At 44.9% G+C, this 69,800-nt stretch overlaps 1 protein-coding gene across 1 annotated transcript; it reads left to right on the top strand.

Moving 5' to 3' along the window:
• The first annotated feature begins 22,619 nt into the window (after positions 1–22,619).
• On the top strand, positions 22,620–32,434 carry LOC132818110 (coiled-coil domain-containing protein 177-like). The gene has a single exon (XM_060828807.1). The coding sequence runs from the start codon at positions 23,450–23,452 to the stop codon at positions 25,352–25,354; it is 1,905 nt and encodes a 634-aa protein (XP_060684790.1). The 5' UTR covers positions 22,620–23,449; the 3' UTR covers positions 25,355–32,434.
• The last annotated feature ends 37,366 nt before the right edge of the window (positions 32,435–69,800 follow it).

Raw genomic sequence — 69,800 nt, 5'->3', positions numbered from 1 at the left:
GAAGTAAGAGAGGAAATTATTCAGGTGCTGGCCACAATATTTCTATCCTCTTTAGATGTGGTAGTGGTTTCAGGGACTGGAGAATTGTAAATATTATACCCTTGCTCAAAAGAAGGTGCAAGGATAAACCCAGCAACCACAGCTTAACCTTGCTGGTCGGAAAAGGTTTAGAATCAATTATGTGTGACAAAATTGGTCATTGTTTGAACAATAGCACATTAATTAAGGAAAGGAAGCAAGTATTTCCTAAAGGCAAATCGAATAGATCTTTCTGATGATATATCAGAGAGGGTTGGTGAAGTTAATATGACTGACATAGTATAAATGGATTCTCAAAAGTTGTTTGATAAAGTGTCAGAGAATAAGATTGTCAGCAAGGCCATGCAATAAATGAAAGTGGGCTAAGTGACAGGAAACAGAGTGTAGTGATGAGCAGTTTATTTCAGATCAGGTAGAGGGGAACAGTGGCTCAGTGGTTAGCACTGCTGCCTCTCAGCAACAGGGTTTGATCCCAGCCTCAGGTGACTGTGGGAAGTTTGCACTTTCTCTCTGTGTGTCTGCAATGGTTTTCTCCTGCAGTCCAACAATGTGCAGGCTGGATGGATACAGGGTTACAGGAATGGAGGTTGGTGGGTCTGGGTGGGATGCTCCTCGGAGGGTCAATGTGGATTCGATGGGCCGAATGGGATTCTGCATATACAGTGGATTTTCTGGGCTGATTAGTATGAGGACTACTGCTTTTCTTGAACTTACTAGATTTGTGTGTGCAGAACATCTAATAGGTCCCTCAGCCAAGTCCAATCTGGGAATAAAAGAGACTGTGGTAGGAGGGATACAAATTTGACTGGATGGCAAGATGTAGAAAGAAAATGTTTTTTTTCTGGATTGGAGGTACCGTGTACAGTTGGATTAACTAGGGATAAGTGTTAGAATGACTGAAGGTGTTCAAGGTGTGGATGTGGAACTAGCTACATTCTTCTTGTAGGGAGCTGGTATGGACTTAACGGGCTGAATGGTCTAAGTTTTTGATGTAACTAATCTAAAATTCTATGATTTTAACCACAAAGTCAGAGTGCATAGACTAGGCTTGTACTCTCTGAAATAAAGATGATTAATGTATAATGGATTTCAGGTATTCAAAGTACTTGATGAAATTGATAAGGTAGGTTGAAATAAACTATTTTGTCTACAATGTAGAACAAGGGGCTTATCCTGAAAATTAGAGACCAGCCACTCAGAGACAATCTAGGAGAAAATTTCTTCCAAAAAATGGGTCATGGAAATCCGAAACTCTCTCTGCCAGAAAAAGGAATTGAGGTTGGAGGAAGAGGGAATCGATTTAACATTTCACAACAAAGATGTTTTGTTAGGCAAAGATATTAAAAATGTTGAAACCAAGGCGACTAATTGGAGTAAGATACAGATCAGTCATGAACCAACTCAATGTCGCAACAGGCTGCACCTCATCCTATATTTAGACATGTCCCGCCTTTCACAATTGTGTACTGACTCTCTCAAGCTCCATCTTGATAATTGCTCAGTCACTCTGTCCTTGGCAACAGATTCTGATAACTTCTACCACAACTGATAGCTCTGTCTCTACTCGATTTTTTTCCATCTTTTGTTCCATCTTACACAAGAGTGACATTTGCAAATTTCTACTGCAAAGGCACAATTCTGTATCTGAAGAAGAATAGGGAAAGGAATGGTAACGTTGAAAAACAAGGTGATCTATAGTGAGTAGACCTGAGTGCTGCGTTGTGATAAGAGGCTGTTCAGCATAAACATTAGCATTGTCTCTCTCACTGCAGCTGCTTCCTGATCTGTTGAGTTTTTCCAGATTTGTTCTTATTTCATACATTCAGTATTTTGCTCTTGTCAGATATATACTCTTAATCAGATATATCCCAAAACCGTTCAGGTTCAGTGTCTCACCATAATGCAGAATGCCAGTCTATACATCATTGGTTGTAAAACATATTCTTTGGTGTTTCTCCTGATGTGCCTATTTGGAGTGTATCCCTAATTGAATAGCAAAGGCATGCAGTCTCTTACCAGCCTGTCCTGTTCTCTTTATTTAGGTCATCCATAGCCTTTCTGTAATCTCCTCAGACTTGTTTTGTTACCACTGCATCATGGCCCATCCCAAAAATAATTACTTCCTGTTCTAATCGAGTAACAAACAGGACGATGACTGTGACTGTCAGGATTTGGTGTGGACTCCCATGGCTTGTAAGCAGACTACTAGCTGTGGAAACAGAGGTGGGGGAGGGGGGAAAGGAATATTTCTGTAAATGTGATTGGAAGTGGGAACCAAGTGGGGAAGTGGTGGAGCAGGAATGGCAGGAATTTTGGGGTTAATTCTTGAGGCACTGTAGACACTCATCGCAAAGATGAAGCAATATACTAAAAGGAAAATGAGGGCTTATGCCCGAAACATTGATTCTCCTGCTCTTAGGATGCTGCCTGACCTGCTACACTTTTCCAGCAACACGTTTTTCAGCTCTAAAAGGAAAATGAGGCAATCATGGCTGACAAGGGAAGTCAGGGCAGCATGAAAGGAAAATAATAAAAACGTACAATTTGGTAAATATTAATGGGAAGCCAGAGAATTGGGAAACCTTTAAATATCAGCAGAGGATAACAACAAAAGCAATAACGGAGAAGGTGAAATATGAGGGTAGACCAGCTAGAATTATGAAAGAAGATTGCATGAGATTATTTTTAGACATTTAAAAAGAAAGAGTGGACATTGGAACACTGGAAAATGAGGCTCAGCCTCTGAGTGAAGGAACCGAGATGAGGAGGGATTTCCTCAGCCACAGGATGGTGACTCTGTGGAACTCATTGCTACAGAATGTTGTGGAGGCCAAGATTGATTTTTGGTTAGTAAGGGTATCACTGGGTACAGGGAGAAGACAGGAGACTGGGGTTAAGAAACTTATTAGCTGTGATTGAATGGCAAAGCAGACTCAAAAGACCAAATTGTTTAATTCTGCTCCTGCATCTTATGGTCTAATGACAAACATGTTGACCATTTATATTCCATTCAGCGACCCCAATTTCAAACAAATATATTCTTCATGATTCATTTTTCAGAGAAATTGCATCTATCATTTTGGTGCCTTAATGTGTGCATGTATGGAGGAATTGTGAAGGGTTGGGGAATGTAAGGTGATGGGGAACAAAAGTGCTTGGTTAAGATATAATTTTATCCAAAACCTTGCTTTGTGCAAATGCTACTTCAATAGAACTTTGCACATCAATAACTTAATGGGGCAGTAGATGTCAGCATGTCCCAGTTCATAACTCTCTGACTTACAAGTCCCAGTGCACTGGTATTAACCCTAAATATAGGTTCAAATATCACACTACAGTACTGAGGTGTGCTGCAATGTTGGAGGGGTCATTTTTTCAGGTAAGGTATTAAAAGTATATTAACATATATCAAGAACTGCAGCATCTGTGAAGAGAAATCAAAGTTAACATTTCTGGTCTGGTGATCCCTCCTCAGGACTGATGGCAGCTAGGAAAATGTCAGTTTATATGCAGAGGATATGGTGTGGGTAGAGGGTAAAGAGTAAACAATAGGTGGCGATAGAGCCCAAAGAGAGAGAAGAACAGTTGGACAGACAAAGGAGTGAATAACAATCTGATGAGGTGAGTGAATAACTGTTAATGGAGACTGTTAGTGGCTAACAATGGGTATATAAAGGCAGACTATGTGACAACAAGGCCTGGCGTGTGAAGGTGGTGTCTAGGACATTGGAAAGTCCATGCCCTAACGTTATTGCATTCAATATTGAGTCCAGAAGGCTGCTAGTTCTCCAGGTGGAAAATGAGATGCTGTTCTTCCAGCTTGCACTGACCTTCGCTGGAACACTGCAGGAAGCCTGAGACAGGGATGCTGGCCAAGGAACAGGGTGGTATGTTGAAGTGGCAGGCAACTGGAAGCTTGGGAATATTTTTGCAAGCAGAACATGTGTGTCCTGTGAATCGGTCACCCAATCTATGCTTCATTTCCCCAATGTAGAGCAGCAAATGCCATAGACTAGATCCATCAGATCTTGTTATCACATAGTCTGCCATTACACACCCAGTGTTAGCCACTCACAGTCTCCATTAACAGCTATTCACCCTCCTAGCTAGATCATTATCCACTGCTTTGTAGGTCCAACTGTTCTTCTCTCTCTCTGGTCTCTAACCCCAGCTATTGTTTACACCTTACACCTCCCCCCACTCTATCCTCTGCATATAAATTGACATTTTCCTCATTACCATCAGTTCTGAGGAAGGATCACTGGATCCGAAATGTTAACTCTGATTTCTGTTCACAGAGGCCGCCAGACTTACTGAGCTTTTCCAGCAATTTCTGTTTTTGTTGTTGTTAAAAATATATTGAATGGACAAAAGGTGTCCCATGTCATTATTATGGCGAACAGGACAGTTCATGGTGACCTGACCAATGTTTATCTCTTAACTTTCAACAGACTAACTTCATCTTATTATTCAACAAAACAAAAGGACGCTGAAAATCTGAAACAAAAAGAGAAACTGCTGGAAAAACTCAGCTGATCTGACAGCACCTGTAGAGAGAATCAGAATTAACATTTCAGGTCTAAAGAACCTGAAGAATTGTCTATGACAACTCACAGTATAGTTACATTTCTGTCATTAGAGTAGCTTTTTATTCCAGATTTTTATTGATTTCAAACGCCACTATCTGTCAAGATGGGATCTGAACCCACTTCCCCAGAAATAGGGTTCTGGATGACTAGCCCAGTGAAATTATTTCAAAAATATACTTTATTCAAAGAAATACCTTCATATACATACATAGTTGAAAATGTGTTGCTGGTCAAAGCACAGCAGGCCAGGCAGCATCTCAGGAATAGAGAATTCGATGTTTCGAGCATAAGCCCTTCATCAGGAATGAGAGAGAGTAGCCAAGCAGGCTAAGATAAAAGGTAGGGAGGAGGGACTTGGGGGAGGGGCGATGGAAGTGGGATAGGTGGAAGGAGGTCAAGGTGAGGGTGATAGGCCGGAGTGGGGTGGGGGCGGAGAGATCAGGAAGAAGATTGCAGGTTAGGAGGGCGGTGCTGAGTTGAGGGAACCGACTGAGACAAGGTGGGGGGAGGGGAAATGAGGAAACTGGAGAAATCTGAATTCATACCTTGTGGTCGGAGGGTTCCCAGGCGGAAGATGAGGCGCTCCTCCTCCAGCCGTCGTGTTGTTATGTTCTGCCAGTGGAGGAGTCCAAGGACCTGCATGTCCTCGGTGGAGTGGGAGGGAGAGTTAAAGTGTTGAGCCACGGGGTGGTTGGGTTGGTTGGTCCGGGCGGCCCAGAGGTGTTCTCTGAAGCGTTCCGCAAGTAAGCGGCCGCTTACTTGCGGAACGCTTCAGAGAACACCTCTGGGCCGCCCGGACCAACCAACCCAACCACCCCGTGGCTCAACACTTTAACTCTCCCTCCCACTCCACCGAGGACATGCAGGTCCTTGGACTCCTCCACTGGCAGAACTTAACAACACGACGGCTGGAGGAGGAGCGCCTCATCTTCCGCCTGGGAACCCTCCGACCACAAGGTATGAATTCAGATTTCTCCAGTTTCCTCATTTCCCCTCCCCCCACCTTGTCTCAGTCGGTTCCCTCAACTCAGCACCGCCCTCCTAACCTGCAATCTTCTTCCTGATCTCTCCGCCCCCACCCCACTCCGGCCTATCACCCTCACCTTGACCTCCTTCCACCTATCCCACCTCCATCGCCCCTCCCCCAAGTCCCTCCTCCCTACCTTTTATCTTAGCCTGCTTGGCTACTCTCTCTCATTCCTGATGAAGGGCTTATGCTCCAAACGTCGAATTCTCTATTCCTGAGATGCTGCCTGGCCTGCTGTGCTTTGACCAGCAACACATTTTCAGCTGTGATCTCCAGCATCTGCAGACCTCATTTTTTATACATACATAGTCACAATCGCAGTTTGGTTCTGTACAGTAACATATGAACAAATAAACATTGGAGTGTGACTCTATCCTGCAAACAAACCCAAGGCATTTCTTACTTGTACAAGGCTATATTTACATATATTTGAGGAACTGGGAGGATCTGATAACTGAATGGACCCCCACTTAACTTTGGCAGAAAGACTTCAAATGGTGGTCTTGCCCCACTGCGCCTTGGTAGCATTTACCTCAGAGCATAGTCTTGAACCTTGGAATGTGCCAGTCTGCAGCACACAGTTGAGATCAACTCCTTGCTCTGGAAGACAGTCTCAGTGTGTGTCCCGGGGAACAAACCGTAGATATTACCACCACTGCTACTCCTTGCAAATAGGCAGCCATGGTTCCTATACAGTAGAAAACTTCAATTTACTGGTTGTAAAGGACTTGTGAGGTTGCGATAGCAGCGATATTTGTTTGAGGTTGGCACCGTGGGTTACATTTGTTGCTCGTCCATGATAGATAAATGAATTTAATTTCCACCTTTTGTACAAGGTGTGTGGAGATTGAGTCAAGAGTGAAGTATTTAGACACCACAATTTGCCTATCACAAGCACATTCAAGTGTAGCAAAAAAAAAACTGGAGTTGTCTCTGTACGTTAAGAGCAAGGCACACTAAAACACAACGGCTTTAACTGTTACTCCGAATCAACAGGCCAGTTGCTGCTGTTTAACCTGTACTATTCCTGCTGTTTGGTCATTCAGTAATGGCCTTCTATCTACATGGATTCGATTCCACCTCAAAGGGTTTGAGCAGATCATCCAGACTGACACACCCAGTGCAGTGCTGAGGAACTGCTGGAGATGTCCAGCACTTGAATCGACAAACCTGCCCTTTCAGGTGGCCTTCAAAGATCCTGCTGTCTACTCAAAAGATTTTCCATAGGTAATTATCCTTCATGCCCATTCACTTAAAGACCGATGACCTGGCCATAATCTCATGTGTTTTGCACACGTGCCCTCATTGCTCAAACCATTTAGTATTGGAGTTGGAACGTCACATTGTGGTTGTACAGAATATTGGCGAGGCTACTTTTAGAGTACTGTGTACAATTCTGGTTGCCCTGTTATGGGAAGGATATTACTAAATTGGAGAGGCTTCAGAAAAGATTTACTAGGATGTTGCCAGGACAGGAGGGTTGGAGTCATTAGCATACGAAACTGAGGATTGACTTTATAGGGGCTTATAAATTTGTGAGGGGTGAAATCATGATAAGGTGAAGATCTTTTCCCTAAGGCGGGGACAGATGAAGGTACAGTTACAACATTTAAAAGACATTTGTACAGATACACGAATAGGAAAGGTTTAGAGGGATATGGGCTAAGTGCAGAGTCAAAAAGTGTGGCACTGGAAAAGTACAGCAGGTCAGACAACATCCGAGGAGCAGGAGAGTCAACATTTTGGACATAATCCCTTCATTAGGGCTAAATGCAGCCCAAGTGGGACTCAAAGCTTGACACAGCCTGGGCAAAGCAGCCCGCTTGAATTAGAATTAGAATCCCTACAGTGTGGAAACAGGCCCTTCAGCCCAACAAGTCCACCCAGACCCATTCCCCAACTCAATATTTACCCCTGATTAATAGCCTACACTATGGGCAATTTAGCATAGCCAATTCACCTAACCTGCACATCTTTGGATTGTGGGAGGAAACCCACGCAGACGCAGGGAGAATGCGCAAGCTCCACACAGTCACCCGAAGCTGGAATTGAACCTGGGTCCCTGGCATTTCTATATCCACAAACATCCACTCCCTCCACCACCGACGGTCAGTGGCAGCACCGTGAAGTATCTATGAAATACACGGCAGAAATTCACCAAAGATCCTCAGACCACACGTTCCAAGTACTTCCATCCAGAAGGACGAGGGCAACAGATACATGGGAACACCACCCCCTGCAAGTTCCCCTCCAAGCCATTCACCATCCTGATTTGGAAATATGTCATTGTTCCTTTACTTTTGCTAGGTGAAAATTCTAGAATTCCCTCCATAATGGCATTTTGGGCCTACCCACAGTAGATGGACTGCAGCGGTTCAAGAAGGCAGCTCACCACCACCGTCTTAAGGGCAACTAGGGATGGGCAATAAATACTGGTCAGCCAGCAATGCCTACATCCCAAAAATGAATAAAAGAAGTTAAGTTTGGGAAATTTGGTCAGCATGGATGAGTTTGACCGAAGGGTCTGTTTCCATGTTGTATGAATCTATGACTCTAATCCCTCATTAATACAATGCAAAATTCTATAATCGCTTTCATCCTGAGGTCTCCATATCTTTTGGTAATATAACACTCAGTTCTTCTGTTTACTGTGTGAGAACAGGCTCCACCCATGCTTTTCCTGTTTCTACAACCCAAAATATACTCAGTGCATTGGTAGAGACATCCTATCCACAAGGGGGCAACTTCACCCTACACTCTAAACGTCTCTACCAGCAGGTGGAACCTCATACATGTGAAAATGTTACTACAATGTCAACAATTAAAATCCATTGAAGAGTTTCTTTCCTCTCTTATACAGATTTCAAAATATCACCTTCACTCTTTCAAACTGAAAGTAAATCTCTCTCTACTATTTTAAACGGAAACTAAAGCTCCTTTGAAACTGTATCCATTAAATACTCCCAGGATAGGGTCAGCATGGAGTCATGTACTGAGATACCTCTACTCTTTTTTTCAGAAAGTCATAAAATAGGGGGCACTGTATCAAAAAACACACAAATTAACACGAACGGAATTTTACATAATGGAACAGAAATTTACTGAATTAAAATAACATTGTCCTGGCTGATGATTCAGCCCAGCCCCTGCAGTATCAGCAATCCCTACAGATGAGTACTGAATGCTCCCTGTCTTGGGACACCGAGTGCAAATGTAACTGTGAAAGAGGAGAAGGTAGTCAGGAACAATGGGCCCTTGCACAGCCCTCTGTCTGGACCTGTCAATACCACCTTGGCCAGGTTTAGGAGCAGACCTGCGAGAAGGCCATCTGACTTGCCCACTCTTCCCCACCCCTCACTGATCAGGAGCAACGTTATTCCTGAATTAGGTTTCACCAAGCATGAACATTTACCTTGCTGAATGAAGGGCATATTGAATCCAAAGTCTGTCCTGTCAAACACTCAGGACATGCCATAGGTGAGATATCGAGACACTGTATTCACACTGTCTTGTCAAATAGTTCCAGTACAGGTGGAGTTAAGTAAAGCCCACTCCGTACCGCCATGTTCCAGTAAAGTTCATAGCCAATTGGAGGTTGAAGACCAGAATTCCCTCGCTTTCAAGTTGCTGAGCATTCCGGCTGGTGATTTCACAGCTCTTTCATCATCACTGAGGGGGCAATGGGCCAGCATTATGAGTGTATCTGCAGCACGTGGACTGCATCATATAAGAATGGTGACAGAAGGGCAGCTAGGTTCACTAACACCTCGGAAGTAATCAATGTTTCTCTTGACATTCCGGGAAAATAGAAAATTGAAGCATAACAGTTTCTTGAAAATTCCAAAGTGGCAAATATTCAAGGAGCATCCTGGTCGTCACATGACACAATAATTGAGTTGGTGAGACGAACAAAAATAGAGATGAGTGGCCCATCCCACTGCTGATTGTAGACAATAAAATTATGTCTACGGTCAATACCAACTGGATCAGACCAACTCTGGAGTTGGTAAATCACATAGAAGATGGAACATTACAGCACAGTACATGACCTTCGGCCCTCGATGTTGCGCCGACCTGTGAAACCAATCTGAAGCCCATCTAACCTACACATTCCATTTTCAACCATATGCCTATCCAATGACCATTTAATGTCCTTAAAGTTGGCAGGTCCAGGCTGTTTCATGCCCCTACTACTCTCTGAGTAAAGAAACTACCTCTTACATCTGTCCTATATCAATCACCCCTCAATTTAAAGCTATATTCTCTCATGCTCTCACTGTATACCCTACCTTACCCACTGATTATCTTACATGTCTCAATTGAGTCACGTCTCAACCTTCTTCTCTCTAACGAAAACAGCCTCAAGTCCCTCAGCCTTTCCTTGTAAGACCTTCCCTCCATATCAGGCAACATCCTAGTAAATCTCCTGTGAACCCTATCCAAAACTTCCATATCCTTCCTATAATACGGTCACCAGAACTGTACACAATACTCCAAGTGCAGTTGCACTAGAGTTTTGTACAGCTGCAGCATGACCTCATGGCTCTGAAACTCAATCCTTCTACTAATAACACCTAACCACCATATGTCTTCTTAACAACCCTATCAATCTGGTTGGCAACTTTCAAGGATCTATGTACCTGGACACCGAGATCTCTCTGCTCATCTACACTATCAAGAATCTTATCATTAGCCCAGTATTCTTCATTTCTGTTGCTCCTTCCAAAGTGATTCACCTTGCACTTTTCTGCATTAAACTCCATTTGCCATCTCTCATCCCAGCTCTGCTATGTCCCTTTGTAAGCTACAACATTCTTCGGCACTATCCACAACTCTACTAACCTTAGTGTCATCTGCAAATTTACTAACCCATCCTTCTACGTCCTCATCCAGGTCATTTATAAAAATGACAAACAGCAGTGGCCCCAAAACAGATCCTTGCAGTACACCACTAGTAACTGAACTCCAGGATGAACACTTCCCATCAACCACAATCCTATATCTTCTTTCAGCTAGCCAATTTCTGATCCAAACTGCTATATCACCCTCAATCCCATGCCTCTGTATTTTGTGCAATAGCCTATTGTGGGGAACCTTATCAAACGCCTTACTGAAATCCATATAAAGCACATCACCACTTTACCCTCATCCACCTGTTTGTTCACCTTCTCAAAGAACTCAATAAGGTTTGTGAGGCATGACCTACCCTTCACAAAACCATGCTGACTATCCCTAATAAACTTATTCCTTTCTAGATAATTATAAATCCTATCTCTTATAACCTTTTCCAACACTACCCACAACTAACGTAAGACTCATTGGTCTATAATTACCAGGATTATCCCTACTCCCCTTCTTGAACAAGGGAACAACATTTGCTATCTTCCAGTCCTCTGGAACTATTCTTGTAGACAATGATCACATAAAAATCAAAGCCACAGGCTCAGCAATCTCCTTCCTGGCTCCCCGGAGAATTCTTGGATAAATCCCATCTGGCCCAGGGGATTTATCTTTTTTCACACTTTCCAGAATTGCTAACACCTCCTTCCTTGTGAACCTCAATTCCATCTATTCCAGTAGCTTGTATCTCAGTATTCTCCTCAACAACATTGTCTTTTTCCAGTGTGAATACTGATGAAAAGTATTATTTAGTGCTTCCCCTATCTCCTCTGACTCTACACATAATTTCCCACAACTATCCTTGATTGGGCCGAATCTTACACTTGTCATTCTTTTATTCCTGATATACCTTTGATCACCCTGACCAAATGGTTGCTGTACCAGACAGGCAGATCTCTGAGAGCCTTGTGCTGCCCAGGGATATGATTGGCTACGTGCAGAGTGGTGGGAAGGGGTGAAGGTCTTTGGCAGGACAGCACCACCTACATGATGGATGCTTCCTCTAAAATGGACTGTGGGGAGGGCGACAACATTTGGACACAACTGCTTTCCACAAACGTCAGCAGTGAAGTCTCAATCATTGGGTGGGAATCAGAAAGCTTTCTGATCAAATCTAGAGTCAGGCACCACTGCTCTCTCTCCCCTATCCTGTTCATGCGTTGTATAGAACCTTTCATTGAGTCTAATGGGAAGGAAATGAGCAGATAATAGATGGTGCTCCCAGGTGCAGCCTCCCTATGGTGGCACCGTCTTCTACTCGGGATTTGACATTGGCGAGCAAACTCATGAGCATCTGCGACCAGCTCAAAAGAGTGTCAAGAGCCATAATCAATCAAGGGAAAAGTGAGGCCAGTAACTTTGGGAATTCTTTGTCTCCTTCACTGTCAGATCAGATTATCTGAAAGTGCTGGGGATTTGGTTTAGAGGGACCAGGGCATGAGTAAAAAAAAATGGAAGGAGCAAGTAGCTTTGTAACACAAAAGAAAAACTGGAAATGTGAGAGTGACACTCTGTCTCCATTCCGCGTAAGAAAACTGGTCATCAGTTGTGAGGCATTCTCAGTGTTCCTGCACTTCACAAAGGTCTGGCCCATTTCTCTGTGCTTTACAGACATTGTGGAACAGAAGGAGTGTTGAAATAATAGAGAAAACCTCAAAGTGGAAAACTTCTTTTGCACTTCCTGTATTTTCAATTTGAAATGTTTTGTTCTTGGTATGCATGCCTCATAGACAATGTATATTGAAAATATTGAGTCAATTTAATTGAGGCACTTAAAGAGTGGAACATGTTCTTGTTGAAGTTGATTGCAAATTTTGTAACATTCAATTTAAAATATTTTGGAAACAAATTTTATGAATAAAGTATTTTTTTTAAACAATCATGGTATGAGGATACACCACCACAGATTACCTACAGAAAACACACTGTTCTTAGATAACAAAAGGATCTACATAATGATAACACTAAGCACAGCTATGCTTGGACAGGCATAGTCACTAGGAATTTAGAGAGTTGGTGCAGACACAACTGTTCTCTCTGCAAACTGGATAGAACTCCTTGTCTTCATCCACACACTGTGTAAATCAGTAGAATGGGTCAAGACAATGTATCAAACATTAACCTCATTATCTTTCAGAAACATTTGCCTTTGAATTAATCAATATGAACAGTTACCATCATCACTCCAGGGTGTCTATTCCACTCACTTTGAAATAATTCGAATGGTAGGCAAGAAGGGATATGAAGTGAGAGGCATCCTGGAGCAGTGTGCAGAACTTCCAGTTGATTATAATATTTGCCAAATCCCCAACCAAAATGGCTACAGAGGTGGTTAACAAAAATGGTTAACTAGCATTACAAGGAACCAAAGGAAATGCTTCCTGGCATAATTAGGTGTTCTGGAAGTGGGGGGTGGGGGGGGGGGGGGGGGGGGTGTAACTTGATCAGTGAGATCAGAGGAGAAAGTGAGGACAGCAGATGCTGGAGATCAGAGCTGAAAATGTGTTGCTGGAAAAGCGGAGCAGGTTTCGGGCATAAGCCCTTCTTCAGGAAAGCCCTTTCCTGAAGAAGGGCTTATGCCCGAAACGTTGAATCTCCTCTTCCTTGGATGCTGCCTGACCTGCTGCGCTTTTCCAGCAACACATTTTCAGCAGTGAGGTCAGAGGCTTGGAGTGGGGTTGGGGGGGGGGGGCGGGGAAGTGTCTGGGGCAGAAGATAACCGAAATTCAAATAACACAACCTGATTGTGCAGTCCTGTTCTTCATCATTGGCCTCAGACAGTTAAAAAAAATACATATTAAGTAATGACGTCTTCTAGTTCCAGCCCATTTTCCTGCAGGTTTAACCACCAAACCTCAAGTTAAAATAACAAATCTGGCCCCAGTGTCAGATTGGGTAGGAGACCTGTCAATGGGATTCAAACAAAGGCAAAAGTCAGCTGTGTCTCTTTTTTGCGGAAACAAAATTGCCGAAATCAACGTTTCCCATGAGGAATCCTTGCTAGCTGTGAAAATCCAGGCTGTAACCACTGTTTAAAAGACTTTAAAGAGAATGTCACAAAATCACAGAGTTGTTCCTGTGCCTAAGGAGGCCATTCAGCCTATCATCTCTGCATTGTTTTTCCAAACGAGCAATTCACTTTGTGTCATTCAACTGCCTTCTCTCCATTACTCTGCACATTGTTCCTTTTAAATAACCATAACCACTTCCTCAGTAAAACAAAGAAGGGTAGGAATTATACAATTCAAGGTAGGGCCTTGGACAGTGTTGTAGAACAGAGACATAAGGGTTCAAGGACATAATTCTTCAAAATTTGCATCACATGAGGACAAGGTAGCTAAGAAGGTGTTTATCACACTTGCCTTCACTGCTCAACCTTTGAGTATAGGAGTTGGGATGTCATGTTGAGGTTGTATGGGACATGGTGAGGCCTCTCCTGGAGTACTGTGTCCAGTTCTAGTTTCTCTGTTATAGAAAATACATCATTAAACTAGAGTAGGTTCAGAAGAGATTTACCTGGATGTTGCCAGGAATGGAGGGTTTGAGTTATAGGTTCCTGACTGGAACTTTTTACACTCAAGTGTAGGAGGCTGACAGGTGACTTTATAGGGGTTTATAAAATCATGAGAGGTATCGATAGGTGAATGGCAGGTGTCTTTTCGCTATGGTCGGGGATTTCAAGGCTAGGAGGCATATTTATAAGGCAAGAAGCGATGACATGGAGGTAATTCTTTTACACAAAGATTGGTTCATTTGTGGAATGAATTTCCAGAGGAAGTGATCGATGCTGGTGCAGTCACAATATTTAAAAGACATTGAGATAAGTACATGAATAAGAAATGTTTGGAGGATTATGGGCCAAGTTCAGGCAGGTGGGATAAATTTAGTTTGGGATTATGGTCGGTATGGACTGGTTGGATTGAACGGTCTGTTTCCCTGCTATATTACTCTAGTACAGCACTGAAGAGACAGCCCTGATTTAGTTCTGAAGGCCTGGAGTATAATTGAACTCAGATATCAGTGACTCAGCAGCGAACATGCTACCAAATGAGCCATAGCTGATACTTTATCACAAGAGTGAAAAAGAGAAAGGGACAGTATGAAGTGCTGATCAGTACGAAAAAGATTTAAGATATTCAATAAGGACTAGCATTTGTTGTTAATAAGCAATACGATTTTGCCAAGATTGTTGTGAAACAGGAGATATTTAAGGTGTTGAGTGGGCTTAGAATTAACAAAGAGGTGGTGTTAGAAATGACAAGCTGTAGTTAAAGTTGATATGTCACCAGATTGGGTATATTTACGAATACCAAGGGAAAGAATGGTGTAAATACTGGAACTTTAATTTTCCAATTCAACCACAAGGGTGGTTGTAGAGGGTTCTAGAATTGGAAACTCTGCAAATCCAATTATGAGAAAAGGGTTAGCCCAGCAACAAATAAACCGCAGTAGTGTGAAAACTTTTAGAAATGATAATTCAGGACAATTCTGACAGTATCTGCAAGTAGGGATTCGTCAAGGATTCCATGAATGGTAGAGCAGATTTGTTGAGGCAAATCATACTTGATGAATTCAAATGAAACATTTAAAGAGGTATCAGAAACATTTGAAGAGAACAAGGTTGATGTGTCGGTGCACATTGACTTCCAAAAGGCATTTGATAAGAAGCCACATAACTGGCTTGTCAGCTCAGCAAAAACTGAAGCTTGTAGAATAAAAAGGACAATAGTGAACAGATGTAAAGTTGACAGTACAACAGGAAACAGATGGTAATAGTGAATAAAACAAAGAGCCATTGGAGACCGAAATAAACAAAAACAAAGATTGCTGGAGAAACTCAGCAGATCTGGCAGCATTTGTTTCCCTCTCTGTGGGTAATGGTGAATTGACTGGAGTGAGGGCTAGCGTTAGATTGTTCATGGGGTCTGTTTTTGGACCATCGCTTTTCTTAATTTATATTAATGACGAAAACCTGACTTATAGGGCAGATTTTCAAAATTTGTGGAAGACCCAAAACTCAGAATTGTGAGGAGCACAGTGGTAGACTTCAAATGAGCATAGTCAGGCTGGTGGAACGTGTTGGCATGTGGCAGATGGAATTTAATGCAGAAATATATGAAGTGATGCATTTTGGAGAACAAATGGTAAGCTACATAAATGAAAGGTATACTTTTAAAGGAAACAAAGAGGCCTGAGGGTTATGTGCTGTTTGAGATTGGCTGAGGTGTCTGTAATAGTTAGGGTAGGTTGAGAAAGTGGTTAAAAATGTAACTGGGGTCCTGGGCTTTATAACTAGAGGCACATAGTGCAAAAACTAGGAAGTTATGATGGACATTTAAAAAAAGAACTTAGGTCAAACCATAAATGGTGTATTGCCTCAAATTCTGGGCACCACATTTTAGGAATGACATGAAGTTGTAAATTGTGCACAAGAAAATGTACAAGAATGGTTCCATTGAAGAGGGATATTAGTTACGTGGATAGATTAAGACCGTAAGAAATTGGAAGAGGAGTAGGCCATTTGGCTCAGACAGCCTGTTCCATCATTCAATAGGATCATGGCTATCCACTATTCCTCAAGTCCACTTCCATTTTCCCCATAATATTCAATTCCCCTTGATCAAGAATCTATCTCAGCCTTAAATGTACATAAGGACTCTGTCTCACAGCTCTCTCTGGCAAGGAGTTCCAGAGACTCTCAACCTTCTCAGAGAAGAAATTCCTCATCTCAGTCTTAAATTGGCACCTCTTCATTCTGAGACTATGCCCTCTTGTCCTAGACTCTACCATGAGAGGAAACATCCTCTCAGCATTTATCCTTAAGAACCCTATTTGTTCCAATGAGATCCCCGCTCATTCTTTTAAATACCATTCAGTACAGTCCCAACGTGTTTAGCCTTTACTCATAGGACAATCTCCCCATCATCCTAGTGAACATTCTCTGAACTGCCTTCAAATAAATAATGCCTTTCCTTAAATAAAGGGATCAAAATTGCTCACTGTACTCCTGATGTGGTCTCACTAGCACCTTGTACAGTTGTAGTAAGACTTCCTTACTCCTATACTCTAAACCCATTGAAATAAGGGTTAAAAAATGTGGTGTTGGAAAAGCACAGCCGGTCAGGCAGCATCCATTGGAGCAGGGGAGTTGACATTTCAAGCATGAACTCTTTATCAGGAATGTGGGGGGTGGAAGGGGAGGAGACATGGGGGCTGAGATAAATGGGAGGGGGGTAGGGCTGGGGGCAAGATAGTTGAGAATGCGACATGTAGATGAAGGTGGGGGGGGGGTGATGGTGATAGAGGAGGGTGGAGCGGATAGGTGGGAAGGAAGGTGGACAGGTATAAGGACCAACATTCCACTGGTCTTCCCGATTACCTGCTCTACCTGTTTGCAATTGTAAGAACTGGGATTGTTCACCTTCAAGATGGTTGAGGTGTGAAGAGAATGGACAGGAGCTGTTGCCATTGGAGCAATGGTCAAGAATCAAAGGACACAGAGTTAAGGCGAATGGCAGAAATAAAAGCAACATAAAGAATAGTGTATTATTTACACAGTGTGCTATGATGATTTAGAATGTGTTGCTTGAGACTGTGGTGGAGGCAGATTCAGTGATGGTTTTCAAAAGAGGATTGGATAAACAGCTGAAGATTCCCAGGCAACAGGGAAAAAGTTTGGGCTGTGGGACAAACTGAACTGTTCACGCAGAGAACCGGCACATGGCCAGTGAGCTGAATGGCATCCTTCAGAGTTGCAAGCCTTTTATGATTCTATAATTGTGCTTTTTTTGTTCCATTTCAGGACTTATACATTTAATGGCAAGGTGCTGGATAGTGTTGCCAAACAAAGAGACCTTGGGGTACAGGTTCATAGTTCCTTGAAAGTGGAGTCCCAGTTAGACAGGAAGGCGGCATTCGGTATGCTTGCCTTTTATTGGTCAGTGTGTTGAGTACAAGAGTTGGGAGGTCATGTTGTGGCGGTACAGGACATTGGTCAGGCCACTTTTGGAATATTTTGTTCAATTCTGGTATCCCTGATATTGGAAGGATGTTGTTAAACTAGAAAGGGTCCAGAAAAGATTTACAAGGAAGTTGCCGGGGTTGGAGGGTTTCGGAATGCTTTAGGTCAACCTGACATTGAGGAAGATGATATACAAATCCAAATGCTTTGTTTCTTAACCTTGTGCTTATTTGCTGTGTCTGATTCTGAAGGACATTACTGCTATAGAAAAGATGTTGCAGAACTTGAAAGAGTTCAGAAAAGATTTACAAGGATGTTGCCAGGGCTGGAGAGTTTGAGCTACAGGAAGAGGCTGGTATAGACTGGGGCTGTTTTCTCTGGAGCGTCAGATGCTGAGGGGGTGACCTTATAGAGGTTTATAAAATTATGAGGGGGGTGGATAGGGTGAATAAACAAGGTCTTTTCCCCAAGGTAGGGGAGTCCAGGACTAGAGGGCATAGGCTTATGGTGAGAGGGGAAAGATTTATAAGGAACCTAAGGGGCAACTTGTTCATTTAGAGAATGGTGCGTGTGTGGAATGAGCTGCCAGAGAAAGTGGTGGAGGTGAGTACAATTATAACATTTAAAAGGCAATTGGATGAGTACATGAACAGTAAAGGTTTAGAGCAATATGGGCCAAATGCTGGCAAATCAGACTAGAGTAATGTAGGACATTAATGAGTTGGCATGGACAAGTTGGACCAAAGGGTCTATTTTCATGCTGTATATCTCTATAGGATCTATAGTGTATTGACTTGCCTTGATTTGTATCAGGCCGGCTAACTTACCCATTCTCACAATAAGGTTGACGTTGTACTAAAGGGTGGTTTTAGTAGTCTAGATTAGATTCCCTGCAGTATGGAAATAGGCAGTTTGGCCCAACAAGTCCATACTGATCCGGACCCATTCCCCTACCGTATACTTACCCCTGACTAATGCACCGAACACTACGGGCAATTTAGCATGACCAATTCACCTGGCTTGCACATCTTTGGATTGTGGGAGGAGACCCACACAGACTCAGGGAGAATGTGCAAACTACATACAGACAGTCACCCAAGGCAGGAATCAAACCTAGGTCACTGGTGCTGTGAGGCAGCAGTGCTAACCACTGAGCCACCGTGCCACCTCAGGTTGGAAGAAGTCAAGAATAAGATTGCCATGGTTGCTCACTCCTGATTTTGTCCTATGGTGCGAGGTGAGGATAGGGTCAGACCTGCTGGCTTTGACAACTATAATGATGATAATACAACTGTTGACATTTCCTGGAGAATCTTTAAACATACTGAAAGTGACTGGAACTTATTACCAGGATTTTGGCCTGAGAGAGAGAGGAGAAAAAGAGAGAAACAAAGAAAGAAATGGAAAGTGTAACATTGCATCTGTCCCCTCTGTTAAGCACTCTGGAAATAATAAAGTTTAACGGTGCTACTAATTATGGCAAGTCTAGTCCAAAGTGGAAATGTCTTACTATCTTGCACAGCTACAGACTTCTGCTGCCTCGGAATCCACTTCCAAAACATAAGCAAAGTGATCTAGTGGCCAGGGCTCCTGGGAGGCAGGATGCTAATCCTTAGTTTTAGTCTGGTGTTGGGATTCAGATCAGTAAGAACCAGGATGGTACCCAACTACATCAGCTAATTTTCCATGGGGCATTAGCAGGGTACAACATAGAGCCTCAAAGCACCTTGGCTAGTTAGTCAGCAATGCTGACTGGTCACATTTTTACCCCTGAGTGAAAACAGTCCTAGTTAGAGTTTGATTCCAAATACTTGAGTGCAGACATCTAAGCTGCGACGCCTGTGCAGTGCTGAGAGTGTGTGCACTGTCAGAGCTACTGTTTCAGTTGTGTCCTCTCACAGCACATTTGCTGTCTTGATGCCTCAACCGACATCGCAAATGATCTGGTCATTTTCACGTTGCTGTTTGTGAGTTCTTACTATACACCAACTGACTGCTACACCTTCACAGGGTGGTAGCATTTCAAAGGACTTTCATTCAGTAAAGCACATTGGTACATATTGACAGTCATGAAAGCTGCTGTAAAGGTGCAAGTCTTTCTTGTTCCAACACTAGGAACTTGAGGCAATATAAGTGTAGATACTACAAGGTCATTTGTAAAGATCATATTTTCAGTAGGATAAAGAATCTAAGATCATGAATTGGCACAAAAACAAGAAAATACCTACAGGCTGTAATGACCCTGACCAAAAATAGATCAATGTCAAATCAAGGAGAGCACAGTGTAGAATTTATTGGTGGATTTTTTTCTATTCTGATACTCTGCTGACATTATTCATATTGATTTGGATGACGCTGACCCATCTCTCACCCTGTTTAGGAGTATTTTATAATGATTAACAATTCTGAGCTTTAAGGCAGATAAATCTCATTGGTAGAGAGCAACAAGGTTACATACAATCTATGCAATACCGAGAGTTGCTGCACTGTCGGAGGTGCCATCTCTCGGTCAAAATATTAAAGTGAGTCTGCCCTGGACATGAATTATCACAATTTCCAAGCTAACACTTGCCTTCAGTTTTGATGAAATGTCTTCAGCCTAGAGTGACATTCAGCTAGAGATCGATCTGCAGTTGCCTGGGGACAGCTCATTCAGCTACCAGCAGACTGCTGGGCGTCTTTATCTCAGTTTCAGTAAACACAGTTATGGCATTGGGAGTTGGGAGGAGGGGAGAGGAAAAGCAACAACTGTCATTGTGTATTATGACCTGATAATTGAGGTAGGGAACAATTCAGATTGGCATGTCATTCGCTTTCTACAATGTCTGTAGAAAGGTGATTACAAATGTTTATCTCCCATCTCTATACCACTCGCCAATCTACATTGTCTCGCAGACAAGCAACTTTCCCATTTAAAATTACCATTGTTCAATTCCCTCCATAATCTCATCTGTCACCCTCTCCTCTCCTATGTACCTCCAATAACACTTAAATTCTAGCAAGAGTGCTCTCTTGTGAACCTCCCCATCCTTTTCCTTGCCATTGTCAGATGCCTGATCAGGAAACTGTGGAATTCCACTCCATACCTCTCTGTTTACTTTGTGCTCCCTTAGTGTGCTCTTTAACACAGTGTTTAGACACCTATCCTCTTTGCTCCTGAAGTAACTATCAAGTTCAGCCTGAGAATTTTGCTATGAAGTGCCTTGGGGAGTTACAACAGCAGAGGCAGTGGGGGAGTCAAGATCATGGTGGAGAAGACTGTGGAGCAGAGGGATGGAATGAAACAAAGAACTACGGATGCCAAAAATCTGGAACAAAACAGAAAGTGCTGGAGAAACTCAGCAGGTCTGGCAGTATCTGTGGAGAGAGAGAAAATAGAGTTAACATTTTGAGTCCATTTTAAAAAATTCATTCTCAGGATGTGGACATCACTGGCTAGGTCAGCATTTATTGTTCATCCCTAATTGCCCCGAGGGCAGTTAAGAGTCAACCACATTGCTGTGGGTCTGGAGTCACTTGTAGGCCAGACCAGTTCAGGCTGGCAGTTTCCTTCCCTAAAGGACATTAGAGATCCAGATGGGTTTTTCTGACAATCGACAATGGATTCATGGCCACCATTAGATTCTTAATTCAAGATATTTGTTGAATTCAAATTCCACTATCTGCCGTGGCAGGATTCAAACCCATGTTCCCAGAAGGTTACCTGGATCTATAGATTAACTGTCCAATGATATGTCCACCGGGCCATTGCCTCCCCTATTGTAGGACTCTTCTTCACATGGAGGTGGCAGCTGGAGGAGGGGAAGGTGGGAGGAAGGAAGGTGAGGAAGGGTTAAGAAAGAAATACTGGAGGAGAGTGAGAGCTCAGGGAAGAGGAGAAAAATAAAAGGTGGAGAGTGCAGTGATGAGAACAAGGAGGAAGATGGGAGTGAGGAGCAAGATAAAAGGAAAAGGGGAATAATGAGATTTGAAGGAGGAGTGAGGTGATTTGGAAGATGTGGAGGAGTAAGGGTGAGATAGAGTGAGGAGGGTGAGGAATAGGGATATGAGGACATTTGTAGAAGTGAGGAGGAAGGGGAGTCATAAGGGGGAGAGAGTGAGGAGATCTGGAGGGGGAGTGACGGGGAGGGAAGTGATGGAAGGGAAGGGATGTGGGGAGATTAGTAGGAGTGAGAAGGAGGGAGATGAGGAAATTTTGATAAAGTGGTAAAGCGATTTGGAGGAGGGGAAGGGGAGTGAGGAGATTTGGAGGAGGGAAGAGGAGTGAGGAGATTTGGAGGAGGGGAAGGGGAGTGAGGAGATTTGGAGGAGGGGAAAAGGAGTGAGGAGATTTGGAAGAGGGGGAAGGGGAGTGAGAAGATTTGAAGGAGGGGAAGAGGAGTGAGGAGATTTGGAGGAGGGGGAAGGGGAGTGAGGAGATTTGGAGGAGGGGAAGAGGAGTGAGGAGATTTGGAGGAGGGGAAGGGGAGTGAGGAGATTTGGAGGGAGAAGGGAGTGAGGAGATTTGGAGGAGGGGGAATGGGAGTGAGGAGATTTGGAGGAGGGGAAGGGGAGTGAGGAGATTTGGAGGAGGGGGAAGGGGAGTGAGGAGATTTGGAGGAGGGGAAGGGGAGTGAGGAGATTTGGAGGAGGAGGAAGGGGAGTGAGGAGATTTGGAGGGAGAAGGGGAGTGAGGAGATTTGGAGGAGGGTGAATGGGAGTGAGGAGATTTGGAGGGAGAAGGGGAGTGAGGAGATTTGGAGGAGGGTGAATGGGAGTGAGGAGATTTGGAGGAGGGGAAGGGGAGTGAGGAGATTTGGAGGAGGAGGAAGGGGAGGGAGGAGATTTGGAGGAGGAGGGAGAAAGGGAGTGAGGAGATTTGATGGAGGGTGAGTGGAGCTGAGAAATGCAGTCGGGACAGTCTAACCCTGGCGCTGAAGGGTTAACAGCGCGGGGTTGGGAGCTGATAGAGCCAGGCCTGGGCAGAGAGAGAGAGAGAGAGAGGGAGGGCGGGAAAGCGAGGACAGACACATCGAGCATCGCATTGGCGCGGGCCCTGGGATGCTGCGGCAATGATTCCGGAGCGCGGCTGTGACCCACATCGCTCCTCCCAGTCACAGAGACACAGACAGAGGCAGAGTAAAACCTTCAGCCGCCTGCTGCCATTCGGCCCGGGGGCTGGGGACTGTCTCCTGGAGGAGGCGGAGATACATTCTGCAGCGTCTGGAGGGGCGAGGAGGAGAAGTGTCTGATCCTTTGACACGGAGAGAAAGAAGAGGAATACAGAGGAAAAGGAGGAATACAGAGAGGGAGAGAAGGAATTTGGAGAAAAAAAGAGGAATACAGAGAGAACGAAGAATCCAGCGAGACAGGAGAAGAAAACGGAGAGAGGAGAAATACAGATAACAAGGGAATACAGAGAGAGAGAGGAGGAATACGACGAGAAGAGGAATACAGAGAGAGAGAGAAAGAGAAACACAGAGGGAAAAAAAGAAAGAGGACGACAGAGAGGAGCACCGAGAGTGAGAGAGAGAGGGAAGGAATACGGCGAGAAAGAGAAATGGAGAAAAAGAGGAATACATAGAGAGGAGGAATACAGCGAGAAGAGGAATACAGAGAGAAAAAAAGGAAATCGGAGTAAAAGAGGAGGAATAAAGCTCGAGAGAAAAAGAGGAATACAGCAAGAAGGAAGGAGAGAGAAAAAAAAGAGGAGGAATACAGAGGAATTGAGAGAGAATGAACTGAATTAAGCTGAGAACATGGAGCCTGTGTGAGGAGAGGAGTGAATGTGGAGGGAGCTGTCCAGGGGCTGATGATGGTCAATGCTGCTGCCTCCTCGCTGCCTGGGTTTATATAATACCCGCTGTGTCAATGAGCGCCCCCGGGGGCAGCGAGCCAGGAGCCCCCGGTGTCCCCGCCCCGGCCCCCGCCGCCGCCGCCGCCCCCGCCTGAGGAATGGGCTCCCTCCCCGAAGCCTCCGCCTCCGCCACCGCCTCGGCCGGGACGGTGCGGGCGGCCGGCGCCGAGCCCCCGCCGGGCGGCGTGCCCCGGCGCCAGGAGTCGCCGATGTTCCGCCTGGACCTGGACAACTTCGACAGCTCGGAGGCGGAGGGCAGCCGCTACGTGCTGACCAGCCCGCGCTCGCTGGAGGCCTGCGCCCGCCGCGGGGTCCGGCCGGTCGAGCTGCTGCACCGCGGCGTCAACGAGTTCGCCCGCGGGGCGCCCGGCCGCTCCATGCGGGTGGCCAGCGGCCTCTACGAGGTCTACGAGCGGGAGCGCCGCCGCAAGCTGGGGGACTGCAGGCAGGAGAGGGAGAAGATCATCCGGGAGGAGGAGGAGGGCAGGCGGAGGAGGAGGAGGAGGAGAGCGGGCGGCGGCGGCGGGTTGCTCAGGAACAGCCTGCCCCCTTCCCCCAGCCCCGGCCGGGCCCTCAGCCTGGGCCCGGGCCCGGGCCGCTCCAGGAGCCAGTCGGTGGACCAGCTGCAGCGGAAGCCGCCGGCGGGCGGCGAGGTGGCCTCCTCGGACTCGGGCGCCTCCTCCTGCTCCTCGGCGGCCGCCCGGGAGGCGGGCGCGTGGAGCGGCAGCGGCGGCGGCGGCACCACCGCCCGGGGCCGCCCGGCGCCGGCCTGGGGCCTGGGCAAGAGCCTGAGCCTGGGCGACCTGTGCCAGTCGCCGGAGACCGCGCAGAAGGTGGCGCGGATGGCGCGCGAGGTGCGGCGGAGCGCGCGCGCCGAGGTGCCCGCGCGCGACCGCAAGATCGCCGCGCTGATGCTCGCCCGGCACCAGGAGGAGGAGCTGCTGAGCAGCCGCAGCCACCGCACGCACGTGGAGTGGGAGGCGCGGCGCCGGCGCGAGGCGGCGAGGCGCGAGGCCGAGGAGCGCGAGCGGCAGAGCGCGCTGCGGCACGGCCAGCGGGCGTGGGAGAGCCGGCGCGAGGCGCGACGCTCGCAGCTGAGCCGCGAGCAGGGCGAGGCGGCCAGCGTGCGGCAGCAGCGCTCCGCCCTGCACGAGGAGAAGTGGAGGCTGCTGGCGGGCAGCCAGGAGCGCCAGAGGCGGGGCCGGCGGGAGCACGCGAGGCTCGAGGCGCGGGAGAGGAAGGCGCAGCAGGAGCAGCAGCTGAGGGCCCAGGAGCTCGAGGACGAGGCGGGCGTGCAGCTGCGCGACCGGCTGCTGCACCAGAAGCTGGCGGTGGCCGGGCACAAGAAGGCGGAGAAGGAGCAGCGGCAGGCCGAGCAGAGGAAGCTGGCCAACGCGGTGGAGCGGCTGAAGCACGAGGCCGCCCTGAAGGAGATCTCCAGGGAGGTGGAGATGGAGAGGAAGGTGCTCAGGCGCTCCCTGGAGCAGAAGCTGGCCCACTCGCAGGAGAAGTACGAGCAGCTGGTGGAGCAGCGCAACAGGGAGCTGCGGGAGCGGGCCAGCCGCGAGCAGCTGCAGAGCCGGCGCGCGAGGGTGGCCGCCGAGCAGCACGAGCGGCAGCACCAGGAGCACCGGGAGGCGCTGGCGCGAGCCGCCGACAGGAGGCTGCAGCACGCGACCCAGGCGGCCCAGGAGAAGATCCACGAGGTGTCCCGCCGGGCGGTGGAGAGCCGGGCGGAGAGGGAGAGGGTGCACCGGCTCAACAGGATGAAGCTGCAGGAGGACGAGGAGTGCAAGCGCAGGGAGATCCAGGACTCCATCACCCGGAAGCTGGAGAAGAGCGAGCGCATCTTCCGAGAGAGGCAGATCGCCCTGGAGAACTCGCGGTCCCTGGCCAGGGCCTCCTTCCAAATCCGGGACAAGGTGCGCCTGGAAATAAACACCAGGACTTTCGACAAGATGGCCCTCGAGGCAGAACTGCATGCCCACCTGGACAAAAAGTAGGCCGGGCAGAGTTCCCCCCCTCTCAACCTCTGTGCTAACCCAGGGAACCAACCCAAAGCCTGCCCCCCTTTTTTATACATATATATATATATATATATAAAACTGTTTATATTGCAGGAGATTCAGTGTGTCGTGCAGCATACCATGTGCGTAATGCTTTGATGTTGACAAGGGTACAGAGCACAATTGAGCAACTGGGTAAAGGGTGTCTTTGATTTAAAGTTGCCTTTTAACACTTATTCAGCTGAATGTTTGTACGGCCCTGTGCCCCTTTTAATGGGTACGAAATGTTGGCAGCTACTAAACTTCGGCTATGGAAGGGATATCTGTTGTTCCATACGATATGGCCAAGATCCTTTCTCGCAGGACCAATCTATACAGTACACAGTCGCTGTAGATTCTTTTTTAGTTTTAAAGTTACTGTTTAAACACTGGAATGTCTTAACTCTGGTCTAACCTCGTTCGCCCAAGCTGCTGGGATCTTCGTAGTAAAAATCCTTTATCTGGTCCACTTACATCAGTTTTGATTAAGCAAAGTCAGTGCAATAAGTTTGAACTTTTAGGTTTACAGTGAATGGATGTACCGAGTGAGTGTAGATTGTTGAAAAGTGTGGTTGGTACGGCAGCGAATTTGGATTGCGAGTGAACAGAGAAGTGAACTCAGGTACTGGAAAGGCTGGAAACGAGTGGGAAATGAGGTGGAGTGGTGAATGGGAATGGTATCGTCCGAACTCAGGAATATGTAATCAGTAATCGGACCCGAAAGATGGGAAATTGCTGTTCCTCAGGTTAAGGTTCCATTTTGAAATCCAACGTGGTGGCCTTATCTGGTTAGCATTGCGGCTGTGACCACAGAAGTGTCCCATATCCTGTGTGTTTGGGGAAAGAGTCTCTCCGATTGATTTCCCCACCCAACTACCATTTTCTCACATCCCAGTCCTTCCCTTTGGTATTTATTTGCGTTATGGGAATATTGATCCATTCAGGGATTGAATTTCATTTGAAGCATCTGCTGTCTGGTCTGTTAAGTGGATTGATGCCTTGTGGACCAGGGATAATGGGAGGGATGGTGAAAGGGATGACGAGAGAGAGCACATATATACTTTTGTATATACTACACTATTGGAGTGCTTCATCTCTTTACCTCCACCCCATCCCCAGAATGTTATTTAATTTAAATGTAAGTTTCCTTTGAAAGTGGTTATTTGTTAGTGATTCTGTGAGATTCTACAATTCGATTCTATGATTCTACAGTGCCACATTAGGGGTTCCTCGGTTCATTAACAAATTTTATTTAATAATTTTTAAGAGTGGACATGTACAGTAAACATACCTTCACCACAAATATATTGACGTGGTGTTGGAAGTTTGTCAATAACATTGGAGAGATCGTTGTTGAATTAACCAAAGTTGTCATAGTTAATCACACGCATCCTTGTATTGTTGCTATTGCTAGTGGACTAGTAATGCACAGGAGGTGAGTTTCAGGAGCACTGTGATAATTGGAGAACTTTTAAAAGTCTGGAAGTAAACTGGTACAGTGAGAAAGAAAAGAGTCCAGGAGGTTGTCGGACAGTTGCTCGAAACTTAATGAGAAACCAGCCTATGTATGTGACTCCAGTGTCACACTGAACCCTTAACTGCCCTTGGAAGCGGCCTAACAGGCAAGGCATAGTCCCACCATCTTCTCAGGGTGGCTACGGTTGAGTGTGTACATCAGCCTTATCAGTGTGATCTCATATCCTGAGACTGACCTTTAAAACATTGAAGCGTTCACAAAGCCAACGTCAACTGGGACTTGCTCCTCTCCCTCTCCCAGTTAAAACATCTGAATCTGGTTTTTACACAGGAGAATAGATCAAAGACAAGACAGGAATTCTGAATTTTTGTCACCTGACTTACACTCTGTCCACAGTGCCATCTGTTCAGTGTGAGAAGAAAGCAGACTATCGAAGTGGCATTCCCAACATTGTGCCCATCAGGCAAGATTGTAGGCACACACGTAGAAATAACAGCAATTACATGAGTCACATCTTCACAAATCCTGCTGCTTGCACATTCCTGCCCTCCCAAAGAATCCTTTTTTTGCCAAAATGTTCAACATATTCACTTTGCTTTTTAATTAATTCATCCACAGAAGCTATTGTGACAGCAAAAGCTGCAAAATCCTTATTGAGTTACAGTTCTTAAGTGGGGCTTGCCTTCATCCTGTTCACAAGCTTCCGTGGCCTTGCCCCTCCCTATCACTCCACTGCCTTAACCTTTCATATTCTTGTTTTTAATTGCTCCTTTCTTTCTGCATTCTTGCATATCCATTCCTTGTCAAAGCATTGTGTCCCATGTAGTGCGGTTGAGCATTAGGAGCAGCTAGTCCATTGTTGATTGGTGGCTGAGATTTATATCCCTCTGGTACCCTTGATGCTAGGGATGACCTGCCGCTGTCTCAGTTAAATGCCTGATTAATTGATATTTAATACAGGTTGGCCTTCCTGAAGAGAGATGGCATGGAGTTGCTACCAGGTCGAAGGCAAGATCTCCACCACCTGTAATAAATTATGTTCAAATTATCCACTAAGTTGAAGCACTTCTTCAAAATTGTTGAACCTTGTTTTTAACTTTTCTGTTCATAGGGAGTATCTTTTCATAACAGTCAGATATTAGTTGCTATGACTCCTGTTGTGGACTAGAATAAACCCCCTCAAACAATGCAGAAGATAGTCTACATCTTAATTTTTTTTAACTTTAAAGGTAAACATAAGGTGTTGCATTCCAGATGCAATTTGCTTGGCCAAACTACTGAGTTTAAAGCAAAATGCACTCTATTCATCCAATACAGTTAAAATACAACAAAAGAAGGAATTGTGAATAAGTTAGCTTTATTGGAAAACCAAACAGTAACTACTATTAATTAACTGTGTCAGCATATTCAAAACACAGATTGTCTCATATACAGCTCCTGTAGCAGCACAGAATACCAACTTAACCCAGAGAGGGAAAGAATGGCTTTCACTTCTTCAAGACCCTATCAGCAACTGCTGAAAGCTAAAGATTTTGGTTCTCTGGGAGCTTGGCCACACCCACTCAGGCTGCTTCTATTGTTCCAACTCTAAAAAGAAACCCTAAGGTCTCTCCAGCTGTTTACTCCCTTACAGACCACTTGGCGCTCTCATGCAATCTCACTTTTTAAAAAAAGACAAAGTAATCTTTTAAAGCCACAACATTGTCACACCCTTTAATCTCACAACCACAATCTGACCTCTTTCCCACCCTTTTCTAACACGACAGTTCTCCAATCCTCATCCGTTCACATGCAATCTAAACAAAATATCATTTGGGTTAATCCAGTCTACGCCCATCTAAATATGAAACCCCAAAGAACCATCAATCTTTTTAAACCCCAATGCATTTTGCACCCTAGCTCCCCACCTCATCATTTCCACGCGCTAGCTTACAAAATTGTTTTTACTAATGACTCGTATATTCCTGATGAAGGGCTTATGCCTGAACCGTCGATTCTCCTGAGCCACGGATGCTGCCTGACCTGCTGTGCTTTTCCACATTTTTAACTCTGATTCTCCAGCATCTGCAGTCCTTATTTTCTCCTAAAATCTTCTTTTTGCCATATATCAACCTTAAACCTGTGATAAAACTTCTTATCTAAATATAAACCCAATCACTCCAGTCCCTAATTAATGTGCTGTACAAAAACAGTAATTAGCTTTTAGTGGTTAATTGGTTCAGAGATTATATTTGCAAGGAAAACTCCCCTGGTCTTTTCAAATCAGTGGCATGGGATCTTTTACAGTTGCCTGAAAGAACAGGCAGGGATTGAATTCAGGGTCTCACGTGAAAGTTGGCACTATCATCCTTCCTCAGGACTGCAACGGGGTGTCAGCCCGGATCTGGGCTTAAGGCTGTGATGTCATATTTGTACCTGTAATATTCTGACTCAGAAGACGGTATAGTGTAATTCAGTATGCAAAGGAAACTGGAGGTTTATTTGCAGTTCAAGTCCAGTGACAGGTCAAAAACCCCTCAGCTAGACATTCTGAATACAGTGAAAAAATCAAATTCTGGAGATCACAGCGGGTCAACAAAATGTTAGCTTGCGCTTTCTCTCTGTCTCTCCATGGATGCCGTCTGACCCGCTGTAATCTCCAGCATTTGTTGTTTTCAGCACAGATTCCGGGATCTGCAGTAATTTGCTCCCAGCTCCTGAATATAGGATGCTTCCTGAATTGCCTAAACTACTCTGACTAGCTATTGATCATCTCCATTGCTCTGGGCTTTTCCACTTGACAATCAAGGTTTAATAAGTCAGTCACGAATACAAGCACACCACTGGTGTACATTCTCAACTATAACTATAAAGCAAGCAGAGATAACAGTGGCACAGTGAAATTGTCATTTGTACAGTAATCTAGATGCTTAGGGTAAAGCTCTGAAAGCAGGGATTTTGCTCTGCAGTCGTAGTGTCCCTACGTCTGGTCCAGTGAGTTGTACTAACAATTGTGAACACTGAAAGTATCCATGCAAAGCAGAGAGGTTACATTAAATCTGTAGAGATTTTTGGTTTGATCGCATTCAGTACTACATAGAGGTCTGTCTCTGTAAGAAAAATATAAAGGTACTGGTGAAGATGTACAATCCTGAAAACAGGCTGAGAGGTTATGATTATTCTTGAAAACAGAAGAATGAGAAGATAATCTGATGGACGTCTTTTTACGTACGAAGGGACCTAAATATTCAGGGGCATGTGACTTCTGAGAAGGACAGGCAGGTAAGAAAGATGGTGGGGTCGCTTTGTAAATATAGGATAGAACTAAAATGATAGCAAGGAATGATCTTGAATTGAAAGATGTAGATTCCATATGATTGACGTAAGAAATAATTGGAAGAAGTCACTCATGGGAGTAGTTGTTTGGTAGGATAGAGAATAAATCAGGTTATAATGAATATGTGTTTTTAAAAAAATGTAGTACATTAATCATGGATGACTTTAATTATCACATAGATTGGGAAAATCAAATTGGTAGACTTAGCCATGAGGAAAAGTGTATTTGGGAAGACTTCCTCGAGCAATATGTTGTGGATCCGGCCAGGGATTAAGCTGTTTTGGATCTGATAATGTGGTAATCAGGCGTGTTTAAAAAATGACCTCCAGAGTAACAAATGATCTCCCTGTTTCCTTGGGAACAGAGACCATAACATGGTAGAAATTAGCATGCGGTTTGAGAGGGAGAAACTCAGGTCAGAGACAGTTGCGATAAACTCAAATAAGAGCAATTGGAATAGAATGAGAAGTGAGCTTGCTGGAGTGGACCGTGTAAGGAATTTAGCAGCAGAGACAGTGTAAGCACAACGGCAGAAGATAGTTTAAGAAGATAGTTGATGTCTCATAGCAAAGAGATATTTCAGCAAGAAAGAAAAATTTCAGGAAGGGGTAGTTATCCAGTGAAGGTAAGGACAGCATCAGATTGAAAGAAAAAAATAGTGTAGCAAAGATTGGTGGTAAGCTAAAGGATTAGAGAAGTTTTAAAAACCACCAAAAAAGAAGAAAATAATGTTGATTGTAAACTTGCTAATAATATCAAGTCAGACAGCAAAAGCTTCTTTAAGTGTATAAAATAGCCTACTTCTAATTCTACATCTTATCCCTCTTATGGACTTGATACATCAGATTTAGAGAGAGAAAGTTTGTATTTCAGGGAAATTCCTGGGCTCAAAAATCTGAGATAGTCATTAATAAATCCAATAAGGAATTGAAGTCTTCATCCAAGAATGGGGAGAGGTGGGTGACATGGAACATGGTGTGATGTGAAATGGTTTTGGCAAATAGCATAGGTGTGTTGAAGTGAAACATAGATAAGTACAGAGAGCAGAAAGGAATGTAAGGGTACACTTAGAGAATTAGGTTGGCAGTTCTAGTTTCACCCACTGCATGTTTGGGCAATTATCCAGCAGGCATCAGTGGAGAGGGCAAGGAGCACGGAATGCCCTCTCACCACCTCATTAAATGGTCCTTCTCCCACCCCACCTCACCCCAGCACACAACTATGGCACTCAGCTGCTGAACTCTCTGATCGATCCTTCACCTCCTGGCTCTCCCCAAGACTGAAGAGCAGCTTTAAAGCAGACCGCGGGGAGTTGCATAATGTCCAGGGTTGACCTGCAATCTACATCCATTGAAGATGAATTATCCAGACATTCCTGTGAGCAACTCGGTGGAGGGGGGTGAGGGGGGAATCATCATTAAGGCATTAAAGAGGAGGGTGTGTTTGATTTGATTTTCTTTACACACAGTTTCCTTTGTTCGTCATCAGGACTTATACACTAAATGGTAAGGTCCTCGGGAGTGTTGCTGAACAAAGAGACCTTGGAGTGCAGGTTCATAGCTCCTTGAAAGTGGAGTTGCAGGGAAATAGGATAGTGAAGAAGGTATGCTTTCCTTTATTGGTCAGAGCATTAGGTGTGGAAGTGGGGAAATCATGTTGCAGCTATACAGGACATTGGTTGGAATGCTGCGTTCAATTCTGGTCTCCGTGTCTTAGGAAAGAATTTGTTAAACTTGAAAGGATTCAGAAAAGATTTACACGATGTTGCCGGGGTTGGAGAGTTTGAGCTACAGGGAGACCTTCAGTCCAACACGTCCATGGCAACGAGATATTCTAAATTAATCTAGTCCCCTTTGCCCATATCCCTTTAAACCCTCCCTATTCGTATATCCATCCAGATACCTTTCAAATGTTGTAACTGTACCAGCCTCCACCCCTTTCTCTGGCAGCTCATTCTATACACGTAGCACATCTGTGTAAAAAAAGTTGCCCCTTAGGTACCTTTTACGTCTTCCCCTCTCACCTTAAACTTATGGCCTCTAGCTTTGGACTCCCTTAACCCACATGAAAAATCTTGTCCATTTACCCTATCCATAACCCTCATCATTTTATAAACCTCTACATGGTCACCACTCAGCTTCCGACGCTCCAGGGAATTAAGGTGAGGGGAAAGATTTAAAAGGGGATCTAACGGGCAACTTTTTCACTCAGAGGGTGGTGTGTGCATGGAATGAGCTGCTAGAAGAAGTGGTGGAGGCTGGTACAATAACAACATTTAAAAGGCATCTGGATGGATACATGAATAAGGAGGGTTTAGAGGGATATGGGCCAAGTACTGGCAAAGGGATCAAGATTAATTTAGGATACCTTATTGGCATAGACGTGTTGGATTGCTTCTGTGCTGTGTATCTCTATGTCTGTATGAGAAGTGCTGGAGAGAGCAAGAAAGTGCTGTTTACCATGGCAGTGTGGGAGGCTGACATTTCCAGGAATACATCCAACCTATGTAGGCAGTTACCCGGCAATGTGACTGTAACCAGGGAATAGCAGCCTGGAGTGAGACCAAAAACTTGCTAGAAATGTTTGGCGGATCAAACAATATCCAAGGGCTTCAGTCGTGAGGAAAAGGTTAAAGAGGTTGGATCTGTCCTCCTTGGAAAGAAGAAGGCCGAAGGGGGATTTGAGAGAGATTTTCAGAGTCATGTTGGGTTGGATAGATCTGGAGAAACTGCCCCTGCATGTGAAAGAAACGAATGAAAGGGCACCGTTTTAAAATGATGTGTCAATGAAGCAAGGGTAATGGGAGAAAAATCTTTCTATAACAGTCTACAGCTGTACGGTGCTTTACCTATACTTCTTCCGTTTAGTGCGCTGTATTCACAGTTCACAGCATGCCCCTCTGCACAATGGGAAGAACAGATGCAGACTGGGTGACGGCTGGCTGGGACAGCCTCACTCAATTTGCGAGTGTGACCCTCTGGATTTTCTGTCACTTCAATTCTCCGTCCCACTCTGACCTCTCAACCCTTGCCCTCCTGTATGATACAAGTGGAGCTGAGCCAAAGCTTCAGGAATGACTGCGTTTTCTGGGCTTTTACTTGGAGTTTAACAGCTTCGGACCTTAATCTCTCCTCATTTCCTCCACACCCCACTGCAGCTGTTGGTATCTTTGCCATCCCCACTTAGCCTCCCCCTCGAGACATCTTATTTTTCATCGATCTGAAACAATCACTCTGTTCCTCCCTCAGTGGAACCTGCTGCGTACTCTCTCAGCATTTTCCGGTTTCGTTTTGCATTTCTAGCATCCGCAGGACCTCGTTTTTGTAAATATCGCCTGGCATGGATCAGAAATGGAAATTGGTGATAGCAAAGATGATGGTTGACCCCATACTGTATCCATATCATTAGTTGTCCCTTTACTCTAAGAATCACTAAAAGGGGAGATGAATGGTTAGATTTTACTGTACTGTACTACACGGACTGCCCTTTATAGAGAGTTTTGTTGCGTTTTGCTTTCTGATTTTGAGCTATTTATTCTGTGTTAAAATTGGTGCTGACTGGCACTTTGCCTGTGAAAGTGGCAGGTGTATTGGAATGGTGCAGTAATAAAATGTTGTATTAAGATTGCTGCTGTTTAAATGTTTCTTTTTTGAAAAAAAACCTCGCAGCTCTCTCATTTTTGTTTCTTTTGCCGTGATAATGATGACAGGACTCCCCAGTTTATCTAATAGTTTCCACACTGGCAATACAACCCAAAAAGGTTTCACAGCTGATTAACAGATTTTACTGAAGCACAGTTTCCACTCTGTAAAATAGAAAAAGAAGATGCTAGTTAACTTGCACGAACTGCAATGTGATCGAGGAGCAGATGAGTTAGTTTCGCAACATGCAAGACCATTCAGCCATATTGCCTGATGGATCAAAATTGGCCAGAGTACCAGCCTTGCTATTCTTTGGATCTTCTGCATCTACCTACAAGGGAAGATGTGACCTTGATTTAACGTCTGATTTGAAAGAAGGCAACTCCGACATTACAGTATGTCCTCAGAACTGAACGGGGATGACGGCCCGCATTACCTCTGAAGTGGAATTTTAATTTAACCTGTGACCTTTGTCTCAGCAAGGTGAATGCCACCAGTGAACCACAGCCTTGCATATTCATGAAGACCTGCAAGATGAAGTGAAAAGCTTATTTAATGGTCAAATTTAGTGCCAGATCAAGTACACCTCAATCAGGTTCTTTGGAACCTGGGGTACTTACAGTAGTGCATTTTGTGCTGTGGTTGGCCATAGTTCGGTCATTTTCATTGCCTACTTTGGGCTAAGACCAGCTGTATGCAAGAAAAGCACTGGCATTCTTTTCCACATAAATGTAATTGTGTGTTGGGGAAATGATGTTTATAACGTATACAGCGATGTACAGCACTCAAACCCCTTGATCCAACCTGTCCAGGCCAACCAGATATCCTAAATTAATCTAATCCCATTCGTCAGCATTTGGCCCATATCCCTCTAAACCCTTCCTTTTCATTTCTCCATCCAGGTGCCTTTTAAATGTTGTAATTGTACCAGCTTCCACCACCTCCTTTGGAAACTCATTCCATTCATACACCACCCTCTGCATGAAAAAGTTACCCATCAGGTCCCTTTACTGTAATCTTTCACCCTTCACATTAAACCTATGTCCTCTCGTCCTTGGACTCTCCTACCCTGGGTGTTCACCCATTCCATGTTCCTCATGATTTTGTAACTTGTATATCATCAGCTTCAGAAGCTCCAGGGAAAACAGCCCCAGCCTATTCAGCCTCTCCCTATAGCTCAAACCCTTCAACAGTGGCAACATCGTTATAAATATTTTCTGAAACATTTCAAGTTTAAGAAGGTAGGGGAGGCAATAGCCCGAGCTGGACTGTTAATCCTGAGACCCAGGTAATGTTCTGGGCACTTGGGTTTGAATCCTGCCACAGCAGATGGTGAAATTTGAATTCAATAAAAAAAACAGTCTGGAATTAAGAGTCTAATGATGACCATGAATCCATTGTCAATTGTTGGGGAAAAACCCATCTGGTTCCCTAATGCCCTTCAGGGAAGGAAACTGCTGTCTTTACCTGGTTTGGCCGACATGGGACTCTGGACCCACAGAAATGTGGTGACTAGCGAGTTTTGAGAGGATTTGTAGCTCAGGTTGAGATTCTAAATGTAGGTTTGCTCGCTGAACTGGAAGGTTCGTTTTCAGGCGTTTCGTCACCATACTAGGTAACATCTTCAATGAGCCTCTGAATGAAGCACTGGTGGTGTAGCCCACTTTCTGTTTATATGTTTGAGTTTCCTAGCATTGGTGGTCATTTCCTGTGGTGACATCATTTCAGACGGTGATGTCATTTCCTGTTCTTTTCTCAGTGGTGCCCAATGGGCAACAAATGCTGGCCTAGACAGTGACGCCCATATCCTGTGAATGGATTTTAAAGAAATCATTCCTATACGCTCTTTTATTAGATCATACTGGAATAATGTGCATAGTTCTGCTTCCTAGATGGCAAAAAAAAGACAAAGGGGAACTGGAGAACGTACAAATAAAAGTTTAAAAGGATGAAAGCAAGATTGAAGTTACCTGGGCCTCTGTGCTTAGGGAAAGATAAGGAAAAGGAGTTGGACATGATGGGGGTTTTCAAAATTTATGAAGGAGTTTGATTGAGTAGTTGTAGAAATGGTTCCACTTCATGGTAAATGACCATTAATTGCCATATTTACAGGATTGTCATTAATAAGGGACTGCTTTACCCAGACAGTGGTTAGAATGCAGAAATTAAGACCAGGAGGTGACTTTGAGAGGGAGCCGAGATGCAGTCATGAAATAAATGAAAACACTGCAAATTGGATTTTATTAAATAGAAAGAGGCATGTGTGGAGTGTAAGATGTGTAAATTTTACATAATTCCAAATTGTACCTCTTCAGAGTCATCCAATAGCTCAGCAGTTCAAAATGCCAAATCCCAGTTGACATTGAGGGGGGGGTCTTCACTTTTAGTTCCTGCCTTCACCTCCAGATGGGTAGTTGACAGGAGAGAAATGGTCAGCCTTTTGACTTTCTACACAAACAGCATTAAAAATCACACAACACCAGGTTATAGTCCAACAGTGTCGCTCCGAAAGCTAGTGTGCTTCCAATTAAACCTGTTGGACTATAACCTGGTGTTGTGTGATTTTTAACTGTGTACACCCCAGTCCAACACCGGCATCCCCAAATCGTGACTACTACACAAACAGCAGTTGACTTGCATGGAGCCAGAATCTAAAATGATGGCTGATGCTGTTTGAAGAGCTGCAGTGCAAGGCACATATTTTTTAATTAATTTGTTGATCCAGTGTTTATTCTTTTAATGCAAATATCCAAACCATTGCCCTAAGCAATCAAGAGAGGAAACATTAAGTTTTAATCAAAAGTGCACAATGTGGTCAGAAAATAACAGTTTAATGATGTTGTATTCAGCACAGCTAAGGGTACCGCAAAAGATTTAGTTTTTCAGACATGCCTCGTGTTTGTTTAAGATGACCACGAAGAACACAATTAAAGAAAGACTAACTTTTCTCTTGTACAACACCTTAGTACATCAAAGTACCAGACGAGACAATCTAATTTTAGTGATGTAGGTTGTGAAGTAATGAGTGGCTGGGTCGCAGTGCAGGGTTTCCTGCGGATTTTGGAAATAGCTTTTCATCTCATTTGAAAACAGGGCACCCCTGACAATGCCTCACTGCACTAGGGGGTTGTTAGCCAACATTGCAAGCTCAAATCTCTAAAATGGATTGGGACTGACTCAGTTATACAATCATACGGCACAGTAACAGATCCTACAGTCCAGCCGGTCCACGTTGACTAACATCCCAAAGTAAACTAGCCCCACCTGCCTGGGTTTGGTCTGCAAACATTTCTTATTCATGTAGTTATCCAGATGTCTTGTAAACATTGTAAATGTGCCTGCAATTTCCTCTGGAAGTTTGTTCCACACAAGAACCACTCTCTTTGTGTTAAAAAAAATTCTCCTCATGTCTCTGTTAAATCTTTCTCCTCTCACCTTAAAAGTGTGCCACTAGTCTTGAAATCCCCCATCCTAGGGGAAAGACACCTGCCATTCACCTTATCTATACTATTCATTATTGTATAAACCTCTAGAAGGTCACCCTTCAACCGTCTATGCTCAAGTGAAAAAAGTCCCAGCTTATCTAGCCGCTCCTTATAATTCAAACCCTCCACTTTCAGCAACATCCTGGTAAGTGTCTTCAGAACCCTAGGTAAAAACAAGGACTGCAGATGCTGGAAACCAGTGTCTAGATTAGAGTGGTGCTGGAAAAGCACAGCAGGTCAGGCAGCATCCGAGGAGCAGGAAAATCGACGTTTTGGGCAAAAGCCCTTCATCAGGAATAGAGGACTATTCCTGATGAAGGGCTTTTGCCTGAAACGTCGATTTTCCTGCTCCTTGGATGCTGCCTGACTTGCTGTGCTTTTCCAGCACCACTCTAATTTAGACTCTTCAGAACCCTGTCCAGCTTAATAATATCCTTCCTATAACAGAGTGACCAGAACTGCATACAGTATTCCAGAAGAGGCTTCACCAACAGCTTGTACATTAGGTCTCAACTCCTATCCCCAAGGTCTGAGCCATGAAGGCAAGAATGCCTTCATGACTACCATATCTACCTATGATGCAAACTTTAAAGAATTATGTACTTGAACCCCTAGGTCTCTCTGTTATACAACATTACCCAAGGCCTTACATTTAACTGGATAAGTTCTGTCCTTGTTTGTTTTACCAAAATGTAATACCTTGCATTTATCCAAATTAAACTCCATCTGCCACTCCAGAGCCCATTGACCCAAGCTGATTAAAATCTCTTTGTAATCTTAGACAACCTTCAGTGACCATTACACCACCAATTTTGGTGTCCTCCGCGAGCCTATCATCATTCGTCGTTCTCATCTAAATCCTTAATATAAATGACAAATAAAAGTGGACCGATCATTGATCCCTGTTGGACACAGCTAGTAACAGACTTCCACTCTGAAAAATAACATTCCACCATCAGTCCCTGTCTCCTGCGTTAAGCAAATTTTGTATCCAAGTGGCAAATTCACTCTGAATCCCATGTCATCTAACCTTACTAATTAGTCTACCATGTCAAAGGCTTTTGCCCAAAATGTTGATTCTCCCGCTTCTCGGATGCTGCCTGACCTGCTGTGCTTTTCCAGCACCACACTCTCGACTCTGATCTCCAGCATCTTCAGTCCTCACTTTCTCCAAGTAAAGAATGTCTACTGCTCTGCCCTCATAAATCTTGGTTACTTCCTCAAAAATATTCAGTCAAGTTTGTGAGACATGATTTCCCTCTCACAAAACCATGAAGGCCGATCCTCAATCATTCCTTGTCTCTTCAAATGCATATAAATCCTATCCTTCAGAATCACCTCCAACACCTTCCCCACCGCTGAAGTCAGACTCACCGTTCTATAGTTCCCAGGTTTCTCCTTAGGTCTTTTCTTAAACAAAGGCACAATATTGGACACTGAAGGCACCTCATCCATTGTTATGAACGTTACAAATATTTCTGCAAAGTGTTCTGCAATTTCCTCCCTAACTTCCCACAATATCCTGGGATACACTAGATCAGGTCTGGATATTTATCTACTTTCGTATTTTCTCAGACCTCCAGCACTTTCTCTTCTGTAATGTAAACTGTTTACATAACATCAATATTTATTTCACTGAGCCCTCTGGCCTCCGTTTCTTTCTCCACAGTAAAAACTGATGCAAAATATTCATTTAATATTTCTCCCACCCCCTATCATTCCAAGACAATGATGACCTCTTTAATCTTTAAGTCAAGTGTGCTACTCACTGAACTGGGATCAGCCCTGAATCTGTGGAGCATTCCAGTCCTAATCTTATATTCACCATCTCATAAATTCAAACCATTTACACTGAACCAGCTTGTTTGACTGAGGACATTGAAATATTGAACAGTGCAAATTCTGAAGGAGGTGCAATGTTCACCGAACTAGTTCCTGCCTTCACACCCAAGTGGGCAGTTGGCTGGAGAGAAATGGTCAGACTTTGACTTTCCAAACAAACAGCAGTGGACATGCGCAGAGCCAGAATCTTCCAGAACGGATGTGGCTGTTCAAAGAGCTGCAGTGCAAAGCAATTATTTTAAAATTAATTTGTCGATCCAATGTTTACTCTTTGTGACAGTTCCAGTGCCAATATCCAAACCATTGTGCTAAGCAATCATTGGAGGAAGCAGATTACGTTTGAGTGAGATGCTTTGTGATCTCTATTAGTTAATGAGTGGAAGTAGCATTCATACCACACAGGCACTTGGTAATGATCATCTCCAACTAGAGAGGGTCTAAACATCCCCCTGGACATTCAGCAGTGGACCGTCCCCACCATCAATTGTCATTGGTCAGAAACTGAACTGTTCCCACCACATGAATCATGTGGATACAAGAGCAGGTCAGGGGCAGGAAATTCTGCAGTGAGTAACTCACCTCCTGACTCCCCAAAGCCTGTCCACCATCTACAAGGCACAAATCAGAGGTGTGATGGATCAGTCCCCACTTGCCTCAATGAGTGCAGCTCCAACAACACTTGAGAAGCTTGACACCATCCAGGACAAAGCAAACCAATTGTCACTACACCTACCACCTTCTACATTCATTCTTTTCACCCCTGATGCAGAGTGACAGCACCACAGGGTGCATGAGTTGGGAAGTCATATGTACAGGATGTTGGTGAGGCCTCTTCTGGAATAGTGTGTCCAGTCCAGGTCACCCAGTTATAGGAAGGATATTATTAAACTGGAGAGGGTTTTGAAGAGATTTACCAGGATGTTGCTGGGTGTGGAAGGTTTGAGTTATAAAGAAAGGCTGGATAGGCTGGGACTTTTTCCACTGGACCGTAGGAGGTTGAAAAGTGACCTGATAGAAGTTTATAAAATAACGAGGGGTATAGATAGAGTTAATGGTAGTTGTCTTTTTCCTAGAATGGGGGATTTCAAGACTAGGGGGCACATTTTTAAGGTGAGAGGAGATAGATTTAATGAAGACTCAGGGGCAAATATTTTACACAGAGGATGGTTCGTGTGTGGAATGAACTTCCTGAGGAAGTGATGGAAGTGGGTACAGTTACATCATTTAAAAGACATTTGGATAAGTACATGAATAGGAAAGATTTGGAGGGATATTGGCCAGGAGCAGGCAGGTAGGACTAGCTTAATTTGGGATTATGGACTGGTTGGACTCTATGACTACAGTAACTCAGCAAGGCTCCTATGACAGACCTCCCAAATCAGCGACCTTGACCACTGCAAGAGCAGCAGATAAATGGGAATACCACCATCCTGCAAGTTTCCCATCCTAACTTGAAATTAAACTACTATTCCTTCACTCTCACCGGATCAAATCTTGGAATTCTCTTTTTGGTTGGGTATACATAAGCTAAAGGGACTGGAGCAGTCAAGAAGACAAACCCACCATTATCTTCTCAAGGGCAATTAGGGATTGGTGCTACATACTGAACTAAACAGTAAAGTTTGACCCTACCTTCATAAATAAATAAGAACAATTCAATAATGATAGCTTACACTTAGGTAGCACGACAATGATAATAGAACATGCCAAGGGATTCTACAGTAATATTTACTGGTATAGGTGTAACAGGAAGTGACATCAGGAACCAGGTGATCCAAGACCTCTGTTAAAATGCTAGTTTTTAAGGAATGACTGGGAGTTGGAGACACGTTGGGAAAACGGATCTTTCTGTTTTATCTGAACAAGTTGGGTGTCAGTAACCTGGTGGTCTTCACGATTGTTATTCTTGTTTTTTTTTGCCCTTGTTTATTAGATATTGTTTACAGTTTGGGGCATATAGAAAGATGTTTGCGGGTGGCACGGTGGCTCAGTGGTTAGCACAGCTGTCTCACAGCACCATGGACCCGGTTCAATTCCAGCCTCGGGTGACTGTCTGTGTGGAGTTCGCACATTCTCCTCGTGTCTGCGTGGGTTCCCCACCCCCGGGTGCTCCGGTTTCCTCCTAAAGGTGTGCAGGTTAGGTGAGTTAGCCGTGGGAAATGTAGGGAGTGGGTCTGGGTGGGATGCATTTCGGAAGGTCGGTTTGGAATTGATGGGCCGAATGGCCTGCTTCCACACCGTGAGAAATGAGAGGCCTGTACTGATATTAGACCTTGGGCTCTACTTCCACCAGCTGGGTGAACTGCTCCAGTTCCCAGGCCTCCACAGGAATGTTGATGGAGGCTGCTGGAGGTAGGCCTTGGGATTGGGGAGGGCGAGGTGGAAGGATTGGGCAGCTGGAGGTGATGGGGAAGAAGTGGGACTGAACAAATCATGGGGGCCAGGGAGGGAGCAATCCGGAATTGACTGGGAGGGAGCACGATGATAGGAATGGGTCAATCGGAGGGGTTTAATTGGGAACGAGGACGGTGAATGGGAGGGGGATGAGCAGGAGAGCAGGCAGGCGGTGAGAGGGTTGGGGGAGAGGGTTGTCAGTGGCTGATAGTGAAGGGGGGCGGTGGTGGTTATGTGGGTTAGTGATCAGGGTAGGGTGGAATGTGACAGTTAGGAGCTGGATGAGATTACTTGGAAGTGGTGGGAAAATAGGGCTGAGTCAGCACGGCTTCATCAAGGGAAAGTCACACCGGAGAAGTCTGTTAGGAAATCTTAAGGAGGGAATGAGGAGGTTGGACAAAGTAGAGCTCGTGGACGTGGTCTACCTGGATTTCCAGAAGGCCTTTGAAAAGATGCCGCACAAAAGGCTGCTAAATAAGATATTAACCCATGGTATTAGGGTCAAGGTACTGGCATGGATGGAGGATTGGCTGGCTGGCAGAGAGTGGGTCTTTTTCAGGATGGCAACCCCTAATGGTGACTGGTAGAGTTCTGCAGGGTCTGTGTTGGGACCACAACTATTCACATTATACATTAACGATCTGGATGAAGGAATTGAGGGCATTGTTGCTAAGTTTGCTAATGGCACAAAGACAGATGGAGGCAGATAGTGTTGAAGAGATGCGGAGGCTGCAAAGGGACTTGGACAGACCAGGAGAGTGGGCAAAGAAGTGGCAAATGGAATACAATGCGGCAAAGTGTGAGGATATGCACATTGGTAGGAAGAGGAAGGCTTCAGAAATCTGAAGCACAAAGGGACTCCTAGTTCGGGATTCCCTTAAAGTTAACATGCAGATTGAATTGGCAGTTAGGAAGGCAGGTTCAGTGATAGCAATCATTTCGAGTAGGCGAGAATGCAAGAGCAAGGACGTACTGCTGAAGCTGTATGAAGCTCTGGTCAGTCTGCATTTGTAATATTGTGAGCGGTTTTGAGCCCCGTATCGAAGGAAGGATGTGAGGAAAAGCTTTTTCACCCAGAGGGTGATGGGAATGCGGAACTCCCTGACTGTATGGGTGGTAGTGGCAAAAATCCTCGTAACATTTAAAAGTTATTTCGATGTGCACTTGCAATGCAAGAGCATACAAGGCGATGGATTAACGGCTGGAAAATAGTTTTAAAATCGTTAGGTTGTTGTCTTTGACCTGTGTGGACTTGACAGACGGAATGGCTCTTTTCTGTTTTGTAGCCTTTTATGACTCCAAGACTTTTTGGGATGTCCAGCTTACATGCCTAGCTCTGGGGCTGTGGAGTTCTTCAGGACACTGACAATTGTCCCTGGTTCAGTGGGACTGGAATAAGTTCATTTACTAATGGTCTTATGTTTGTACGGCCCTGTGTTCTTGAATTAAAAGGCATGTATATTTGGGACACAGACTCTATCATAGCATATCTATGTTGCCTCATGGCCTCAGAGCAGGCCTGGATTTGTAGTTACCAGGGTTTCTGGTGCTATAGGCTTGTCCTGGAGTTCCCACGCAGTGAAGATCAGCCCCCATCACACTGTTGTGTGCAACCCTGGCCAGAAGCAAAGTTGCAGCGACTTTTAAATATATATTTCTTTAGCCACTGCATTTCTCTTTGCCACATATAAAAATATTTAAAAATAGGGCAAAAAATATAGTGTGGCCGAGCATCATCCAGTGGGGTAATCTTTGCTTTCTGATTGGTATTGGATGGCTATGGGAGGGGGAACGGGAGCTGTGCAAGTCATGTGATAAAACTTCCAGGAATACCTTTAATCTGAAAGATCGCCAGGAAGACAGGCAAAGGTCCAGTGTTGAGAACAGAAATACTGGAAATCTTCAGCTGTGTCTGAGACCAGTGTTAAAGTCTTGTGTTCCTTCATCGTAAAAATGAAATGCTCACACTTCTCTCCCCGCCCCCCCCCCACTCTCGTTTCTGCCCCTTTAGCTTAAATCTATGCCCCCTGTTCATTGATCCCTTCACCAAAGGAGAAAGGTTTCTTCCTGTGTACCAAATCTATGTCCCTAAAAGTTTGTTCCCAACTTTGCAGGTTATTCTTCAGCCTGCCACTAGATGGAAGCATTGTACCATCCTGCCCTTCAGGAACTAGGGTTGGTGTGAACTTGGGAGTTATGTACTGTCTCATGTAAATAATAGGAAAGGTTAGTTATTAAACACACAGTTGTTTTTATTACTTTATGAAGGCAATTTGCCTCTATCTGAGTTGATACGTACTGTTCCTGAAACTGATAAGCCAACTCGGTGGTATTTGATAATCTTTGAACTTAACTGAGACGTATCTACTCATGGCCTTGGGACCTCAAGCAGTTTCGAAGCCAATGTAAGACTTTTGAAGTCGCCTCTAAGGCGTTCCCTCGTTATCGAGGGTGAGATTTGTTCCATTCTGGCGTTGTGAATCCTGACCTGATTGACTAGCCCAAGGGTAGCTCTGCACTCCCTGTCACAGACCAGGCTAAATGGCGGTTGGAGGGGTGGGTGTGTGAGTGATCTAGTTTTCACACAGGCCTTCCCCTGTTTGAATTTGGCCTGTGGGAGGCACTTGAAAGTGCCTGCTTTTGGAGTGACTCCAAAGATTACTTCTTTGGAACCTGGGCACAGCAAGATTCCATCAACAGATTTAAGCCTTGATTTTAATGTCAGTGTACTCAGGTATAGGAGTACCGTGAAATGTGTATAAAGTCGCCACTCACGGCGCCATTTTAGGTGCCAAGACACCCAGACACCAAAAGCTTAGGTACACAATGATAAGCGAAACAGAGTCAAAAAGTTAAGCATTACTTCCATCGAATAAGTAGAAAAATAAAGAAGTGGGGTAATGGTTAGCATTCAAGTCCATCTTAACTTAAACAAGGAAAATAAAGGGATTGAGTACAGGAGTTGGGAGGTCATGTTGCAGCTGTACAGGACATTGGTTAGGCCACTGTTGGAATATTGCGTGCAATTCTGGTCTCCTTCCTATCGGAAAGATATTGTGAAACGTTTTACAAAATTATGAGTGGCATGGGTATTATAAATAGACAAAGTCTTTTCCCTGGGGTCGGGGAGTCCAGAACTAGAGGGCATAGGTTTCGGGTGAGAGGGGAAAGATATAAAAGAGACCTAAGGGGCAACTTTTTCATGCAGAGGGTGGTGTGTGTATGGAATGAGCTGCCAGAGGAAGTGGTGGCAGCTGGTACAATTGCGACATTTAAGAGGCATTTGGATGAATATATGAATAGGAAGGGTTTGGAGGGATATGGGCCGGGTGCTGGCAGGTGGGACTAGATTGGGTTGGGATATCTGGTCGGCATGGACGAGTTGGACCGAAGGGTCTGTTTCCATGCTGTACATCTCTATGACTCTAAGTTAAAAGTCGAGCAGGCTTCGGTGAGTCCTCTACTCAGCTTGTTCTCTGGAAGACCTCAACTGCCTGTTATTTTCCAGAGGACCTGACTCACTGCTCGCTCTTCCCACGTTGGACTGAGAGCCCATCGCTGCTGCAGCCACCACCTCTCCAGTCTTTTCCAGAAATGCCCAGGCAGGATCCACTTGCACGTGGGCGGCACGGTGGCACAGTGGTTAGCACTGCTGCCTCACAGCGCCTGAGACCCGGGTTCAATTCCCGACTCAGGCGACTGACTGTGTGGAGTTTGCATGTTCTCCCCGTGTCTGCGTGGGTTTCCTCCGGGTGCTCCGGTTTCCTCCCACAGTCCAAAGATGTGCGGGTCAGGTGAATTGGCCATGCTAAATTGCCCATAGTGTTAGGTAAGGGGTAAATGTAGGGGTATGGGTGGGTTGCGCTTCGGTGGGTCGGTGTGGACTTGTTGGGCCGAAGGGCCTGTTTCCACACTGTAAATAATCTAATCTAATCTAATCTAATATTGCCAGGCCGGGCCAAAGGGCTGCTGTGAGTCGCCGAGAGAAATTGCTGGAATAATTCTGCAGGTCTGGCACCATCTGTGGAGAGAGAGAGAGAGAGAGAGAAAGAGAGAGCTGCAGTTAATGTTCCGGGTCCAATGCACCTTCTTTCAGAACTGATGGTAGCTTGGAAAAGGTTTCAGTATGTGCTGAAGACAGTGGGTGAGGTTAAAAAAGGCATAAGAGTGTGGGTGGGGATGGAGCTCAGAGAGAGAGGAAGGACAGTTAGGCAGACAAAGAGATAGATAATTGTAAGCCAGGGAAGGAGAAAAGCTGATAATGAGGAACCATAGGTAGGTGAAAGTAGGTTGGCTGCGCTGAAAGCAGTCCATGTCATGACAGGGCCTGGTGTGTGGAGGTGCGTAAAGGATATGGAAGGAGATGTGTAAAGGATATGGAGGGAGATGTTCAGGTTTTTAAATTATTGAACACGATACAGAGTCCTGAAGACTGCAGTGTCCCCCAGTAGAAAGTGAGATGCTGTTTGTCCAGCTTGCGCTGAGCTTCACTGGACAGAGTTGGTTGACTAGGGAATATGGTGGTGTATTGAAATGGCAGGCAACTGGAAGCTCAGGGTCATTTTTGCGGAGAGGATATTGGGTATTCCACAAAGCGAACCCAGCCTGTGTTCCGTCAGCCCAGCGTAGAGAAGACCACGTTGTGAGCAGCGTGTATACAGTAGGACCGGATTGAGTGGAGTGCAAATAAATCACGGGTTCACCTGGAAGGTGTGTCTGAGAATGTTGAGGAGAGAGGAGGTAAATAGGCAGGTATTGTTCCTTCTGCGATTGCAGGGCAAGGTGCCGTGGGACTGTGGGAAGATGTTGGGAGTGGAGGTGGAGTGGTACGGGGAAACAGTCCCTGTGAAATGCTGATAGATAGGTTAGCCTGGAAGGCTTGGTGCAGAATAATGCCAACAGTGTGGGTACAATCACCCTCTCAGCAGAGAAAGGGGGCTACCCACCTCACCTTTACTCTGTTGTGATAATGTGGCGTGAGGTTTGTCAGTGAGGTTGCTTCATGGAGACCTAGAAATCGCATAGGCAGCCTTCAAACTCAACCTAAAAATCCAATTCAGCACTGAGACTGAAAAATCAATACTGGCCTGGACATTAAGGAGAACTCCCTTGGCTGTACTAACAATGACATCTTTCTTTCACAGTCATCTGAGTCAAATCCTCAGTTTAAGATTTCATCTGAAATATGTAGCAGCTTTGACACTAACTCTGCCGTCCCATCAGCCATGATTGCAAGACAGAGTGGACTCGATGGGCCGAATGGCCTTACTTCCACTCCTATGTCTTATGGTTTTATGGTCCTATAACTTGAGAGATACTCTCGTACAAAACAGGAGACTTGGTATGTGTCTGATGAGATTTTGTTTCATGTGTAAACTGATATGGACAGTTGGTTTTATAAATGGATTACTTAATAACGAGCACATCAGGGTATCTACTAAAACTGTGAACAGAATCTTGTGGCCTCCTCATGATTGATGTGCTGGGGTGTATTTAAACATACCCCGTTCAATCCAGATTGGGAAAGCATATGGACATCCTTCCAGCCCTGTTGCCAGTTGATGTTGCCAATTAATCCCCAGTTAAAAGGCCTTTCCTGCCATCTCTAGTGCTCATACAGTGTTGGGTGTGAAGTGGAACCAACAGACTGCAAACTCCTGGGTATTTGTTCAGCCTGGTCAAAGTACCTGGCAACGGGTGTCCCACTGGCTGCAGCCACTTGGTGGTGCTGTCGTTCCACAGACCGGCCAGGCTCTGATTGGCATTCGCTCTTCGCAGGGAGCAGGGTTTAGGGTCCTCAGTCCCTGGGGTAGGCCCAGTGATGGCCTGAGTGGAGTAAGATGAAACTGACCCCTCCCATCCCAAAAAGTGATGATGAGGGGCTCTCAGTGGTTCTCCAGCCAGCAGCTGAGATGTGGTCACCTCCCCAGCATTCCACCCTGAAATGGCGCAGCTGAAAATAAAATGTTGGAGCAGCAGAAGGCCGTTCTTCCTATCGGGTCCGCTTCACCGTTCAATGACCTGATAATCGTCAGCTCCACTTTCCTGCCTATTCCCCTGTCATCCTCGATTCCCTTACTCATGAAACAGTCTGTGCATCTCAGCTTTCAGTATCGTGAAAGACTCAACCTTGACAGCCCTCTGCGGTAAAGAATTCCAGAGATTCGCTACCCTCTGTGAAAAGAAATTCCTCCCTATCGCCATCTAAAATGTCCCTTACTCTGAGGTGAAGCTCTGTGGTCTTAGACTCTCCTACAAGGGGAAACCTCTCTGCCTCTATCCAGTCAAGCTCCTTAATAATCTTGTATATTTCAGAAGTTCTCCTCTAATTCTAAATAGTCCCTCGTCAGATCCACACCCCCCACCAACCCAACCTCCACGCCCGGCACCTTCCCCTGCAACCGCAGGAAATGCAAAACTTGCGCCCACACCTCCTCCCTCACTTCCCTCCAAGGCCCCAAGGGATCATTCCATATCTGCCACAAGTTCACCTGTACCTCCACACACATCATCTATTGCATCCGATGTGGCCTCCTCTATATTGGGGAGACGGGCCGCCTACTTGCGGAACGCTTCAGGGAACACCTCTGGGACGCCCGGACCAACCAACCCAACCACCCCGTGGCTCAACACTTTAACTCTCCCTCTCACTCCACCGAAGACATGCAGGTCCTTGGACTCCTCCATTGCCAGACCATAACAACACGACGGTTGGAGGAAGAGTGCTTCATCTTCCGCCTGGGAACCCTCCAACCACAAGGAATGAACTCAGATTTCTCCAGTTTCCTCATTTCCCCTCCCCCCACCTTGTCTCAGTCGATTCCCTTGAACTCAGCACCGCCCTCCTAACCTGCAATCCTCTTCCTAACCTCTCCGCCCCCACCCCACTCCGGCCTATCACCCTCACCTTGACCTCCTTCCACCCATCACATCTCCATCGCCCCTCCCCCAAGTCCCTCCTCCCTACCTTTTACCTTAGCCTGCCTGGCACCCTCTCCTCATTCCTGATGAAGGGCTCATGCCCGAAACGTCGAATTTCCTGTTCCTTGGATGCTGCCTGACCTGTTGTGCTTTAACCAGCAACACATTTTCAGCTCTAATTCTAAATAACCTACTCTCTAAATAAATTCCCCCTGTTGCTATACATCTCGCTTTACAATGACATCTGCTGGATTGGTGGACCATTAGTCATGGGAGCTGATGGCCTAGTGGTATTGTCACTGGATTTTTAATCCAGAGACCTAGTTCTGGAGACCTGGGTTTGAATCCTGCCACAACTGATGGTGGAATTTGAATCCTACAAATATCTGGAATTAAGAATCTAATAATGATGATGACTCCATTGTTGGGAAAACTCCAGCTGGTTCACTAATATCCTTTAGGGAAGGAAATTGCCATCCTTACTTGCTCTGGCCTACATGTGACTCCACACCCACAGTGATGTGGTTGACTCTTAACTGCCCCCTGGACAATTAGGGATGGGCAATAAATGCTGGCCTCATCCTGTGAATGAATAAAAGAAAAAAAGTCACCATATCCATGCCCCCCATGACCTTATAAGGTCACCCTGCAGCCTCTGAGGCTCCAGTGAAAACAGCCTCAGCTAATTCAGCCTCTACCTATAGCTCAAACCCTCCAACACCAGGTAACATGTTCGTAAATCTTTTCTGAACCCTTGCAAGTTTCACAGCATCCTTCCTGTAGCAGGGAGACCAGCATTGAATGCACTATTCCAAAAGTGGCCTACCCAATGTCCTGTACACCCGCAATATGATCTCCCAACTCCTACACTCAATGCACTGACCAATAAAGGCAACTGTACCAGGCACTATCTTCACTACCCTGTCTATCTGCGTCTCCACTTTCCATGCAGTGTGAATACCTACACTTACATTGACTGAAAACACTTTAATCACCGTCATCAGTGATTTATGCTTTCCTGGTCTTCCACCAAAAAAGGTCAGGTGACCATAAACATGATAAAAATTAAGCCAGATGCAGAACCTGCGTAAAAAAAGAGGCGCCTGGGAACATTCTAGAAACTCTTGTTTGAACAAATGCACAAAATGCAAATCACTGGGTGCTTTCTTGTGAAATGTGTTTTCAGCTATTTCCTATTGGCTACCTTTTATTTGCAATTTGTACAGCATTTCCTGTCAGAAATCTGTCAGATTGATAGAAACAAGACTGTTATCTTTCTTCCCTTAATTTTCTGTTATACAATATGTACTTCGTACATCAATTATAAATGGATGTAGTTAAGAAAGAAGTCTCACGATTGAAGTGGTGAAGTTACTGATTTACGGGATGTGGGTGTACTGGCTGGGCCAACGTTCATTTCCCATCCTGAGTTGAGATTCAATCCACATTGCTGTGGGTCTAGGAGTCACATGTAGGCCAGCCCTGGTAAGGACAGCTGTTTCCTTCCCAAAAGGACATTAGTGAGCCAGATGGATTTCTTTTCCCCACTGACAATGGTTTCACAGTCATAACTGGACTCTAGATTTTTACTGAATTCACATTCCCCTATGTGCCACAGTAGGGTTTCAACCCAGGTCATCCACAATCCAAAGATGTGCAGGTTAGGTGAATTGACCATGCTAAATTGCCCGTAGTGTTAGGTGAAGGGGTAAATGTAGGGGAATGGGTCTGGGTGGGTTACGCTTCGGCGGGTCAGTGTGGACTTGTTGGGCAGAAGGGCCTGTTTCCACACTGTAGGTAATCTAATCTAATAAAAAAAATTAGCTAGGTCTCCAGATTGATAGTCCAAGCAATAATTCCACTCAGCAATACTTCTATACAATCAAGATTAGAGTGGTGCTGGAAAAGCATAGCAGGGTCAGGCAGCATCCGAGGGGCAGGAAAATTAATGTTTCAGGCAAAAGCCCTTCATCAGGAATTCATTCACCCCCATTCCTGATGAAGGGTTTTTGCCCGAAATGTCGATTTTCCTGCTCCTTAGATTTTGCCTGACCAGCTGTGCTTTTCCAGCACCACTCTAACCTTGACTGTATAGAACATCTGCGGTACCCACTTCCGCTCATACCTCTATGCAGCTATTTCCCACCTCTGTTTTCTCATAATTACTAAGTTAATACTATCATGTTAGGACCATAGGTGAAATAAAGCTTAGTTACGTAACGTTATGTCTGATATACAACGCAGCCACAGGCTGTTTAGCCCACCCAATCCATCTTGGTAGTTTTGCTCTACTCAGGCTTCCTTCCACCATTCCTCCTTCATTGCAATCATCCAATTGCTTCTCCTCAAATGCTTGCCTACTTTCCCCTTAAGGATATCCACACTTTTTATTTCAACACACCTTGTTATCCCAAAAGGAATAGGCACAAGTAACCCCCCAGAGATGCTGGGGAGTCAAATTTCTAGCGAGAGGGCAGAATTGAAGCAAATCAGTTTTAGGAAAAAAATGGTGTTGGGTTAAATAATGGGATTAAATACCGACAATTCGCAAAGTCTAAAAGAAATGGCCCTGGACATAATGGATGCATTGGTGCTCATCTTTTCATAGATCCTGGAGCAGTTCCTACAGATTGGAGGATGGCAAATATAGCCGCTGACTTTGAAAAAGATGGGAAAGAAAACACAGAGAATTACAGACCAGTTGGTTTAACATCAGGAGTGGTGTAAATGCTAGAATCTGTTCTAAGAGATGGGATAACAGAACAATTGGAAAACATTAGCAGGATTTTACAAAGCCAACATGGGTCTTTGAAAGGCAAATCATGCTTAAAAAAACACACCAGAGTTTTTTTAAAAGGATGCAGCTAGTAGAATGGAAAATGGAGAACCAGCAAATATGGTCTATTTGGATCTTCAGAAGGCTTTTGATAAAGTTCCTTCTGAAAGATTTGTGATGAAATTAAAGAATGTGGGATAGGGAGTAATATATTGATATGGATTGAGGATAGATCAACAGACCAGAAACAGAGTGGGAATAAATGGGTCTTTCTCTAAGAGGCAGGCAGTGACTAATGGGATTTCGCAGTGCTAGGTTCTAAAATATTCACTGTATATAAAAATGTAACACTATATTGTGCACTCTCTTCTGCTCCCCGATGCATTTTGTATCATACGATCTGCCTGTGTAGCACTGAAAGAACACTTTTCACTCTTGAGTACAGGAGTTGGGAGGTCATGTTGCGGCTGTACAGATCATTGGTTAGGCCACTGTTGGAATATTGTGTGCAATTCTGGTCTCCTTCCCACCAGAAAGATGTTGTGAAACTTGAAAGGATTCAGAAAAGATTTACAAGGATGTTGCCAGGGTTGGAGGAATTGAGCTATAGGGAGAGGCAGAACAGGCTGGGGCTGTTTTCCCTGGAGCGTCAGAGGCTGAGGGGTGACCTTATAGAGGTTTACAAAATATGAGGGGCATCGATAGGATAAATAGACAAAGTATTTTCCCTGGGGTCGGGGAGTCCAGAACTAGAGGGCATAGGTTTAAGGTGAGAGGGGAAAGATATAAAAGAGACCTAAGGGGCAACTTTTTCACTCAGAGGGTGGTAAGTGTATGGAATAAGCTACCAGAGGAAGTTATGGAGGCTGGTACAATTGCAACATTTAAGAGGCATTTGAATGGGTATATGATTAGGAAGGGTTTGGAGGGATATGGGCCGGGTGCTGGCAGGTGGGACTAGATTGGGTTGGGATATCTGGTCGGCATGGATGGGTTGGACCGAAGGGTCTGTTTCCATGCTGTACATTTCTATGACTCTATGAATCTATGTGACAACAATAAAAACAATAAAATGACCTAGAAGAGGGAACCAACTGCAACATTTCCATGTTTGCCGATGTTACAAAACTAGACAGGATTGTGAGTTGTCAGGATGTTGCAAGGAAGCTTCAAGGTGATTTGGACAAGTTCAGTGAGACATTGCAGATGCAGTACAATGTAGATAAATGTAATCTGTATGAAAAACAGAAGGGACAAGTATCATTTAAATGGTGATATACTGGGGAGCGTCCATGTAGTAAAGTATCAACGAACGCATCGACTTGGACGCCATTTACCACCGTCTGAGAAAAAGAACAGGAAATGGCATTACCAACCCAAGGAAACCTAAACACATAAAAAGAAAGTGGGTCATAATACCAGTGCTTCACCGGAGGTTCACTGATGATGTTACCTCGTGTGGTGACGAGACGTCTGAAAACGAACCTTTCAGCTCAGTGAGCAAACTTACATTCAGAACCAGTCAACGAAAGCAGACAGGTGGTTGAGCAAGCAATTAGGAAGGCAAATGGTGCATTGGTTTTCATTGCAAGGTAAAGTAGGGATGGATAGCTTAATGCATTAATACAGGGCTTTAGTAAGACTACATCTGGAGTGCTGTTGGTGGCCCTACAAAAGAAAAGATATACTTGCCATTGAGGGAGAGTAACTAGGCTCGTACAAGTGATAGCAGAGCTGTTCTCTGAATGGAAATTAATTTGATTGGGCTTGCATTCACTAGGGATTAGGATGGGGGAGAGCGGTGCGTGATCTGATTGAAATTTCAACAGTGCCGGACAGATGCAGGGTGGATATTTTGCCTGGTTGGGGAGTCTAAAACCAGAGGTCACAGTCTCAGGATAGGTGGTAGACAATTAAGAACTGAAGGAAGGCAACATCTCACTCAAAGAGTAGTGAGCCTGTGGAAATCCCTACCGCAGAAGGTTGTGGAGGCCAAGTCACTGAATATTTTCACTGATAAGACACATTTTTAGATTTGATCGGGTCATGAGGAGAAAGCTGGAATATGACGTTGAGATAGAAGATTAGCCGTGATCATGTTGAATGGTGGAACAGGCTCGAAGGGCCAAATGGATGGAGATGGCTAGCACAAGGGGAAATAACTTTAAATTGATGGGAGATAGATATAGGACAGATTTCAGAGGTAGTTTCTTTACACAGAAATTAGTAGGGGGCATGGAATGCACTGCCTACAACAGTAGTAGACTCGCCAACTTTAAGGGTATTTAAATGGATAAACGTATGGATGAAAATGGAATAGAGTAGGATAGATGGTCTTCAGATTGGTTTCACAGCTCGGCGCAACATTGAGGGTCGAGGAGCCTGTACTGCGCAGTAATATTGTATGTTCTAAATCAATCCATAATTCTCCCTTGTTCTCATGCAAGTAGCTCCAATTTTCCCAAGTCTTACTTCGTAGAGGGGATTCCGTTTCACTGGGCAGCATCCCGGTGAATCTGAATTGGCCCGTCTCTCGTGCCTCAGCATATTTCCAATATTGTGACAAACTAACCTCCGACATCTCCAGCATGAGTTAGCGCTGCTGCTTCAAAGGGCCAGGGACCCGGGTTCAATTCCACCTCTCAGTTTAGACATTCTCCCTATGTCTGCATGTGTCCCTTCCGGATGCTCTGGTTTCCTCCCACAATCCACGTCAGGCAGATTGGCCATGCCCATAGTGTCCAGGCTTGTGTAGGGTAAGTGGAATAACCATGGAGAATGCAGGGTTATTGCGGGGGGGGGAGGGGGGTGAGCTGAGTCTGAGTTGGATGCTCTTCGGAGAGTCAGTGTGGACTTACTGCGCCGAATGGCCTGTTTCCACATTGTAGGGATTCTTGACCCCATTTCCCAAGTTAGCATTCCTAATGTACCAGGAATTGTTGTCTGCGTCTGAAAGTGGTGACACTGAGGGGTGTCTAAAACATCATCCACTAGGTTGATATAATCTGGGCTTGGGGATAGCTTAGGATCACAAAGGAATGAGACCTAACATTCAGATGATGTTCAAAATCTTTGTAACAATGTCTGCTATATCAATATAACAGGAACTGGCTGCTAACCTGTGATAAGCTACCCCTTGCCTGGCACAAGTATCTGTTCTACTTAGACCGGAAAGTGGTTTGCCTCTACCACACTGAACCAAGCAGGATTGTGGGATGCTGTATTCACGGAGGATGGTGGCAGCAAATAAAATGCACCACCTACCCTGTGGTGAGGTACAGACTCAGTTTGGTTGCATGGACAACAGCAATGAGGAAGTGCAACCTATCTGCTCAAGTGAAGCACAAATCCACGTCCTACTGACCCAACGATTCACTGAGTCAAGGCTGAGGCCTCTTCTGGAGTAATGCATCCAGTTCCTGTCGCCCAGTTATAGGAAAGATGTTATTAAGTTAGAAAGGGTTCAGAAGAGATTTTCCAGGATGTTGCTGGGTATTGAAAGCTTGAGTTATAAGGATTGGATGGATAGACTGGGACCTTTTTCACTGGAGCGTCGAAGGTTGAGAGGTGACCTTATAGAAGTTTATAAAATCATGAGGGGCATAGAAGGGATGAATGGCAGGTGTCTTTTCCCTAGGATGGGGGATTTCAAGAGTAGGGAGACACATTTTTAAGGTGAGAGGGGAGAGATTTAACAAAGACATGAGGGGCAAATCTTTTAAACAGAGGGTGGTTTGGGTGTGGAATGAACTTCCTGAGCAAGTGGTGGATGTGGGTACAATTGCAACTTTTAAAAGACATTTAGATAAGTACATGAATAGGAAAGGTTGGGAGGGATGTGGACCAGCAGCAGACAGGTGGGACTAGTTTAGTTTGGGATTATGGTTGGCCATAGTCTGGTTGGGCTGAAGGGTCAATGTGACTGTATGACTCTCTGTTTCACTTCCCAAGTCTCTGCCACATTGTTCTTTCATCAGACAGGGTATAAAACTTGTTCATCTCCTCAGCAAATTTGCAGACACTCTCATCCAATGCTGTTCATGTTACTTTCACACCGAGGGAATTTATCTGTCTCAGTTTCTACTGGATCCTATTACGTTTGTCAGAGTATATTTTGGAGTGCGTTTTCCCTTTCTGTTCATTTCCCCTTTGATTAATGTTTCTAACCATTTCTTTGGTCAACTGTGTGTGTCCCTCTCAGAATCAGCAGTTCCTCAGTCATTTTGAAGGAATGTGCTCCCATGTGGACATGCTTACAGTGGCGTGGCTCACAAAGGTTTAATCAATGCACCTTTTAAACATCATTTACTATCAGCTGCACATGGGATTTAACTGCTGGCATCTATTATTTCCTACATCAATCTTTGCTGTCCCTGTGGATCAGCCTCATTGATTTGGACATATTGTGTGCTTACTGAGCAGATATAAAATGTCCTGATCTTTCCAGCTGGTGTCACAGGAGTGATCTGCCTAGACTTTCCTCCACATTTAATTGAGGCAGCTACAATCCCACCAAATCCAACAGGATTTGTGGGGATTGGGATGTGACGGCCCTTTCTACCTGCTCCATTACATTTGAAGGTCTCTCAGCATTCCTGATTTGTAATGCGAGGGTATAAAGAGGTATAATGTTCAGATGCTGCTTTATTCCTATTGTTAATATTATGCTGTCAATGAAGGATTTCACCAAAGTAGCATAACCCAGGTTGATAGTCCAGTACCGTGGGGCAGGAGACCAGAGCAAGCTGCCGAATTATGCCAATGGTGTGGATTCAACTGGCTGTTGTAATTCACGGAGGCCTGTCTGCAGAGTAGCGGCCCTCAAGCAATATCTAACCAACTGTCTTGCTCTAAGGAAGAGAAATGCGGATTATCGTCTATTCTCTTACATACTCCACTGAGGGAAGGCTGCAAAAATTAAAGTGCCACTTTTGGATAAGATATCCAAAAGTGCTGTCAGCACTTAGAGGTGATTGTAAACATATGATAAAAGCAAACAGGCCTTGGGTATGGCATAGAGCACGGAAACAAACCCTTCAGTCCGACCTGTTCATACAGGCCAGATATCCCAGCCTGACCTGGTCCCATTTGCCAGCACTTGGCCCGTAGCCCTTCCTATGCTTATACCCATCCAGATGCCTTTTGAATGTTGTAATTGTACCAGCCTCCACCACTTACACCAACTCTAACTAGACCCCACCACCACCAAGAACATCTTCCCCTCCCCACTCCTCTCTGCCTTCTGCAAGGATCATTCGCTTCTTGGTTTACGCCACTCTCCCCACCAATCCCTCTGAACTCCCAGGTACCTTCCCCTGAAACCAGAAAAGATGCAAAACCTGCTGGTACACCTCACCCCTCACCGCCATCCAGGGCCCCAAAAAATCCCTCCAGGTGAGACAGAGGGTCACCTGCCTCTTCTCCATCTTAGTTTACTGCATCAGGTGCTCCCGATGTGGTCTTATCTACATCGGGGAGACCGAACATAAACTTAGGGAACGGTTTGCCGAGCATCTCAGCCAGGCCCGCAGGGGCTGACCGGAACCCCCAATCACTGCCCGTTTTAATTCCCCTTCCCACTCACTTTCCAACATGACCATCATTGGCCTCCTCCATTGCCACAATGAACCCAACCACGAATTGGAGGAACAGCACCTCAGCTTCTGCCTGGGCAACCTACAGCCCAGAGGACTTAACACTGAGTTCTCCAATTTCAAAAAACCTTCCTTTACATCCCCCAACCCCCCATGGGCGGCATGGTGGTACAGTGGTTAGCACTGCTGCCTCACAGCGCCAGAGACCCGGGTTCAATTCCGCCTCAGGCAACTGACAGTGTGGAGCTTGCACGTTCTCCCTGTGTCTGCGTGGGTTTCCTCCGGGTGCTCCGGTTTCCTCCCACAGTCCAAAGATGTGCGGGTCAGGTGAATTGGCCATGCTAACTTGCCCATAGTGCAAGGAGTAAATGTAGGGGTATGGGTGGGTTGCGCTTCGGCGGGTCGGTGTGGACTTGTTTCCACACTGTAAGTAATCAAATCTAATCCATTCCCAACTCCCTCCACCCCACCAACCAGATTCATCCGTCCCAGTGACCAACCAGGTCGTACCCTCAACCTGTCTTCACCTATCTCCACTTCACCACCCTGCCCCCGCCTCCCCCTTTATCTGCATCTCCCCCCACACCCACCTCTAGCCCTGAAGAAGGATTACACCCAAAATGTCGACATCTCCACTTCCTGATGCCCGGCTTGCTGTGTTTTCCAGCCTCCTGCCTGTCTATTTTGCATTCCAGCATCTGCAGTTTTTTTTTGTCTCTCCCACTCCCTCTGGCATTGTTCCATAAATGCACCCACTCAAAAAGCTTAAACACCAAAGCAGTAAGGAAATTGGACAAAATGACTCGAGAAAATCTTAGATGAAAGACAGGTAAAAGGAGGTAGTAACTTAATCCAGATGATTCTTAATCCGCTGAGAGGGATTTGATTCAATTGAAAATCTCTGCTAAACTTACTGAGGATGGAGTCGAAAAGTATTTCACTGATTTGAAATTTCACCTGGATAAACAGTGCGACATAAGCAAGACTGGAGGATTTGAGCCGAGGGGAGAGGCTGAATAAGCTGGGGCTTTGTTCTCTGGATCATTGGATGCTGAGGGGTGACCATACCAAGGTTTATAAAATCATGAGGGGCATGGATAGGGTGAATAGACAAGGGTAGGGGAGTTTAAAACTATAGGGCATAGTTGAAGGCGAAAGGGGAAAGATTTAAAAAGACCAGAGGGGTAATCTTTTCTTGCAGAGGGTGGTTTGGTCTGCTATTACACAGAATCCATTGTTAGCCACTAATAGTCATCCTAAAGCAGCTATTTATTTTCCTAGACTGACCATTATCCTCTCCTTTGTCTGTCCAACTGTTCTTCTCTCCCTTTGGGCTCTATCTCACCTGTTGTTTACTCCTTACCCCCTCCCTCCACCATATCTTCTGCACTTTCCTGGCTACCATCACTTCAGAGGAAGCGCCACTGGACCCAAAACGTGAACTCTGATATGAAAAATAAATGTGTTGGATTGGAAAAGAGCCCAGTGTTAGTGTGTTGAAGAAGTACAAAATGGAGGGGTAAGTTATCAGAAGAAAGGGGAATGTGATTTAACTACAAGATAGGCTAGGCAAAAAGCATTGATGGGCTGAATGTGTTATAACTATTTTACAAATCTTTCTTCTACTTTGATTGATCTGTTTACCTCAATACTTACTCACCTCTCTCTACAGTTTCAGAATATTTAGGTGGTGTGTTTGAATTCCTACAGTGTGGAAGTGGACCATTCGGCTGATCGGTTCCATATATTTCCTCCTTATCATGGGTGGCACGGTCACTCATGAGCGGCATGGTGGCTCAGTGGTTAGCACTGCTGCCTCACAGCATCAGGGACCCAGGTTTGATTCCAGCCCCGAGCGACTGTCTGTGTGGAGTTTGCACATTCTCCCCGTGCAGGGTAGGGGAATGGGTCTGGATGGGTTATTCTTTGGAGGGTCGGTGTGAACTTGTTGGGCGGAAGGGAATCTAGTCTATCCTATCCCTGTAACCCTGCATTTCCCATGGCCAATCTACCTAACCTGCACATCTTTGGACTACGGGAGGAAACCAGAGCACCAGGAGGAATCCCACACAGATGCAGGGAGAATGTGCAAACTCTGCACAGACAGTTACCTGAGGCTGGAATCAAACCCAGGTTCCTGTTGCTGTGAGGCTGCAGTTCTAACCACTAAGCCACCGTGCCGCCCTGAATGCGGGTAAGCACTTACGTAAGACAGGGAGACAGTGAGGTCTGCAGATGCTGGAGATCAGAGTTGAGAATGTGTAGCTGGAAAAGCACAATGGGTAAGGCAGCATCCGAGGAGCAGGAAAATCGACGTTTCAGGCTGGAGCCCTTTTTGATGAAGGGCTCCGGCCCAAAATGTCAAGTTTTCTGCTCCTCGGATGCTGCCTGACCTGCTGTAATTTTGCAGCAATACTCTCTCAACTCTTATGTAAGACACCTATTAGCAACAACAAGGTTAGGGAAATGGTTTCCTTCTTATCGGAAGGATGTTGTGAAACTTGAAAGAATTCAGAAAAGATTTGCAAGGATTGGTGGAATTGAGCTGTAGGGAGAGGCTGAATAGTCTGGGCCTGTTTTCCCTGGAGTGTTGCACGCTGAGGGGTGACGTTATAGAAGTTTATAAAATCATGAAGGGCATGGATAGGGTAAATGGACAAGTTTTTTCCCTGGGAGTGCAGAACTAGAGGGCGTAAGTTGAGGGGAAAGATATAAAATAGACCTAAAGGACAAGTTTTTCCCGCAGAGGATGGTGTGTGTGTGGAATGGTCTGCCAGAGGAAGTGGTGGAGGCTGGTACAATTGCATCATTTAAAAGGCAGCTGGATGGGTATATGAATAGGAAGGGTTTGGAGAGGTATGGGCCAGGTGCTGTCAAGTGGGACTAGATTGGGTTGGGATATCTGGTTGGCATGGACGAGTTGGATTGAAGGGTCTGTTTCCGTGCCATACATCTCTATGACTCTATGAAATGGGAATACAAATGATTGCTCCCGCTGAAGAGTTGTTATCAGCAATAGCACAGAAGGGTAAAGCATTTATCTCAGAAACTGTGCAAAAAAGCAATATTGAGTTGGCCACCATCAACTGCCCAGTTTGACAATCATTTGTATTGGGACCAATTGATACTATTAGCAATGATTCAATAATTCTCTCTCTGTCTCTCTCTCTCTGTGTCTTAAGATTTATTTTGTGCTCTAAGTAGTTTCAGGATAGTTCAATATTTAATTTGTGCTTCTTGCTTTTCCCTGGGAGTGACCTGAGTTATTTTTATCTCTTACCAAACTCAGAAAAGGTATTCACATAGTGAGACCCTGTGTGGTAACAGTTCCTCAATATCTCAGGACATCTTTACAGGATGTGTTCAACTGATGTTAGTATTTGTACTGCTGTCTGGGAGGAATATTTCTGCACACAAATGGGCTGCCTTATTTCTTACAGTGTTCACACTTCAAAACCTGTTTCACTGGCTACAGAGTACAATGGGGCATTTTGAAGTCAGAATAGATTCTATGGAAATGCATGTCGAGAGTGTGGTGCTGGAAAAGCATAGCAGGTCAGGCAGCATCCGAGGAGCAGGAGAATTCATGTTTGAGGCAAAATCTCTTCATCAGGCAATGTATATCTTTCTTGCTAGCTGCTGTATTATATCAGCTGAATGATGTCAGTGATCCTATCATCGATTTTGGCTGGAGGTTTACTGAAGATGTCAATCGATGCAGGCCAATATTTAATTATTGCGGACAGTGTATATTTATTGTAAGAATCCTCAATTCCATTCCTAAACATGTATAAAGGATATCCATGGCCTGGATATTGCAGCTGATCCTGTTGGAATCTGGCGTAGGCCTCCGTCTCCCGGCAACAGGATCTCCTCAGTTGATGTGGCTGGAAGGGTCAAAAACTGGAAGCAGGTCACATTCTCTGCACCGAAGTTGAGTTGTTAATTTGTGCCTTGTTCTCACATAATGTCTCGAGTCAACACCTAATAAAAGATTGTCAGCTATACAATTGATTTTAAAATCAATTACCTGGCTGAAGCCACTAATTTTTGAGCAATTACCTTCCCTCCCATAAACTTTTAAATCAAACCGGTAGCCGAGGTGCAGTGAGAATAAAGAGGGTACCATGTTTTGCCCCCTTTGGGGGACTCTCATATATCAAGGAGAAAACTGGGCAAGTCTTGGGCTGCTAACCTTCTAGGACTATGCTACAATCACTGAGAGTCTCAGCGTATTTCTAGGGCTGTTTACTTATTTTCTTTGAAGTTTGCTTCTTAGTTACAGAAGTATCAGAAACAGGAGAATGACAGACAGAAATGGTACAATAGTCACAAGACACCAGCTTGTGGTCCAACAGGTTTATTTGAAATCGTACAAGCTTTCAGAGTGCTCCTTCGTCAGGTGGAGTGAAGAGAAGCACACAGGTACAGAATTTATAGGCAGAGAGATCAAAAGATCATACAAGTGGTCTGAGTGGAGTGTCAACAGGCTGAGCAATATGCAGGTGGTGAAAAGTGTCAGGTGGTGTGAGTAAAGTGTCAACAGCGGGATAGCAATTTCGACATGAATATACCATCATGGGTGGGAGCAGCGTCCATCACGTTTACTCACATGACTCAGCCAATGTTGTTTATCTCATACTTTGCAGGCCAGAATGCTTGGTGTATTGGAGAGACCATGCAGATGTTACGACAATGGATGAATGGACACCATGCAAGAATTGGCAGACAGGAATGTTCCCTTCTTATTGGGGAATACTTCAGTGGTCAGGGACATTCAGCCTCCAATCTTTGGGTAAGCGTCCTCCAAGGTGGCCTTCGAGATGCACAACAATGCAGAATCGTTGAGCAGGAGCTGATTGGCAGGTTCCGTACCCATGAAGACAGCCTCAACTGTGATCTTGGGTTCATGTCACAATGCATGTAACCACATCATACTGTTCTGTGTCTGTAAAATCTTCCTTACTGTCCTGTTTTAACACCACCACCTTGATAACATATTATGATCTCTGTACCTTAATTAGTTTGTACAGTTTGGATTACTTGTTACTTTGGCTAGACCCTCGACATGTGACTCTTTTAACTATCATGTTGCCGTTTGGTTTGTCTCCAGCACCACCTCTTTTTAAATTTTTTGTAGTTATCTCCCTGCCTCAATTAATCGGATTGCAGATCACCCCTTCTCTTGCTATTCAGCTGTTGACCACTTTACTCACACTGTCTGCCATTTTTGATGACCTGCAGAGACTTATTGTCCACAGAATCATAGAATCCATATAGTATGGAAACAGGCCATTTGGTCCAACAAGTCCACATGGACCTCCAAGCAATATCCCACCCAGACCCATTCCCCTACCCTATTACTCTACATTTCCCCCTGACTAATGCAACTAACCTGCACATTCCTGAACACGATGGGCAATTTAGCATGGTCAATCCACCTAACCTGCACATCTTTGTGCTGTGGAAGGAAACCGGAGCACCTGGAAGAAACCCGTGCAGACACGGTGAGAATGTGCAAACTCTACACGGACAGTCCTGGAGTCATAGAGAGAAGGTGGAATGAAACCCGGGTCCCTAGCACAGTGAGGCAGAAATGCGAACCACTGAGCCACCGTTCAGCCTGTGGACACTCCACTCACACCATTTGTATGATCTTTTCATATCCCTGTCTTTAAATTCAGTGCCTGTGCGCTTCTTTTCATTTCACCTAATGAAGGGGCAGTGCTCCAAAAGCTTGTGATTTCAAATAAACGTGTTGGATTATAACATGGTGTCGTGTGCCTTCTGACCTTGTCCACCCACCCCACTCCAACACCGGCACCTCCACATCATGACATTTTCCAATAGGCTTTGGAAGCTGAAATAATGCATGGGACAAGAATGTCAGGTAACCAATTATGGAACTTGACTGGGTTGGGAGGTCATGCAATGAAACATCCAGAGATTTGCCTGGTCACAGCTGGCAGAAAGTACATTGTCTTAGTTTGGGAATCTGGAATTCTGGGTCTTACATTAGGATGTTAAAAGTGTGGTTTAGTTGTTTTATCTGTAGAAGTTCACCTATCTGGATATTTATACCGAGTTTCTGCTAATATTTAGCACCAGATTTCTGGTCAATCCCTCCTTTCAGTTTATGCTTGTCTCTGATCCCTTTCCTTACTTTTTCTTATTTCACAGGATATGGTGCCAATCATCCTGCATCCAATCATGTGTCTGCTTTGTCCTGGATGGCTGGATGGCGTCAAGCTTCTTGAGTGTTGTTGGAGCTGCACCCATCGAGGCAAGAAGGGAGTGTTCTATCACACTCCTGACTTGTGCCTTGTAGATGGTGGACAGGCTTTAGGTAGCCAGGAGGTGTGTTACTCGCCTGGCCTCTGATCTGCCCTTGTAGTGTGTGGAATGACCTGCTGAGGAAGTGTGGATGCAGGTACAATTACAAAATTTAGAAGTTTGGATAAGTTCATGAATCGGAAATGTTTGGAAGGATATGGGCCAAATATGGACAGATGTGTCTAGTTTAGTTTAGGAACATGGTTGGCATGGACTGGTCAGACTGAATGGTCTGTTTCTGTGCTATGTGATGCTATGACTCTATGGTTCAGCCTAGGACATAGTATTTCAGATGTTAGATCAAAGATCTTCAGAAGAGATGGTCTCAGACTGTATCACTAATTTTTAGAAGTCTCAGAATGTGAGACTATGATAGTTATGACTATACTTATGAAAGATGTAAATTGGAGCAGGAGTAGGCCATTCAGCCCCTCAACATTGCTTTGCCAGTTTATAAAACAATGGTTGGTCTGATTGAAGCCTCAAGTCCACTTCCTTGCCTCTCTCTTATATGGTCTCACTCCATTATTAGTCAAGAATCTAGCTATGCCTGAACAATATGCAATGGTCTTCAGTACCCTGAAGAATAAAGTTCCATTGACTCTTGACTGTCGAAGGGAAACATATTCTCCTCATCTCCATCTTAAATGAAAGGCCCTTCATTATCAAACTGTGTCCCTTAGATCTCATCTGTCCCATGAGGGGAAACACCATTTCAGCATCAACTCTGTCAAGTCGCCTCAGGATTTTATATTGAATTATGTTGTTAGTTATGAGGATTTCTGTGAGGTGTCTTAGTGGAAATCAGCTTTGTGTTGATTCACAGAGAGTTTCTCTTAGCGAGACCCAGTGAGTTTTTTGTGTTATCATCTCAAACTTTCCTCATTTGCTTTGGACCAAGCCCCACTGACCTCCCAGTCATTCTGTTCTTTGACTTGCCCTAAGCATACGTTTTGGGAATTGCCAGGATATCCTGGGATTCCTAGCACCAGCACCATCTTTGAAGTGCAGCTGTGTACCCAGTCAAGTGTTAGCAGTTCAGAGATACCCTTCACTGTGTACATGATGGGAGAGCAACTTCAAATCCAGTGCTTCTCAGGTACATAGGGAGCATGGTTGACACTTCACATCCAGACTCCGAGTCTCACTATTTGAGTGCCAAGATGCACAGTTGACCCATCCTTAGCCTCGTCTCATCGTACAGCCTTGCCAAAGTCAATGCCACCCTTTACAATGTAATCAGTGTAGCCCAGCATCTTCTCGTTGTTCAATGTGGGGCAATCACATACAGGGAAATCTTCAAATAGCTCAAGGCGTTCAATTTTATTCAGTAACAGCAAGATTGAACCACAAGCAAACAGAAGTTGCATTAGTCTCTTGGAACAGCAATGAGTGTGGCCTTTGACCACTGGCTAGTTTACAGTCAGTGAGTGATCACTGCAGCCAACTCTAATCAACTGGAACCAGGTAACAATTAAGCCCTGTCTAGCTAGTAGTGCCTGATGCTTCTGAACTCTTTCATACAAATGGTGGTGTACTTAATATCATGGTCTCCCAGCTCCTCAGTATTCAACATCCTCCTCTTTGCCTGGCCGAGTTGTGCAGAGTACACCATGCAAGAATTATGCTGAAAAATGTGTTACTGAAAAAGCGCAACAGGTCAGGCAGCATCCAAGGAGCAGGAGAATCAACGTTTCGGGCATAAGCCTTTCTGAAGAAACATCGATTCTCCTGCTCCTTGGAATCTGCCTGACCTGCTGCGCTTTTCCAGCAACACATTTTTCAGCTCTGATCTCCAGCATCTGCAGTCCTCACTTATGTGGCACACTATGTCTGGAATGCACACTGCTTTTCCCTGTTCCCCAAATGATCCAAGCACTGAAATCTCTTCTTCAGGAGACCTAACGACTGCTCCATGATGGCCCTGATTAAGAGATGTGCTGTGTTATACTTACAAGGTAAAAACAATGACTGCAGATGCTGGAAACCGGATTCTGGATCAGTGGTGCTGGAAGAGGCCCAACATTTCAACTCCCCTTCCCACTCTGCCGAGGACATGGAGGACCTGGGCCTCCTTCACCACTGCTCCCTCACCACCAGACACCTGGAGGAAAAACGCCTCATTTTCTGCCTTGGAACACTTCAACCCCAGGGCATCAATGTGGACTTCAACAGTTTCCTCATTTCCCCTTCCCCCACCTCATCCCAGTTTCAAACTTCCAGCTCAGCACTGTCACCATGACTTGTCCAGACTTGTCTGACCTGCCTAGCTCCTTTTCCACCTATCCACTCCACTCTGTCCTCCCTGACCTATCACCTTCATCCACTCCCCACTCACACATTGTACTCTATGCTACTCTCTCCCCACCCCCAACCTCCCCAAACTTATCTCCCCACGCTTCAGTCGCTCTGCCTTTATTCCTGATGAAGGGCTTTTGCCCGAAATGTCAATTTCGCTGCTCGTTGGATGCTGCCTGAATTGCTGTGCTCTTCCAGCACCACTGATCCAGAACGTGTTATACTTACACTTGGCTTCACTCAGGGAGTTATGTAACAGGATCATTAGCTATGTTCACCGAGGGTAACCTTTGTATCCCAATTCCCAACCTTGCAAGTCATCAACCCCTTGAAATGAAGTAGGAACCTGTGAGTCATAGAGTATAGGATCATACAGCATGGAAACAGATCCTTCAGTACAACTCCTATGTGTTGAACATAATATCATAATGCTCCCGATGCGGTCTCCTCTACATTGGGGAGACTAGGCGCCTCCTAGCAGAGCGCTTTAGGGAACATCTATGAGACACCCGCACCAATCAACCACACCGCCCCGTGGCCCAACATTTCAACTCCCCCTCCCACTCTGCCGAGGACATGCAGGTTCCTGGGCCTCCTTCACCACCGGTCCATCACCACCAGATGCCTGGAGGAAGAACGCCTCATCTTCCGCCTCGGAACACTTCAACCCCAGGTCATCAATGTGGACTTCAACAGCTTCCTCATTTCCCCTTCCCCCACCTCATCCTAGTTTCAAACTTCCAGTTCAGCACTGTCCCCATGAATTGTCCGGACTTGTCCGACCTGCCTATCTTCTTTTCCACCTATCCACTCCACCCTCTCCTTCCTGACCTATCACCTTCATCCCCTCCCCCACTCACCCATTGTACTCTATGCTACTCTCTCCCCGCCCCCACCCTCCCCTAGCTTATCTCTCCACGCTTCAGGCTCACTGCCTTTATTCCTGATGAAGGGCTTTTGCCCGAAATGTCAATTTCGCTGCTCGTTGGATGCTGCCTGAACTGCTGTGCTCTTCCAGCACCACTGATCCAGAATCTGGTTTCCAGCATCTGCAGTCATTGTTTTTACCTCATAATATCATAATACCTCATACCAGTCCCATCTGCCTACTTCTCTCCCTCTAAACCTTTCCTATTCATGTACCTGTCCAAATGCCTTTTAAATGTTGTAACTGCGCCTGCATCTACCACTTCGTCTGGGAGTTCATTTCACATCTGAACCACCCTGTGTGTAGTTCTCAACGTTATAGGCATCATTTGCAAAGTAAAATCTGGTCTTTGCTTTCTGTCAACCTAAGCCTGAAATTGGGAAGCTTTGAGTACTTTTTAAAAATATTTAAGTTCTGTGATGACTCAGGGAATAGTTTTGGGCTCAATTTCCAGTGTGCTACTCCAGTGAGGTGCAACATTAGGTTTAACATTTGCAGCCTTCATCATTATATGCCAACACTACACTTTAAATCATTGTACTGTACAGGTCCCCCATGGAGACCACACTAGGAGCCATCGGATCCCCTATTGCTTCTCCTACATAGATGTTGAATTTCGACAGTACTCCATCAAGAGCATCCAGCTGGATTAAGTATTCGGAACCCTGGTGTGGGATCCTGACCTTCTGAATCAGAAGTAAGTGTGTTACTAAATGAGCCAAGGCTGAAATCCACATTTTAACACTGTATCTCATTAGCAGCAATGTTGCTAAATCTGCTTATATTACCTCTAATAATCAAAAGGCTTGCTTCTGGATAATTCTCCAATGAATCCCTCAAAGAGGTAATCATTGAGCCAATTTGCACACAAAGGTTCTTACAAATCTATAATGAATTTTTAATCAAAGAAAATCAATCCTTACTGTACTGACATTATATTACTTTCCTGAGTGAGCTTTGCAAATTCATACTATGTAGTGCAGAATTTGGGAAGTGTTAATGTAGTGAAGTTCGATGGCAATGGAGCAAACAAATGGTAGCTTGTGGCAGGGGATACAGGTTTGCCTTCTTCCTGGATAATTTGAATCTGTCTGTTCAGGAATGTTACTGCACATCTCTGAGCAGATGAGATTTGAACTCAGGCCGGAGACTGCCTCTGCACCAGAAAAGCCCTTGCCATTCAGCCCTCCTTTCTACTCTTTTAAACAAAACATGAATCAAGTTAGCTATCCTCTGGTGGGGTGCTGTAACAGAGTCTGATCAAATGGTCAACAGAACTGGAACAGAAACTTAACAAAATTAAGATGAAATATCATTGTTCAGGGTCTCTTCAGTACCCACTGGTCCCTAAAGAGAACCTGTCTTTGTCATATCTCAGTTTCTATTTAGTTAACATGAGAATGAACCACTTGTGAAGCTTAAACAATAAGTGCCACTTGTCTCAAGTTACATTAGCTATACAGGTATAGGCATAATGACAACAGCTAACAGGAGCCAGTCATAGTATGTCTGACCCCATCAGGATCTAGCAGGGCGAGGCAATAGCCTTGTGGTACTGTCAAAGTCACAGAGTCATAGAGATGTACAGCATGGAAACAAACCCTTCAGTCCAACTTGTCCAAGCCGGCCAGATATCCCAACGCAATCTAGTCCCTTGCTGGACTGTTAATCCAGAGACACAGATAATGTTCTGGAGACCTGGGTTCAAATTCTACCATGGCAAATGCTGGAACTATGAGTCTAATGATGACAGTAATCCATTATCGATCGTTAGGAAAAACCCATCTAGTTCACTAATGTTCTTTAGGGAAGGAAACTACTATCCTTACCCAGCCTAGCCTACATGTGACTCCAGACCCACAGTAATGTGGTTGGCTCTTAAATGCCCTCTGTGCAATAAATGTTTCCTAGCCAGTGACACCCTCATCCTATGAATGAATAAAGAAAAAGGAAATTCCTCAATTCTGTCCCCAGGCCTGTGTGATATAACCAGAACAAGTACAGGTTGATGTAATCTCCAACATTAATCCTTTCAGAACCATTTCCTTATATCACAATGACCGCTAAGAACTTGCATTTATATAGCACATTTTACATAGTAAGACATCGAGGCATGTTATGATATGTTAGAATGGGTGACAAAAATCTTGATCAAAATTGCACATTTTGAGGAATGCCTTGGAAGAATAGAGAAAGGTAGAGAAGCAGAGACGTTTCAGGATAGAATTCCAGTATTTAGTTCCAGAATTAAGGCATGGCTGTCAGTAGCACTGGGAAGGAATTTGAGGGTACATCAGAGGCCAGAACTGGAAGAATGTAATTGGCCTATGTCCATGCAAAATAAGAGTCCCTCAGCCAACAACTGGAGAGACAAAAACAGAAAATGCTCAGCAGGTCTGGCAGCATCTTTAGAGAGGGAAACAAAGTTAGTCTCTTGGGTCTGAACTAGAGTTCTGAAAAAGAGTCATATTGGACTTGAACGATTAACTCTGTTTGTCTCTCCACAGAATGCTTCCAGACCTACTGTGTCTCTCCAGCTCTTGCTGTTTTTATTTCAGAATTCCAGCATCTGCAAGGTGCTTATAATCGGAGGAGACCTTTGTCTCATCAGGCTGAGGTAGAGGTAACCAAAGGCCATAGAGGTGAAAGGTCAGGGCCTAATTGACTTCAGCTACTTTACTCCAGTTTAGTGTGATATAAATAAATACACGATATACAAATGTACAAAGGCTGTCACCTTCATAAATTCATACAGTCACACAGCACAGAAGAGCCCCTTGAGACCATTGAGTCTGTGCCAATGTATCTGAACTCATTCCAACTTGCAGCACTTGGTCCATATTCATAAGCTGCATGGACTATAGACAGAAACTAAATGCATACTTCAATGAAATTATGCAGAAGCCTGAGTCCTAGATAAATTGGCATTAACTGAAAAAAAATAGCATTACTGAGCCAGAAAGTTGCCTTTGTAATTTTATTCAAGAACTATTGTTTTAATTGATAATTGACCCTGAGTTAATCAGCATTTCAAGGACAAACACCATTATTGGTCCTGCTCCTGGAGAAATCCATAACTGATCTATCACTGTTAATGAATTGGACAGCATCACAAAGGAAATCTATCTAAATATTGTTAAATATTTAACTTTCTTTCTCAGACTGTTGCCTTTATGCGTTTTATCACTGAGTGGAATACTTAGCTATTCTTGTCGTTCACTGTCAGCATCAAGTGCAGTATTGAGAAGGTTCATTGTAATATTTTCTCTATACTGCCCCAACGATAAGTTGGAATCTTATTATACGTGATGAATCTTATTATACCCACACAGAGCGATGAGTGTTAACAGCTATCTGCTCCCTGCCCCATCCTATCTATGTAAAGGCAACCCATTTGTC

This window comes from Hemiscyllium ocellatum, chromosome 8 (genome assembly GCF_020745735.1).
Source record: "Hemiscyllium ocellatum isolate sHemOce1 chromosome 8, sHemOce1.pat.X.cur, whole genome shotgun sequence".
Taxonomy (NCBI): domain Eukaryota; kingdom Metazoa; phylum Chordata; class Chondrichthyes; order Orectolobiformes; family Hemiscylliidae; genus Hemiscyllium; species Hemiscyllium ocellatum.
This window is presented reverse-complemented; position numbering and strand designations above follow the sequence as displayed.

What these genes read in the sequence shown, in the direction of transcription:
- LOC132818110 (XM_060828807.1), top strand. Translation starts at nt 23,450, where the DNA reads ATGGGCTCCCTCCCCGAAGCCTCCGCCTCCGCCACCGCCTCGGCCGGG.